Below are 72,089 nucleotides of genomic sequence, written 5' to 3' on the forward strand. Positions count from 1 at the left end.
TTATCCTACTTCTTCTACAGCAAGTTACAGTGAATCAGCATATTTGATTTGGGAGAAATGAAGTAACAGCAGCCTAAATTGAGCTTGAGCACTCCTGAATGTTGAGTGTGTTCAAAACTGGAAGGCGGTGCTCGATTCCCTTTCTGAATATTAGATAAATCTGGAAAGGAAAAGCCAATTTCTGCTTCCATGGCTCAGACGTGGAAATCCTCCTACGTGCCTGGTACTGTATCTAAAGCTGCCCAGGTCTTCTAGTAGACCCTCCCCTTCCTTACTTTTCATTTTAACTTCTGGTGGGATCCACATACCTCCCTTGCTAGGCTTCAGCTAGAGAGGGGCACTGTCCATTCAGTCCACCCAATTCCTTCTTTGGGGGCTGCCAGGCGGGGTCACCCCAGTATCCCTAATCCAGTCTGGGGAAGTCTTCTGAGGGTGATATCTGGGCCAAAGCCTTCTACTCCTTGGACACATTTGTTCCCCATTCACAGCACCACCCCCTTCGAGCAGCCAGCTCTCCATCCACAGCAAGCTGCAGCGCATGGGGTCTCAGCTTCCCCATTCCCTCCCACTCCCTTTCTGGTTGATAGCTGCCAAGGGAATGCTGAGAAACGTAGTTCTTTCCCTGCTCCAGGGCCCCTTTACGCAGGGAGCTGGCCAAGGAACTATAGCTCCCAGGGCCCCTTGGGTTCTCAGCTCCCAGGCTGGATCCCTGCTGCTCCAAGGCTCCATTTCTGCAGCGCTGAGAGAGAGGGGAGGAAGTGAGTGTTATGGGCCCCTTCTGAGCTTGGGCCTGGTGCTATGGAGCCATTGTCACCATGGTAAATCCGTACTGACAGTGACCCCCTAAAATAACTTTGTGACCTTCCTGCAGTTCCCTTTTGGGTCATGACCCCGCAGTTTGAGAAACGCTGGTCTCCCCTGTGAAATCTGTATAGTATAGGTAAAAGCACACAAGAGACTACATTTCATGGTGGGAGACCAGATTTCACAGTCCATGATGTGTTTTTCTTGGCCGTGAATGTTGTAGGGGCTTATCTATAGCCCTTTCTACCTAAGTATTTCAAAGCAGTACAAAAAGAATTAAGTTGTATTTGATACTTAAAAATATCACTACTCCAGTTTGAATTCAAGTCAAAAGTAGCACTATTGTTCCCATGTGGATTTGTACCTTGTGGTTTGCCATGCATAGAAAAGAACATCCTAACATCAAGGACATTTTGGTGGGATAGATGTAAGTTCTTTCACAGATGGACAAGGGCAGATTCCTGTATTCCTGGTAATGTGGCTTTGGACATATACCATGGCATAGTATATAAAGGGTTAAATCATGAGTTAATCCTTAGTTTGTGTATCTGCTGATGAAGATAACTAAGTCTGCATGAGAGATTTCCGCACATTCTACAGATTTAGAATCAGCTCATCCACTTATTATCTGCAGAATTTATTTTTAAAAAAATCTAGCCTCCTGGTTGAAGATAACAGTCTAAATATGAGCTAATACAGTTTTGATTGCAGAGACAATCGTTTACAGAAATATTATCTTCATCACTGGTGCTGATTGAGAATTCTAATAATAATTTATATGTGACCTCTCATATTCGATACATAAGATAAAACTATTTCATTGCATTTAAATAAAAATAGTTTTGTTGTGTAACTGCAGGGCCATTTCTTTCTGCATTTAGAGTAATGACACTACCAGTAATAGTTAAGGGACAAACTATTAAGATTCAACAGACGGGGAACAAAAATTGCACCCACAACTATTCAAATGAATGGCTTTCGCAATGGATGGGTACAGTATCTGAAACTACTAAACTCATATTGAAATTGAAGAGATATCAAGAATAACCAATGAAACATCAATAGACCACAACAGTCAAGCAAGTTACAAATCACACCAATGGATGCCTACGTTCTTCCTTTCCTCAATGGAATACCACTGAAGAACGAGAGATGGCTACTCCCAATCAAGTCTGTCGCAAGCAGCATCTGTTCAGTGTGCCACAAGAAAAAGATATGCAGATCACATAAAGATGTCTAATCACCATATGTAGCAAGAGGATTTTTCCCACACACATCTTCAAACTCATTATGTTCTTGGTGTGCCTTGTAAAATATTTATTAGAACTAGAAATACTAGTGAACAGTCATACTTACAACATAATAGCATCGCAGAGACCTGATGAGATAATACACATGACTGGAATATTGATATAGAAGGGTACAGCTGGCTCAGGAAGGATAGGCAGGGAAAAAAGGGTGGAAGTGTTGCCTTGTATATCAAAGATGTACACAATTGCACTAAAAAGAAAAGGAGTACTTGTGGCACCTTAGAGACTAACAATTGCACTAAGGTAGAGATAGAAGTGAGAGGCAGACCCGTTGAAAATCTCTGGGTAAGGATAAACAGGATAAAAAACAAGGGTGATGTCGTGGTAGAGGTCTACTGTAGACCAGTGGTTCTCAACCGTTCCAGATTACTTTCAGGAGGCTGATTTGTTTTGCATATCCCAAGTTTCACCTCACTCAAAAACTACTTGCTTACAAAATCAGATGTAAAAAAAAAAGTCACAGCACACTATTACTGAAAAATTGCTGACTCTCATTTTCACCATATTGATAAATCAATTGAAATATAGATATTGTACTTACATTTCAGTGGATAGTATATAGAGCAGTATAAACAAGTCATTGTCTGTATGAAATTTTAGTGTATGTGAAGCTGTGATCCAGGTGGAGTGGTACGGGATATTGCACCCATCCTTGATGCCATGTGGAATTTTTTGGGGGGAGGGGGTGTGGAGTTTAGGGAGGTCCCGATATGGAGTTCTTTATGAAGGTGAATGAAGGCACATCCACATCTAGGTCCATGTAAGCTGCCTTGCATCGACCTAACTGTGTAGTGTAGACCAGGCCTAAGGGAAAAAGGAGTTCAGGCGAGTTTTCAGTTTTTAAAGACCCATTTTTAAGGGCACAAGAGCGAACTATCCCAAATGTGTAGGAAAGATAGGAAGTATGGTAAGAGACCAGCCTGGCTTAACCAGGAGATCTTCAATGACCTGAAATTCTAAAAAGAATCACGCAAGAAGTGAAAACTAGGTCAATTATGAATGAAGAATATTTAAAAAATCTACACAAACATGTAGGGGCAAAACTAGAAAGGCCAAGGCTCAAAATGAGATTAAATTAGTTAGGGAAATAAAGGGTAACATTTTACAAATACACTGGAAGTAAAAGGAAGACCAAGGACAGAGGAGAGTCAATGAGGAGACAAAGAAAATAACAGAAAACACAGCAAGGGCAGAAATAGTCAATGCCTTTTTTTGTTTCAATTTTTACCAAAAACGTTAGCAGTGTTGTCATAAATATAAAGGGAAGGGTAACCACCTTTCTGTATACAGTGCTGTAAAATCCCTCCCGACCAGAGGCAACATCCTGTTACCTGCGAAGGGTTAAGAAGCTCAGCTAACCTGGCTGGCACCTGACCCAAAGGACCAATAAGGGGATAAGATACTTTCAAATCTTGGGAGAAGGAAGGCTTTTGTTTTGTGCTCTTTGTTTACCTGGTGGTTCTCTCTTGGGACCGAGAGAGGCTAGACAGAAATCCATCTTCTCCAACCCATCCTAATCCAAGTCTCCAATATTGCAACCAGTATCGGTAAGCCAGGCGAGGTGGATTAGTTTCTCTTTTGTTTTATGTGAATTTTTCCTGTGTTAAGAGGGAGGTTTATTCCTGTTTTCTGTAACTTTAAGGTTTTGCCTAGAGGGGGATCCTCTGTGTTTTGAATCTGAATACCCTGTAAAGTATTTTCCATCCTGATTTTACAGAGATGATTTTTACCTCTTTTTTTAATAAAACCCTTCTTTTAAGAACCTGACTGATTTTTCCATTGTTCCAAGATCCAGGGGTTTGGGTCTTTGATGATTTTGTAACCGATTGGTTAGGATATTATTCTCAAGCCTCCCCAGGAAAGGGGGTGTGTAGGGCTTGGGGGGATATTTTGGGGGAAGACATCTCCAAGTGGTCTCTTTCCCTGTTCTTTGTTTAAAACGCTTGGTGGTGGCAGCATACTGTTCAAGGACAAGGCAAAGTTTGTACCTTGGGGAAGTTTTTAACCTAAGCTGGTAAGAATAAGCTTAGGGGGTCTTTCATGCAGGTCCCCACATCTGTACCCTAGAGTTCAGAGTGGGGAAGGAACCCTGACAAGTGTTCAGATGACTAACATAGCAAACATCTGTATAAATGGGGTAAGAACAAGTAAAGAATTGCTTTGACAAGTTAGATGTCTTCAAGGGCCTGATGAAATACATCCTGGAATTCATAAGGAACTGACTGAAGAGATCTCTGAGCCATTAGTGCTTATCTTTGAGAACCCATAGAGGACAGGAGAGAACCCAGAAGACTGGAAGAAGGCAAATATAGTGCCTATCTATAAAAAGGGGAATAAGGAAAACCCTGTGAATTAAGTCAGCTTAACTTTGGTGCTGGGAAAGATAATGGAGCAAACAATCAAACAAATTAATTTGCAAACACCTAGATGATAAGAAGATAAGTAATAGGCAAGGATTTGTCAAGAACAAATTATGTCAAACCAACCTAATATTTTTTTTTTTGGACAGGGTAACAAGCCTTGAGGCGTGGAGGAAAAGAGGCAGATGTGATGTCTCTTTAGTTTAGTTTAGTAAGGCTTTTGATATTGTCTCACATGACCTTCTCTTTTTCTGCTTCCACAGGTATAAAAGGGGTGTGGTGCTCCATCCACCTCCAACCATCCAGTTCCTTCCTCCTTGACCTTAAGCACTTTTGGTAAGTATGACTCCGAGGTAGTGGAGAAGCTTGGCGAGTCCATCTCAGAGAACCTGTTACAGGCAAGTAACATTAATTTTGCCTTCAAACGTCCTCTCCATATTCCCACTCATGGCATAGATTAATAAGCAGTAGACTCACCCTGGATGGTCAGACCACAGAACTGCAGAATTGCTTTGCCAAATCTTGCATCAGATCTAGATTCTAAATCTAAGTAGCCTTTAGTAATGCATGAACAGAACTCCTTGTTGCAGCTCTACGTTTTTCTGCTAGAGGACTGTGTTTAGAAAAAGCCACGGAAGCTGCATTCAGCCTAGTAGAATGTGTTCTAACTCTCTGGGGAAGGGACAACTCTTCCAATTCATAAGCTCTTTGAATACACAATTGTACAGAAATAGCTTTTCCCTGGTTCTTTCTTTCATAAGCAATAAACAATTGTTGGGATACTCTAAATTGTTTAGTCCTGTCTAAACATCCATGTTACATAGCTTTGCCCTCACGAGCTGGGGAAAAAATTATAAAATTTTAGACTAGTTTATATGAGGTCTTGTAAAAACTTTGGGTGTGTGTGAGGAACTACCCCATCTTTATGAAAAACAGTAAAAAGCAGATCAGTCATTAACAAATGTAGTTAACTTACATATCTTGCAGAGATAATGGCTATTAAAACACTTCTAATAGACAGAGGAAATAAATTACAGGCTCAAAGGGAGGTCTTATCAATTGTGAGAGCACTACGTTTAAATCCCAAGATGGCATAGTGTATCTTATTGGACGGAATAAATGATTTTGGCCCTTAACGAACCCTGTAACTGCATCATTAGTGAACAATGATTCTCACCCCCCCCCCCAGGAACCTGACACGCTGATGTGACAGAGATGAACCTTTACTGAAGATAGTGAAAGATGTACTTTTTCAGGTACATCACTAATTGGTGCTGCACATATATCATATTGTATACATGGAAATTCACAATAAAAATCTTTTCCACGTCTGGCTAGAACTGTCCCATGGACTCTTTCCTGGAATTCAATACATTCTGCACCTCCAAGGCACAACTGTTTTCTAACATCCCCAGACATGCTGCTAGATGGAGAGACTGATGAGCCGGGTGATAAACTATCCCCTGTTATAACAACAACATGTCCGGTGCCAGTGGCAGGGGCTACATTAGCTCTCCAAACAGGTGAATGAAGTCTGGATACCCTCATTGTCTGGGACATGCTGGCACTATTACAATGGCTTTGTCCTGTCTTATCGTATTTATCACTTTCTGTGTGAAAGGAAACTGAGAGAAATCAAACATTAATTTTCAGAGTAGCAGTCATGTTAGTCTGTATTCCCAAAAAGAACAGGAGTACTTGTGGCACTTTAGAGACTAACAAATTTATTTGAGCATAAGCTTTTGTGAGCTACAGCTCACTTCATCGGATGCATTCAGTGGAAAATACAGTGGGGAGATTTTATATACACAGAGAACATGAAACAATGGGTGTTACCATACACACTGTAACCAGAGTGATCAGGTAAGGTGAGCTATTACCGGAGGCGGGGCGGGGGGGGGGGCGGAGAAAACCTTTTGTAGTGATAATCAAGGTGGGCCATTTCCAGCAGGTGACAAGAACATCGGAGGAACGGGGGGGGGGGTGTGAGAAAAAACATGGGGAAATAGTTTTTACTTTGTGTAATGACACATCCTCTCCCAGTCTATATTCAAGCCTAAGTTAATTGTATCCAGTTTGCAAATTAATTCCAATTCAGCAGTCTCTCGTTGGAGTCTGGTTTTGAAGTTTTTTTGTTGAAGAATTGGCACTTTTAGATCTATAATCGAGGGACCAAAGAGATTGAAGTGTTCTCCGACTGGTTTTTGAATGTTATAATTCTTTACATCTGATTTGTGTCCATTTATTCTTTTACGTAGAGACTGTCTAGTTTGGCCAATGTATATGGCAGAGGGGCATTACTGGCACATGATGGCATATATCACATTGGTAGATGTGCAGGTGAATGAGCCTCTGAGAGTGTGGCTGATGTGATTAGGCCCTATGATGGTGTCCCCTGAATAGATATGTGGACACAGTTGGCAACGGGCTTTGTTGCAAGGATAGGTTTCTGGGTTAGTGGTTCTGTTGTGTGGTGTGTGGTTGCTGGTGAGTATTTGCTTCAGGTTCGGGGGCTGTCTATAAGCAAGGACTGGCCTGTCTCCCAAGATCCGTGAGAGTGATGGGTCGTCCTTCAGGATAGGTTGTAGATCCTTGATGATGCGTTGGAGAGGTTTTAGTTGGGGGCTGACGGTGATGGCTAGTGGCGTTATTTTCTTTGTTGGGCCTGTCCTGTAGTAGGTAACTTCTGGGTACTCTTCTGGCTTTGTCAATCTGTTTTTTCACTTCAACAGGTGGGTATTGTAGTTTTAGGAATGCTTGATAGAGATCTTGTAGGTGCTTGTCTCTGTCTGAGGGGTTGGAGTGAATGCGGTTGTATCTTAGAGCTTGACTGTAGACAATGAATTTTGTGGTGTGGTCTGGATGAAAGCTGGAGGCATGTACGTGAGCATAGCGGTCAGTAGGTTTCCGGTATAGGGTGGTGTTTATGTGACCATCGCTTATTAGCACCGTAGTGTCCAGGAAGTGGATGTCTTGTGTGGACTGGTCCAGGCTGAGGTTGAAACATTAAGTTGTGAGCCCCATGTGCTAGGAAGGCATCAAATATTGATTCCCCATTTCTGCCTGCTCTCAAGCAAAATTTCTAACACTTCCTCTTGCTGCTGGATACAAAGGGGTCTATTGTCAGAGTCCCCCATAAAGTGAAGTGGTATTTTTCTGTTTTATCCTTCAAAGGCCACTTGTGCATCTGACCTGCTCCAATAGTCTGCAAGCATGTTTCACTCCCCCGTTACATGGATTGCTATTAGATGAACATCTTGATCTATTTATCAGTTCCAAAGGTCTTTGCCTCCACACAACTGTAAGGAATAAGCGCCCCTTGCTTGTTCAGATAATATAACACTGCCCTAGTGTCTGTAACCACCTGATCTACCTTGCGTTTGACCAGAGGTAGAAATGACTTTAAAGCTAAAGTGATTGGTCTCAGCTCTAACACTTTGATGTGAAAATCCTTTTCTTTTAGTGATCAATGAGATTTAACAGCCTATTGTACATATCCCCCTCCCCCAATGCCAGCGTAGATGTGTCTGAGGTAAGTATTACCAATGGAGAATGGTAATGGAAAGGCATACCCTTCATTATGTTTTGAACATTTGCCCAACATATTAGTAATGCTAACACCTGCTGTGGAATTACTAGTTTGCTATACATGTTTTCTCAACCTGGTCCTAATTTATTGCTAACCAGAGCTGAAGATTTCTAATCTGAAGATGAACATATAGCATCACTGATATGGCTGTGTGGAAGTATAACATTGTATAAGTATAACGTTGTATAAGGGGACATGCTGGATACATTGTATATGAGAGGGCATGCCAAAACATGTTACAAAGTATCTGAGGGAGCACACGTAGGGACAGTTAGCTTTTTAAATGGAGAAGCAATTAAGATAGAGCCAGCATGTCTAAGAAGCAGGCATCAGAATGGAAGGTGTGAAGGGCAATTAGTTAAGTTAACTGGAAGCTGTTAAAGGAGATTGTTAAGGGTGGCAGGTAATTGAAGATATGTGACTGGTCTCAGGGATCTCGAAGGGTGGTGACTAAAATCTTTTTCTTCTTTTGTCTGTAACTTCTCTGTAACTTGTTCTCCAAAAAACTGTATAAATTAAGAGACACAAGCCCCACTCAGGGGGCTCACTTCTAAATGTATTAGCAGAGCAGCTTTGCTAATAAAACAGAGTGGTCTGATAAATTGTGAGTCTGAGTCAAACTTTGACAGCTGACACCAACAGACTCAGGAACAGTAGAAAAACAAAAATCAGTTATTGTGGAGAGTGAAAAAAAGGATAATTATAAACATTTTTATCTTTATAAATCTCTTTGGGAAGGAAAGCTTTTGCCACAGTTGAATCTAGCATTGCCCCAATAAACAAGTTCCTTTGAAACGGGATTAAACGTGACTTCTCCCAATTTATTTGTAATCCCAGATTGGCAAAGAGGAAACATTTGTTTTCCATGAAGACAGACATCTTCCCTGGATGATGCTTTTATTAGCCAATCGTTGAAAATGGATAAACAAACGTCCCCTGCCTTCTGAGGAACACTGCTACTACAGATTGAGTTTTTAAAAACACCTTGGCTACTGCAGACAAGCCAAAAGGGAGAACCTTACAATGAAAATGAACCTCTGCCACCATAAACTTCAGGTATTTCGAGTGACAAGGTCTAAATATATGGAAATATTAATCTTTTAAATCTAGAGCTACAAACCAATCCTGAGAGGGAGAGAATGGATTATAGAAGTTAGAAATTCCGGCATGTTCTCTTTCTAGAGGTGCTTAATTTTCTTAAATCCAAAATAAGGCAAAGGCCCCCATCCTTCTTTGAAATTAGAAAATGACTAAAAACCTTTTCCTCCCTGATCTAACGATACTACCTCTACCAAACCTAACTCCCCTACAGACTGAATCTCTACTCTTCATAAATATCTGAGGCCAACCCCTGGCCAGGGATGAAAGAGGTGGATTTTTTTTTTGGGGGGGGGGGGGGGGGAGGGAAAGTCTTGAATTGAATTGCCTAGCCACATACAATAACATGCAGGATCCACCTGTGTGATGTTAACTGCCATTTGTGGTAAACTGGGACAAACAGTACCCAAACTCTGGGTGAACCATGTCCAACTGGGCTGTTTTATAACTCCAAATCCTTATGTCAAATCTGAGACCTTGTAGGAATCACATATGACAAAAGCGATTCTTTCCATTATTATGGGCTTGTAAGACTACTTCTTCTGATGTTAATATTGAGAGACATGATATTTGAGGCTGAGAATAATTCCTTCTTTGGCATTATTAAGGAATCAATGTACAAGAGAACATACTATCTTTGGTATCTAAAGTTTGGAGCTGTGAACGATCTCTTATTCATAAAGACCAGAGATCTAGCTGTAGATCTCAGATTTTTCATCTTTTTAGTGCTCCATCTGTCCGTACACTAAATGGACCTTCCCCTTCAATCCTCATCTTCTTAGAGGTAGGCCTGCTGATCTGATCCATGCATGCTTTCTTAAAACGATGGCTGAAGCATCTGAATTGATATTTAGCAACATGCTACCATTCCAAGAGCAGAGCATTTGCTAATTTCTTATGTTCCTCAGATACTGATGAACAACATTTCCCCCCAGATAAGATACTGTTACCTTGCCGTGACAACCTGAGTTTGAAACATGCATGGCTAAAGTGGTGGTAGAAAACATTTTCCTACCAATGACATCTAGTGTTTTCCCTTCTACATCAGGGGGAGTGGAGTGCAACTGAGCACCTTTGATCTTTGTAAAGCTGCTTCTACAACCAATGAACTGGGACATGAGTGGGTGTGAAACATGGTGAAATCTTTCCAAGAAAACTGGTACAATTTGTCAGCCTTCTTTGATTGTTGGAACAGCCCTTCCAATAAGGGAAGAGTAATCCTTTGTCTAGTGGCTGCTCCCAATATATAAAAATGGAATGAGATAATTCCTCAACTGAAACAGAGGGAATATCCAATGTCTTCACCATATGATCCACTAACTCATGAATGCCACTGTATTGTCTGAAGGTGCAAGGCTCACTTGCCCCTTACATTCTCATCTGGGGATGTCATTCTTCCAGAGTCTGGATCTGACTCACCACTCCATTAATTCCTCCTCTTCTGATAATTCTCTCCCTGATGTAGGAGACACAGCAAGGCTTATAGGTTTTACTGGATCAGTACCCTTCAGGTCCAGTAATTATACCTCCTCTTTGAAGCTAAGTGGAGAAATAGTCCCATACATAGCAAATTCTTAGTAAGGTGCTGGAGAAAGTCATTGTTACCATCAAATCCAAGGTGGTATTTGCTAGTCAGGCCAGAAACCCATAGTCAGATCTGATGGTATATATCTTTGCCCAGATGGATTCAAGGTATATAGGTATCTTTGTCTATAATACATCCTCTACAGATCCTTTCCATGATCCATACTCTTCCTCCACTCTCAGGTTATTCTTAGTTCAGACATAACTGGAGACAGTAATACCCTTGGCTGAAGAAGGGAAACTGGAGAAAATATTTTCTCTGAAGAACCAAAAGGCATTTTAGGTGATGGCAAAAGAGGAGAAATTCTAAATTCCTCTACATGATCTCTGCTTTTTGGAGAAATACATATCTGAGTCTGTTGTGGTACATCATCTTCTTGTTCCTTTACTGTAAATTGATCCTCTCTGGCCGAACTGAGGCTGGATCCAATCTATGAACCTGTGCCTGGACTACTATCTGCTGCAGCGCCATACTGCTACCAGCCTCTGGTGCCAGAGCACCTTCTTGTTTCACCGGCGCCTCACGCCTCGTTTTTTGGAATTGGCTCACCTGGATCCAAGAGCATTGGAAACATCTTTTGAAAACGTGTTTCTTCTTCAGTTCCACCCAATTAACTATATTACTACCCCTAATAAAACTAACACTTAACTAAGATCTAAATTAGCCAGCTAATCATGGATCTGGAAGGATTCCTGAGCTCCACACAAATCTGTTTAGCTGGTCGTGGTTAGACAGAACTGAGATAGCTGGAGAACCACACCCTGTTTATACCATTGCCTGAAACACTCGATGTTCACTGAAGGGTGGGGCAAAGGAGATGAGTGAGTGCTCCAACAGCTACTGCTATCTAGAATTCTACCATTCAAGGCTGCACCAGTCAGAGCATCCCATGAGTGGGAATATGCATAGGGCACTTTATGCTGTGTATAAATCTTCATTAAATAACCACATAAGCATAATGTACAATATTAACCTTCATACAGCTTTACCATTCAAACTGACCAGCTAGCCATCAGATTTGAACATTTACTCTTTGAAGGAAATGAAATCAGGTACACAAGCTTAGTGTAAACATGTTTTAATATCACTGAAATTATATTTGCATCAATATTTATAGAGATCCAAGACTTGGAAGGGCTTCAAATAAATAATCTTTTGAACGTAAATGGTTACATGTAAAAGGGGGTCTAAAAGCAACAGCCCACAATTTAGAACCCCTTTCCCTCGGACCCAAAACAAAAGAATGTACAGTAGGTAGCACACACTGGGAGAATGTCACTACAGATAACAGGAACCTGCCATCTTCAAGTGACAAGCCACTGAATATGTTGACGACAACCAAATGAAAGGAGAGAGGAAGGTAAAGGCATGCACTGCCCTTTAAAGCACGACTATGTGCCCCGATTCCATTTTTTTAAACATTAGGATCAGGCAAGGGAATGTAAGTTGTTTCCTTTCCAATTCTGAAGTTCATTTTGAATTCAAGGATTCATACAGCAGTACAGGACGTATGCTACTCGAACTAATGTGCAGCATACTCCAGCCCATCCTCCATAGATTTCTTTTATTCAAAGGCATCTAATTTTTAAATTCTTTTCCAATGAAAACGGCAGTCCAGAAAGCTAAAAAGGCAGTCAAAAAACTCCTTCCGGTGAAGCCATCACCAGCCTATAACACAAGTAGATTCAGGCTTTAGAGTAGTATTGAGAATCACGGCATAACTTTCTAACAAGTTACAGGGCAAAATATTGGTCTGAGTGCCCCAAGAGTGGCTGCTTTTAAAAGTTAAGCCTTCCAAATCCAAATGCTTTTTCAGAGCAAGTGAAGTGAACATTTGCCTCCCCCAACCCCCATAGCAACTTCTGAAATGTATTCTCTAGGTGCCCCAGGTATATTAAAAATATCAGTCTGCAGTAAAAAAAAAAAAAATAAGTACACCAGCCTACAAATAGCTTTCACAGAGCACTCAAAACTAACCCTCGGGGAAATAAGACAACTCAAAAATAGGTAAGCAATGATGGATACAAGAGTAACCAGTTATAAAAATCTCACCATAAATCGAAGGAATCTTGCAGGAAAGTACAGTAATAGTTACTGTAACTTAATGTAACTTATAGTTCACAACCAAATATTTATTGTACTTTGCAAGGCTTCCCCTTTACAGATGCAGGTAGAATAGCTTTCCCCTCTTTATACTTAATCCATTTGTGACTGATTTTCCTGGTAAGTATTCCACTGCCAGCAATGGAAGCATCAAAGCCACAAGTACAAAGGACTTAATGATTACGTTAATCTCCTTTGCTGATGGAAACTCTTCTTTCCTTCTGCTTGCTGCTTTGCAATAGACTATATCAGTACAGTTGGAGAGATATGCCTTTTCCCACTAAGAGTCATAAGAGAATAAAACTTAACATGTAATACTGTTGTGTACCTAATGGATAAATATTATTGGAGTTAAGGACTATTTCAACTACTAACTTTGCTTTGGCAAAACACATATAGGAACAAAATATATACTATATATATTTTATCAACATATTCCAGTAGTGGGAGGCTGCAACATTCAACGAACAGGATAAAAAGTAAGTTTTAGATAGTAGAACTGCCAGTACACAGAATTTCCGGGTTCTGTCTTGAACACAGGATTGGGGTCATTAATTTTCAAGAAAAGCCACATAGTCAGTCAATCTGGCCAACTGTTGTTCATTAGGAATTGGTGGAACTGTAGCAGGTTCTATAAAGAACACAAACACACACAGCATTAATAAAATTAAGGAGGCAAACCAAAGCCCAACATCACCCATTCCAGCAGCCTTGACATTAAAGAAAAATGCATACTAAATTCCTCAGACTGTTTCCTCATCAGCCCGAGAGTGACTCGCACTCCTACTCGCTATCTCCTCATATATTCTTTGTTGTGTTGTGGAGAAGGAATTACTTATTTGGCCCATAACACACCACAACTGCAACAAAAGTTACAAATAGCTAGGATACATCTATCACTACTTCTAGACCTCTTCACTCTTCAAGAGCTATTGGCATATACTGAAGGACTGCCAAGTTTCCAGCACATCATGTCTGTTTGCGAACTCTGGAAATGACTCCTGCAGCATCTTCACCTACAGTAAAGTTCCTATAGGTCTGCTTGCATTCTGCCTTCCTCTAGAACAGAGGTGGCCAAACTTACTGACCCTCTCAGCCACATACAATAATCTTCAGAAGTTCGAGAGCCAGGCGTGCCAGCCAGGGCGTGGGGCTTCAGCCCTCCAGGGTGCACCAGCTGAAACTTCAGCTGAAGGCTTGAGACCCGTCTCCCCATAGGGCAGAAGCCCCTAGGCCCCACCACCCTGATGCAGGGCAGAACCCCTGAGCAACCCCCAATCCCAGTCTGGCAGGTGGAGAAGGGAGTAAGGGAAGCGGGACTCTGTGAGCCACACAAACTGTAAAGTGCCGCCTCCGGCTTGTGAGCTGCGGTTTGGCCACCCCTGCTCTAGAAGCAGCAATAATGAGCATGTCTGCTGAGCTTTGTCTCTAAGGTAAAGTGAGACATACCTAATCAAGGCAGGGTGGAAAAAGCACTGGATGGCTGACAAGAGAAGGCAGCCATAGTACATGTACCAAGTCTACAAGAATGCGGAGTTATCTAGTGGTAAGGGTGAAGTGCAGGTTAGAGAGGAGGATAACTGAAAATGGAAGGGAAAATTAAGAGAAACAGAGAATGAAATTTAGGGGTAAGAGAAAAGGAGAGTAGAATGAGAATAAACTGAAGGGACTGTCAAGAATAGAGGCAAGAGATAATTAGGAGGAGAAATGAAAAATAGTGCGAAGAAAGGAAAACACCACAAGGAGTCAAAACTGAGGAAAGGGAAGGCAGAGAAACAATGTGTTATATAGAAGTGATTCCTCCTGTAAGGTCTTCTCTGAGGGAAAGTACACTGGGGAGATATTCACCTAGCCTTTGTATAAAAAAAATAAATCCTCAACCCCAAATATGCAAAGCACCCCACTTCCAGATGGGGGAAAACAGAAGGCTATCACTTTTTGAAAGCATGTTTTTTTAAATGAGAGACTTCACACTGGCTTGGAAAGACAAACCTCCAGTAAATGTAAGTTCACTTGGAATCTATAATACGTGTGTCAAACCATCAAATCAGATGTATTCTGAATATACTCAGTTGTATCATATGGAGAACAGAGTTTTAGGTGCCAGCATCACCAATGAAAATTGTACAGTTTAATCCATTATGAAGCTTTCAGTTTAATTAAAAAAAATGAGAGGTGGAAGCTGGAAGAGTCACTTCAAATTTTTTGTCTAAAGGAAAGTTTAAGATAATACATTCTTTGCATCATACAGAGGCTATAAAGCCATTTAAACACTTGGGACTTGCCTACTTGAGAGGTAGCTCTCCTTATGACAATCACAACTGAGATGCTTGAGCTGGATCCTTCTCAATTTAAGAGACGGGACTGGCAGTTCTCTGTGGGTGTTTCTATTCTGGAACCAGTTCTCTACTTGGTCTAAAACTAGCCTGGGTTTTACTGGTTCCTGGGCATGCTACAATGCTCATCCTCACTCAGACATCTGTGGGAGAGAGAAGCTGAGGAGGGGGTTAATTTTGCCTGGTCAGTAAGTGAATTGCTGGAGGTTGTGTGTTTCATTTGACATTGCTGGGAAGGTGATGCTGAGTTAGCTATTTGTTTTGTTTACGTATGTAAAGGGCACATAAGAGTTTCAGAAAGGCAAACAGCGTATTTATCTATATTATACTTTTTAAAATAAATCAAAATGAGCAAATACCTGGTAAAGGAATAAATCTGTTAAAGGAAGCTTCCAGTGCCCCTAAAGGAAAAATGCAATGGAAATGTTAATCCATTAAGGGACCCATTCTGCTAAAAATACAGTTCTAATGTAAAAAGAAAAGGAGTACTTGTGGCACCTTAGAGACTAACAAATTTATTCGCGCATAAGCTTTCGTGAGATACAGCGCACTTCATTGCATCCAATGAAGTGAGCTGTAGCTCACAAAAGCTTAACAAATTTGAGCATAAGCTTTCGTGAGCTACAGCTCACTTCATTGGATGCGATGAAGTGCGCTGTAGCTCACGAAAGCTTATGCTCAAATAAATTTGTTAGTCGCTAAGGTGCCACAAGTACTCCTTTTCTTTTTGTGAATACAGACTAACACGGCTGCTACTCTGAAACCTGTCATTATGCAAAATTCTAATGTACTAAGCCAAAATTGTCTAAAACTCTATAATCCATAGGGCTGGTCTTCACTATGGTGAGATCGATGCAGCAGGAATCGGGACCCGCTAAATTGATGGCAGAGCACACTCCGGTCGACCTGGTACCCCAGTTCTTCGAGAAGAGTAAGGGAAGTCGACCGGAGAGCGTCTCCTGTTGAAGCAGCACAGTGAAGACACCGGGATAAGTCGACCTAAGCTACGTCGATTCCAGCTGTTATTCACGTAGTTGGAGTAGCGTAACTCAGGTCAGCTTACCCCCGTAGTGAAGACAAGCCCTTAGAAACAAACCTATTACTATTTTCTTTCATGGAAATTTTTATTGTATAGTATAATATCGGTCCATTTAAATTCCTAAGCATAGTGAATGACAGACTGAAAATGACGACTGGCCTCCTGCCGATTTCATTTGTCTCACAATGGAACTTCAGCCCCACGCAGCACTTTTAGTTATATGCACTAGTTAGCACAGTGTGGGTTGCAAACTGTTTTGCTGTAAACATCATCATATCGTAGGGGGAAAAAATGGAGGATATGCCTGTTCAGCTGAGTCAGGTGGTGTGTGTTCAAACCTCAGGTCAGTCAATACACCCAGGACTATAAGTGAATTTCACCACCTTGTCTGGAACACATTAAATCATTATTTTTTGTTCGGGTGAGCAGGATTTTAATTGTTCAGGAGCCCAAGACAGTAGGATTTTTTCCTAGCTCGTTAAATGTAACAGTACATTTTAGGAGCAAGATATATTCTGGCAGATCTAATCACCTCTCTTCCTTGTTTTTACGGTGCTGTTTAAAACTAGTATTTAAGAAGTTTAGAACAGCAGTCTCTGCTCTTTGCAAAATTTTACTCAAGTTTTTACATAAATAGAAATTAATTAGCATTACTTTTGTTAAAGACAAGCATTTCCCAGTGTGCTGTTTGCAAAAACTTGCTTTATCTTTTCAATACCGTATCACAATTACAATTAAAAAAAAGTAGTGGAGTGTATAATCTTGTCTCAAAACACAGACACATAAATACATGATCATGCTGAACTACACCGTACCACTGTCTGCCTCCTTACATAGTTGAAGGATCTGCACAAAACGTTTGCTTTCTTTTTTACACCCAGCACTGTTCATACTGAACATAGAATCTACTTTGTGTAAAATGAAGTAAGTATTAACTTTTGGTTAACAGCAACATTTTGCCAGGAACCAATCCCGTCCCATTGAGTTTAATGTTAATGGGATTTGGATACTAGCAATGGCATGCCATTTATTCACAATATTTTTTGGAAGAGAGACCCCAGTTGCAGACAAGTTTGCTAGGCTGCAGCCAGGAAGGGAGATGCTGGGATGGGTCTTCCCTGGCTACAGCCCTGCAAACTTTCCTGCAGCCTGTGCTCAGTACATCCCAGTGCTTCCTTCTGGGGCTGCAGCCCTGCAAACCTGCCTGTGCACCGGGACCGCACAGGAGGGGAGATGCTGCAGGCTGGGTGGGGAGGCTATGTGCAGAGCAGTAGCTACAACTTGTATACTAGAGCTGCACAGTACCTCACCCTGTGCTCTCAGCATTGGACCCTGCCTGGGGGCTGCACCCAAGGAAGGAAGGTCTGGGACAGATGCCCAGAGAGCGCAGGAAGAGGTACTGTTCAGTTCCATGGGCTCCCAGTGCCCCTCCTCCTTGCAGAAAGCCTCAGCACCTGGGCTTCAGCGGCCCTTCCTGGGGGCTGCTCTGCCTGCAATGAGGTTTGCAGGCTACAGCCAGGGAAGGCACATCACAGTGCTTCCTTCCCTAGCTGCAGCCTCACAAACCTGCCTTCTGCTTATTGGCAACCGCCAAATATTGGCAACTTTTAGGTGGCAACCGAGTAGAATCATAGAATATCAGGGTTGGAAGGGACCTCAGGAGGTCACCTAGTCCAACCCCCTGCTCAAAGCAGGGCTGATCCCCAACTAAATCATCCCAGCCAGGGCTTTGTCAAGCCTGACCTTAAAAACTTCTAAGGAAGGAGATTCCACAACCTCCCTAGGTAACGCATTCCAGTGTTTCACCACCCTCCTCGTGAAAAAGTTTTTCCTAATATCCAACCTAAATCTCCCCCACTGCAACTTGAGACCATTACTCCTTGTTCTGTCATCTGCTACCACTGAGAACAGTCTAGAGCCATCCTCTTTGGAACCCCCTTTCAGGTAGTTGAAAGCAGCTATCAAATCTCATTCTTCCCTTCCGTAGACTAAACATCCCCAGTTCCCTCAGCCTCTCCTCATAACTCATGTGTTCCAGTCCCCTAATAATTTTTGACGGGTTTCAGAGTAGCAGCCGTGTTAGTCTGTATTCGCAAAAAGAAAAGGAGTACTTGTGGCACCTTAGAGACTAACCAATTTATTTGAGCATATTCCAAGCTGACACCAACTTTCATGTCCTCCTTCAGCATTTCGAACCATCCTTTTCCAGGTCTTCCTTGTCATCTTTGTCCCACAATTACTAGCTCTTGCCCTCCCTGGCCAATGTAACCCACATCATCCCACAGGACTCGGCCATCTAAGTCGATACTCCCTCAGCTTTTCCATAATGGAGACTTTCTGCCTCCCAGCTTGTACCATTTCATTACGTAACGTACCAGCTCTGGTCTTACCCAAGTGTTCCCCTGATCATTCTCATTTCAGCAGCGTGAAGCAGAAGTAGTTCTCTCGCCCTTATTGGCCAGAATTCCGACCCATACACCGTGGCTGGCCTAATCATGATCTTACACACTTTCCTCTGTAGTTTACTTGGCATACTCTTATTGCAGAGAATTCCCATCAACTCTCTTCATTTACACCAAACACTATTCAAGTCACATTCTCTGAATGGCTCAACATTGAACCGAGGTACTTCAACTGTCGCACATACTAACTAATTTTACTGGCTTCTTGTTGTCCCTCTCAATTAAGTACTGCACGTGTTCCATCTTTTGTTGGCTGATCTGTATACCATTTTCTTACAATGCAGCCCTAGGTCTCTTTCCAGTTAGTATTTATCTTTACGGAACAGCATAATGTCATTGGCAAAAAGTATGCTCTGTGAAGCCGCTCCCCTAATCTCCTGTGTCAAGATGTCCTTGCTATACAAAACAAACTCAAATTATATTAGACATAATTTTAATTACACTAAAGGATACAATACTAGAAATATCAAGCCAGATCCAAAATGCATCATGGAATAACAGCTCCACCTACCTGGCTTTTTAGGCATTACCATACGAGTTGTGGAGTCTGCTTGCCATCCTTGTTCTAACACACCTGAAAATGCATTTTAAAAATTCATAAGAACGAAACAATTACTATTATTACAATTTATTATATGTATTACCATAGCACCTATGAGCCTCAGCCATGGACCATTACCCCATTTGCTAGGCACTGTATAAACACAACACAGACATGGTCCCTCCCCTGAAGAGCTTACAATCTAAACACACAATACAGACACAGTGTGAGGGAAAGGGTAGGAACACATAAGCAAAGTGAACAAAGTGATGACAGCAAGTGTCATGTTAGATCCACTTTTGGGGGGGGGGGGGTGTGGAGGGGGCGAAGACGCTAGGTTTATTTAGGCGGTGATCAGCTAAAGGGAAACAGGTAGGCACATTGAAAGGAAAGGGGTGAGGGAGAAATGATATCCTGTGTGTCTGACTCCAGTATCAAATAATCCAAAGTTCGCACTCACTGGAAAATGTCTGAATATACTTTGACTCTGCAATCCAACTTTTTAAAGATTTATTTCTCAGAAGAGCTTATGACAAAATGCACTGCTGGAGACATTTAGTAGTACAAATGCATGACCTTTGTAGAAGTGATAGTAGGCTGAGACTTATTCAGTCAGGCCTGATGCAAAGCTTTACTTTCATTTCTTGTCCTGGAGCGTGGGCTTCTCACACTCTTATGAAAAATAGAATTCCTCCGCTATTTCAAAGGAGGAAGGTTTATTGTGGATCCTAACCTAGTAAATGGTGGTTATTGGAGAACTCAAATACATTTCCCATCCTAAAAATTAAGAAATTTGCTTTTACTGTTTCCCTTCTCAGTAATCATCTGCTTTCATAATAATCTCAACCTTATGTATATTTTTATTTTGCTTTACCCCTCTACTCCCCATCCCTTTGCCTTAAAAGGAGTTACAAGAGCAGCAGGGGCAGAAGTGGGACCTCATTGAGCAGAGAACTGGGCAGGGTGAAACCTACTCCACACAATGTACTTCACATGTTACAGATATTCCTAGATTACTAAAATGGAAATTTTTTTGAAATGTTATTTAATGTATACGTTTATGCTTTAATTTTACTTTATTTTAATCTGACAAGATGAGTGAAATACAGACTAGGAAATGTCACTATGGTTTCTAACCAGTATCACTTTCCGATTCTCTGGTACAAGCAATTGTTGGCAATATTCACATTGTAACACTGCTTTGAAATATTTAAATTCCAAGAACAGATTTACATTAATGGAAACCCTATTAATTAGGTTTTGTAAAGGTTTTCTTTTACGGACAAGACTTCAGACCCAAGCTGTCGAACAGCGCTCCATTAAAAATCAGGAACGTACAAGAATCCATTTTTAAAATTTCATAAAGGTCAACTTTATCTCCAGTTTTCCTTCAATTTATTTGAAACATTTTCACCAAAATCTGTTAGGCCTACAATGATGAATTTTCTAAATACAGAGGGCCCTCTGGCCTTTTTTTGACTTGGTGTAAGGAAGAGAAAGTGTTCTTAAACCCCTTTTATTTTATAATGGGATTCTTTAGTTGGTCAATTTAATTCTGGTCTCAGCCTCAAAACAAAATTGTCTGTTCAAAGATAATCCAGAAAGTAAAACAGTAAGCTACCTTTCACAGCTTCTTCTACAGGAAGTCCAACAAAGGCTGCAAAATCATCTGCAATTATTGAGGTATATGCCTGAGAAACCAGTCCAAAAGCTCGTCTCCTAGTTGCATCTATTAAGGGGAACACATTTTTAAAAGATACAATTGTCTCAGTCTTCAAAACACACAGCAAGTCTGAAAATGCTTTGTGTCTCCTCACGTAACAGTGGAGAGCCACATTTCTGAAAATCTTGTGCTTAATTCTAATAGTTTATATTTACACAGTATGTTCCATTGAGTGCAAGCTTAAAAGAGGCTTTGTAAATATTAGTGGAGCTTCAACACCTCTGAGGCAAGCAGTAAGTAGCATGACTTACAGATAGAGACATTGAGGCAAAGAGATTAAAAGAACTTGCCCAAGTCTGTGGTAGAGCTAGGAACAGAACCTAGATCACCTAACTCCCAACCCTGTGCCTTAACAGTTAACATTTAAGCACAAAGGGCATGAGGTACAGTCTAGTCACTTTGCTCTTGAGCCCAGGACTAGGCTCATTCAGAATGACAGGATCTGGATAACATGTTCTGAAAATCATCTTAGTATTTTAAAACATTTTTGGTGTAACTCCAGAAAGTGCTAAAATGCTTCCAATTTTACTGTAAGTAAAACTGAAATGTTCATAGCTAATTAGCTATACAATTTTATTTCTGCAAAATTCTAAAAAGTCAATTACTAATTTAAGTTTAAATATAATTATTCAATAATTAAAAATAAATAATAAATGTTTAAATAAATGACAGATTCATATCTTAAATGATGCTTTAATCCCAATATGGCTCCAAAGTAACACTACATCAAATTGTTTCCTTATTAGCCCGAAGAATGAACTGGAATTCATGATAGTGAAATAGCCGGCAAAAAAATATTTTCACAGACTCTAGTGCCCTCTTGCAGTGAAAAGCTATTAGCACATTAGTGTTAAGCAAGATGTTACCACTCAGAAACATCTGCACTAAGTGTCTAATTTTCAAAAAAGAAAAAGTAGAATCTTTGCCCATCACTGCTTACATTAGGCAAACTCCTAGTAAGATTCCTTAGAATCCTGCTAGCTGCAAGACTAATTTTAAAGGGACATTGTCAAGCTTGTGGAATCCAATAAGAGGGACTTATTTTGAAAGTTGTGTCATATCAGAAGCTTGATCATCAGCATTCCAGATATGCAATTAAAACTAGACTATAATGTGAAAGCAAAAGAGGCCCATCATTCTATTTACGGTACATCACGGTGTTTATTAGAAGAAATCATTTAAATCTAATGTTGAAACTGATGTGTTCCTGTAAAGGTTTTATATTGGAGCTTCATATTTGAAATCCGTCAGTTAAGATCTCTGAAGGCTATGGGACAATCTTCAAGGTTGATTTTTATTCTTAACAAGTTGGAAATATCCCTTCAACACAATGTGGTTGTGATACCCTCTGTATAAATTTCAATTATTCAGTTAGATCATGGGTGGCCAACCTGTGGCTCCAGATCTGCATGCGACTCTTCAGAAGTTAATGTGCGGCTCCTTGCATAGGCACCAACTCCAGGGCTGGAGCTACAGCCGACAACTTTCCAGTGTGCTTGGGGGGTGTGTGTGCACTCGCTCACTGCTCAACCCCTGACTCTGCCACAGGCCCTGCCCCTACTTCACCCCTTCCCCCAAGAACCCCCCCACTCCTTCCTGCCCCCGTCCCTGAGCCTACTATACCCTTGCTCCTCCCCCTCCCCCCCAGAGAGAGGCGCTGATCAGCAGGGCTGCTGGCAGGTGCAGGGGAGCTGATGGGGGGCTGTTGACATATTACTGTGGCTCTTTGGCAATGTACATAGGTAAATTCTGGCTCCTTTGGCCACCCCCGAGTTAGAGGGATATTCAAGAACTAATAAGAAAAGGAGTACTTGTGGCACCTTAGAGACTAACAAATTGAGATTTTTTGAACCAGAAGCACAGATTTTAAAAGGAATTTTTTTTTCCTTTGGGCTGCTGGAAAGCAGGTTTTAAGCTGAAAGCAGTTAAGAGGGTTTTTTGTGTCTGCTTGGGGGCCAGAGCAGAGACAAAAGGGAATTGTCTTTTGTGAGCGGGAGTTCTTTCTACCTAAAGGCAGGGTAGTTAACCTCCTGCAGGGAAATTCACAGGTCTTCACAGACCTGAAGAGGGTTTTTTGTTTTTTTTTTTAACCTAAGAGCAACTAGAGGGGTTTTCTGTCTATTTGCCTGGAAACAAAGGGTTCTCTCTGTCTGTGTGTTGCTTTTGCCGGGACCAGAGCAGGCATGCAGGTCAGAACTCCTGTAAAGGGCTAATAAGCAATCTAGTTAGATATGCATTAGATTCTGTTTTGTTTAAATGGCTGATAAAATAAGTTGTGCTGAATGGAATTTATATTCCTGTTTTTGTGTCTTTTTGTAACTTAAGGTTTTGCCTAGAGGGATTCTCTATGTTTTGAATCTAATTACCCTGTAAGGTATCTACCATCCTGATTTTACAGAGATGATTTCTTTACTTCTATTAAAAGTCTTCTTGTAAGAAAACTGAATGCTTTTTCATTGTTCTCAGATCCAAGGGTTTGGGTCTGTGGTCACCTATGCAAATTGGTGAGGATTTTTATCAAGCCTTCCCCAGGAAAGGGGGTGTAGGGTTTGGGAGGATTTTGGGGGGAAAGACGTCTCCAAGCGGGCTCTTTCCGTTATATAGTTGTTAGACACTTGGTGGTGGCAGCAATAAACTCCAGGGGCAAAAGGTAAAATAGTTTGTACCTTGGGGAAGTTTTAACCTAAGCCGGTAAAAATAAGCTTGGGGGGTTTTCATGCAGGTCTCTAAGGTGCCACAAGTACTCCTTTTCTTTTTGCGAATACAGACTAACACGGCTGCTACTCTGAAACCTGTCAAGAATAGTATATTCCCAAAAACAATGAAGCCCACAGACTTATTGAATCTTGAAAAATCTGAATCTTGAACATTTTGAAGACATTTCTTTCCACAAGTGAGTTATTTATGAAACCAGTAGCTTTTGTACACTTAAAATATTGTATCCATCTGTTTACAGTACTAATTAATATTTCATTTGTAAACAAAATTTGGCCCAGCACTGCAATGAGTTCTACATGAGCAGAGGTTTTACTTGCACAGCACACACTGCAGGATCAGGGCCTAATTTTGTTTTCAAATGAAATTTTAAATCAGTAGTATAAACAGATTGATAGAATATTTTGAGAGTACAAAACATGTTGGTTTCATAAATAACTTATATGGGTAAAGAAATTTCTTCAAAATGTTCAAGATTCAGATTTTTCAATATTTACTGCTCTACTTAACAAAAAAAACAAACAAAAACAAAAACACCTGGGTATTTGCTCAGTTACTGCAGAAAGCACATTTCTATTTATCAAGAACTGTCTAAGTGCCTGGCTGAATGTCCTTGCGCCAAGGAATACACAATCTAAGCAAAATTGTTCTGACAGCAAGTTAGCATACACTAAAAATCCAAGCCAAAATAAAACCTCCTAGAACGCACAGTAAGTCTTGAGCAAGGGTTAATGGCAGCATGTAGTCCGATATGGCCAACAAAACAAATTCAAATTACACTTCTCTGCCCTTAATCTGTGTTTAAAAAATTAAAAAGTATTTTTGTACCTCTAAGTGCTTCCATGATTGGTTGAATAGTCTCAGACCACTGATGTGCGCCGATTGTTGTGTAGATTCCTGGAAAGTCTCTCTGCCAAATTCTTTGTCCTACTGACCAAATTCCACCAAGTTCAGAATTTGCCTACAGTGACAAAGCAACCAAGCAATCAAAACAGAACATATGTATTATTCTCTGCCATGACCACTCCACTACTAATTGCATTTTGCTGGAAGTATATTTTTTCCCTCTCTGAATAAGTAGGCATCACAAAAACAATTAGAATGAAATACCACAGTAATCCTGATATTAAGATTCAGACAGTATGGTACCACATATGTCACTGATACTGGTATAAGAGTGATGATCCAGTTCAAACAATTCCAATTTCTTTTTTTTTTTTACACTGACAAAGCAGGTAACGCTTCAAAAGACAAGCGCCACACAGTAAAGAGTGTGTTATTTGCCTATTCCATCTTTCTACACCCCCGTCACCATCCAAAAAATGTGGTGCAGAAGGGAGCAAGAAACACACACATCACAATTATACCACACTTTTTAAAAGTGGACTAATTTTGGATGATTAAGGGTACAAACAGATAAATATGCTAACAAATATAGACAGAAAGCAATCAGGTGGACAAGTTAGAAACCAGCTGTATAAATATAGGAAGCAATTAATAAAGATTCTTCTATGTAGCCAAGAAAGTGGATCTTGCTAACTAGTCTCCAGAGCAACATGTCACTAATAATTACATATTAGAATAGAAATAGGCAGCAGTCTGGGTGATAAGAAGAGGAAAGACCTCCAGCATGAAAGGTAAATCTGATTCTCATTCCTGTTTCAAACCACAAAAGGGCATGAGGATCGTGGAAATCACCTCCCATGAGTTTTGTCAGAGGATGCAAAAGCTGCTGTGACAATTACTGTTAACGAGGAGTTACTAAGTGTGGCAAGTTATGTCGCAAGTGTGATACAAAAAAAGGTTTGACCCAGCAATATTACTGAGACCACTAGTTGACTTTTAGTATCAAATGGCTGAGCCTGATTGACCTTTCCTTCACTATTAGGAAATTGGTTTTCAGAGGTATCTGAGGATTTATTACCCAGTCTCAGACCTCAAGGACTTCTTGGCAGAGGACTGCAGTGCCACTTCCTCCCTATTTCCTCATGTAAAGCTTTCTGTCCCCAACTGTCTCTTTAGAAACCCAAATCCTAAAGAAAAATCCTACAAACAGGCAAGCACTTTTGGTATTAGAGACCTGACTTCTCAAAAGGTGGTTCTAATTCAAGCAGGGCATTACAGTAAACCTACACTATGGATTCAGCGTGGCAGCCGTGTTAGTCTGTATCCGCAAAAAGAACAGGAGTACTTGTGGCACCCTAGAGACTAACAAATTTATTAGAGCATAAACTTTCATGGGCTACAGCCCACTTCATCGGAGGCATAGAATGGAACATATAGTAAGAAGATATATATATATATCCACACTCATACAGAGAAGGTGGAGAACACCTTCTCTGTATGTATATATCTTACTGTATGTTCCATTCTATGCCTCCGAGGAAGTTGGCTGTCGCCCATGAAAGCTTATGCTCTAATAAATTTGTTAGTCTCTACGGTGCCACAAGTACTCCTGTTCTTTTTATGGATTCAGTAGTCCAACACAAAGCTTTCAGTATTCACTTGTAATCTGGAAACCCAGCCACTGGAATTCATTAAATCATACTTTGGAATGATGGATTAGTCTGGCTTGTGGCCACATATCTCAGATATCTTGGAGAGTGCCTCATATGGAAGCATTCTATTGTTTCTGGTAGTTAGACATCACTGTAGCTATGAGACGCAAAATGTGGAGTTTGGTTCCTGCTATACCTGTTGGCTGTTTTATTTTCAGTCCTCTATCCATTATACTAAGAGGTGCAAGGAGGAAGAAAAAAAGCTTTCTTCTGAGATGCGTCTTTTAGGATTCTACTGCATTCCAGTGTATCATAGGGAGAATAGTAATTTACACTGAACACTGTAGTGTCTCCTAAAGCCCAGGTGGAGAGTCAGACAGAACCTTCTGAAATTCATGCCAATAAGGGGATACATTCACATGTAAATATAACTATAAATAAGATCCAGTGACGTTATCAGCCTCCTCTTTCCAACAGTGACAGAAGTGTTCCCAGACACCGTTTTGACCTTTTGAAAAGTTGGCTGAGGTTGTGAATCAACTGCAGGATGTATCTGCCTGACTTTTGGTATCTGGAAGTACTCAGAATGGGTCCTTTGCCTTCTTTCTGCTGATGGCCATTTTTGTCGTGAGAAACTAGGTTTCCAGCAACAACTATTGCTGATTTGCTGAACTCCAATGTATTTTGAGGAGGTGGCCTGAAAGGCTCATTATTTTGGGTAGCAAAATAGACAGAATAAGAGCATTTTGCAGGAGCAGACAGATGCAGATGATACCTATCAGTAAAGGGAACAGGCTGGCATGCCTGGTCAGTGCCATCTGCTGGCAAAGTGGTTGAAGAGCTCAAAACTTTGAACCTGGGCCAGTCATCAACCACATAGCTCCGACTAAAAGTGAAGATTTATTTTAAATGCCACATTTTGGAAAAACCCTTATCTCTAAACATGTAGAATAGAGCACAGTACCATCTCCAGTCTTAAACTGTACTGAAGGGAGTACTTACAGATTTAATAGCAGGAGGAATTCTTTTCCAAAGATATCGTGCATTATTCCTAATAAACAAAATAAAGATCAGTTAAAAATATTTTTAACAATTATATTCATCAGATAATTACTGCTAGAAACCTATGAAAAGACAGTGATATTAAAGATGTCTTCTGATGTAAGTGCTACACTTAATGGGGTGAACAAATCAAGCATTTAATAGCATCACACACCGATTTATGCTATACACGTCATCTTAATGCTTAAAAATCTGCAGTAAAATGGCTTTATATCCAGGGAGATACAAAAATTCAACTATGCAAGTAATTTTGAAATAGATGCAATAAGAGGACATATTGCAAGCCTGTGTTCAGAACGTCATGACATTGAAGTTTAATGAATACATTCCCCTGCAATATTGTGAACACAAACAGCAGCACATGATAACACCAAAGAGAAACTGAAGTCTATGTTCATTATCCAGCCTAGTGAAATGCAAGTAGCAAGAAGTAAATAAGAGGTAAAATGCTCAGCCTAAATAATCCAAGATGCTATTTAGTAATATAGGAAAAGGTTGTTCCTTATCTTTAGAGTGCCCACTTAAAACTGACAAGCCCGTTAACCGGAAAGTTTGTGCCGATCCCTCCTCTCCTATGAGCAGCCAAAATACCAATATCACCATTTAGCCACATAGTAAACACAATGGCTGGATATTTCTCTGACCTTCCATTGTAAGTAAAGAGAAATATTGCGATTTCTGATATCACTCTGTGGTATCCATGGGTAGATGCTGACTTCTTAAAATGCTAAAAACTGCATACGTGACCCATGCTTTCAGAAGCCTGAAAGCAGAATTATTCCTGATAGTTCTTATACACTCTCAAGAACAATGCATATCAATATAGTGACACAGCATATGCACATACTGTAAGGCTGAGAAGCAAAGACTTCTGGATTTTATCTATATTGTGGCTCATTTGAAAAAGCTTACAGGATTTTACAGCAGCAGTAAGAAAATGTTAAATATGATTGAAATGTAATCAATCTCAATAGGTCCAATCTCAATACTGTCTTTTAAATTTCAGACTACGATTAAGCAATTTACCCGGTGTTTACCAGATTGAGACTTGAATTAGGGAGAGCTGGTTGGCATTACAGACAAGATTAAAAGTAACTGTTTGATGATTGTTTTGATGCCCAATCAGAAGAACTAGTTAGAGGTTTTCAGCTTCTATGATTGTCTACCAGTTGCAATACAGCTTTGCAGTCTGTGGGGGAATCTCATTTGCTTCAATGGCCTCTAATATTTAGGTAGCCAATGGTGGCCAAAAATGTTTTTTCCATCCATGGTTGTCTAGAACACTGCTTCTCAAGCTCTCTGATGTGGGGGACCGGCAATTTTTTTTTCCCAGTGTGTGCACGGACTGGCAGCTGATGGCTCGCGGACCGGCACCGGTCCGCGGACCACCACTCTGGTTTAGAAGGTTGAGACCTTTTCTTCATTACATGGACCGTGCCAGTTTCCCACCGTCATCTCCAGAACAGATCACAGTATTCACACTACACTGGGCTACGCTGGAAGACTATTTGGAAGCTTCAGCTAGTGCTGAATACAGTCTCTCCCAGAAGGAGGTAAATTACAAGCTGTGTTTCCTGAGCTGCACCAGCTGCCAAAGTAACTGGATTGGGTAATGTCTGCTTGAAAAACTGACACTCTCCTTGCACGAAACCACGGCTATGGTACTTGAGAAGATAAGCCCCCTGGTTTAATTGCAAAGAATATGAAGACAAGACATTTCAGCAGAGACGTGGCCACTGACTCTGGAAAGCTACCAGCCATGAGCCACCAGAGCTGAGTAAGCTGAACACTGTAAGACCCATCTGTTTTCCCAGGCTTTCAAGAAGGGGCAGGTGAGAGAAGAAAAAGACTTTACAGGGAAATAGCATTTATTATTCTTGACAAGCTGAAAAGGAAGAAGAGAATCATAAGATCATTAGTTTATCTGTACATTTGCTGCTGTTTTCACATACTTGTGCCCAGTGCACTGGATAATTAACACACAACAGTTTTTAAACAGTTCTGTCAAGTTTAGGTCAAGTTCTAATTATGATACTGAATTCCTGTACATATTTTAAATTTTTAGGGTGATAGTAACAGCTACTTACATGTCATTGTGCAGCAGGTATAGCGCTAGAAGCTGACCATAAACTGGGGGTGTTGCAATTCCTCCAGGGGCCTTAAAAAACAAATCCAACTCACTTAATTGGATTATACATCTTAAACAGTTAAGAAGGGAAACTGAAGTAATTTTTTTATTAAATATCTCTGATTGCAACAGGAGAGAACCCATAATTTAACATTTCACATAAGGTTAGCTAGTTTCCACATCAGAGAGAGCGCGCATCTGTTCACAGCCAGTTTGGCTTTGTTATAAATTATATAAAAGATTACATCAATATTAAGGTCAAGATTTTAATTCCAACAAGTCAGAAACCTGCTCCCCAGCATGGGTATATTACAATAAGGTCTTTCGTTACATGAGCATAAATTAGAACACTGACATTAGCAGCAGCCACTATACTTCAGGATCCAGACAGTTCCCACCCAAGCCCCATCTCCAGGTGTTCATTCATGACATTCCAAGTCCTTTAGTTTCTAGGCAGAACTTTACTATACTTGGTCTCTGCATGAAAGTTTTGTTTGTTTTTTAAACAAAGGCTAAGCAAAATTCCTTTGGCCATTTTGGAGATGAATGTACACCCCCCCCCCCCCCCCCCCCGATTACCAACTGAGAACAAGAACATAAAAACAGCCATACTGGATCAGACCAAAGGTCCATCTAGCCCAGTAGCCTATCTTCCAACAGTGGCCAATGCCAGGTGCCCCAGAGGGAATGAACAGAACAGGTAATCATCAAATGACCCATCGCCTGTCACCCATTCCAAGCTTCTGACAAACAGAGGCTCGGGACACCATGCCTACCCATCCTGGCTAATAGCCATTGGAGGACTTATCCTCCATGAACTTATCTAGTTCTTTTTTGAACCTTGTTACAGTCTTGGCCTTCGCAACATCCTCTGGCAAGGAGTTCCACAGGCTGACTGTGCATTGTGTGACAAATACTTCCTTTTATTTGTTTTAAACCTGCTGCCTATTAATTTCATTTGGTGACCCCACTTCTTGTGTTATGAGGAGAAAATAACACTTCCTTATTTACTGACTCCACACCAGTCAAGCTTTGCAACTTCAAACTTGACATGTACTATATAAGCAGCACACACTCTGCTGAGTTTGAAAAAAAGAAAAAGGTTTTAAAACAAAGTTACAAATTTGAAAATATAGAATTTTCATGTGTAATGAGTTCTGTTAGACTTTCAGTTGTGCTGTGCATATAAGGACAATGCAGCAAGCATATGTACGCAGATAGTTGCACAGCTACTTGATTTGGTTAAAGGGCTTTAACAAACTCATCTACTGAAACACACTGAGACTGAGAACTAGTTGCAGTGTTCTGCTCAAAGTGCAGGAGGAAAGTGGTATGTCCCTAGATCTGATGCTGGGATAACTTACAGCTGCCTTGAGGTTCCTCTAAAATTTATGCTGGCTTGTAACAGCTCCCAAGAGCTCACTAAGTTCCAGCAACTCCCTGCTCCCAACATCAGGGAGCTTGGAGGAGATGCCACAGAGCTTTCTCAAGGTGCAGTAGAACTAAGTTGGCCAGCCCTCTCCAGCGTCCAAACTGCTGCTATTCAGAACCTTACTGTGCAGAAGTGAAATTGACAAGATACTCACATGGTTGCAGACAGGCACAAAACACATACTGAGTAGGACCCCAAAAAACCAGCAGAGGGGGGTATATTAGTGGAGACCACTTTGCTGTAGCCAGTGGGCTCTGGGATGTGAGGAAAAAGAAAAGAGAATATTCCTTCTTCTAAGCAGCCAGTTTAGGAGAAAGCTTCAAGTTTATCAGAAAAGGAGTACTTGTGGCACCTTAGAGACTAACCAATTTATTTGAGCATAAGCTTTCATGAGCGATCTTCTACACTTTCCACAGTATGCATCCGATGAAGTGAGCTGTAGCTCACAAAAGCTTATGCTCAAATAAATTGTTTAGTCTCTAAGATGCCACAAGTCCTCCTTTTCTTTTTGCGAATACAGACTAACACGGCTGTTACTCTGAAACCTGAAGTTTATTAGAGGCTTTCTAGCAGAAAGCTACAGAAGATTTCTCCTCTAAGAGCCCAGGTATTAAACCCTGGGAGGAACTACTATTGTTCGCAGTATTATGGTACTGGAGAGAAGGCCCAACTGAGATTGGTGCCCCATCATCCTAGGCACTATGTGTGTGTACACACACACACACACACGTAGCCAGGGACAGTCGGGGCTCTGAAAAGGTACACACTAAAGAGGCGAGACAGGGGGCACCAGGAGGAAAAGGCAGAGAGAGAACGCGAGTCGCGCGAGGTCCCTCAGCAGGCCGGCGGCAGCCCCCGCTCCCCCGAGTCCCAGCGCGGGGAGAAGCGGGCTGAGCGGCTCCCCGGGCGGCGGTGGCCCCCGGGCTGAGCCGCGGGGGGGGGGGGGGGGTTCACCAGCCGGGGGGGAGGGGGGGGAGGGGTTCACCAGCAGCAGCAGCGCCGACCTCTTCAGGCGGCCACTGGTCACCGTCACCCCGCCGCGCCCTCTTCCCGCCCCTGCGGCCACCGGTCTTTCACGGCTGCTGCTGCCGCCGCCGCCAACCCTGCCCGCCTGCGGCGAGCCCCAGCGCCCGCCCCGCTACCTCCAGCTCCTGGGTCTCGCACTGCTCCAGCAGCTTCTTGAAGCTGAAGGAGGTGTCCGCCATCACCGCCACTGGCATCTTCCCCCGCGGCCCCGGCCCCGAGCCGCCCCGCTCCGCTCGGTGCCCGCAGCGGCCACTCCGCGCGCGCCACCCACCACTTCCGGGCCCGGCTCGGCGGGCTACGCACTTCCGCCCGCTGCCGAGGGCCGGAGCTGTAGCCGGAGCCGCTCTGTCTCGCCCGTCTCGTATGCACTGGAGGACTCGGGGGACTGCTGGGCGGGGCGTGGTGGGAGGTGTTTGGGGATGTTGCTGTGTGGGAGAGGTGTATTATTGGGGGTTGCTGTGGGGGGAGGGGGATGTTGCAGGAGGGGGATATTGGGGTTGCTGTGGGGGAATATTGGGCGGTTGCTGTGGGGGGAGGGGGATGTTGCGGGGGATATTGGGGTTGCTGTGGGGGAGGGGGATGTTGGGGGTTGCTGTGGGGAAGGGGGATGTTGCAGGAGGAGGATATTGGGGGGTTGCTGTGGGGGAATATTGGGGGTTGCTGTGGGGGAGGGGGATGTTGCGGGGGATATTGGGGGGTTGCTGTGGGGGGAGGGGATGTTGAAGGGATTGGGGGAGGCCGGGTGGGGGAGGGGCAGAAGGGATGTTTTGGTGGAAGGATACAATGCTATACTTAGACAATCCCAGCATTTCACAAACATATTTAACCCTAAAGTCTCTAGCACCCAGATCTCCATTTTTCTATACTGAAAAACTCAATATGCAAAGTCGAGATCCTCTCACTAACTGCCTCCCACTCCACCCTAGAGTCCCTATCACCCCATAGCTCTATCGGCTAATTCCACCACAGCATGTATATTTTTATTCTGATTTGTTCCTTTATGATTTATAAAGAAAAGGCCTGCATTTTGTTAAGGGTTCCTCCCACCCCCACACGCCGTCTTGTTTGTAATCATGTTGGAAATTCATGTCTTGTCTACCCTGGGACTCTTTCAGCAACAAGAATGAGTGACATTACGACATCTCGAGAGACTGAAAGCTTTGTCTTTACACTCCCTTGTATCAAGGGCTTGTGCTAACTCCACAGTCTGCCCCACACAGATAGACCTTACACTGTACATAGTCCCAGTAAAGTCACTGGGGCTCCATCCTGCACAGGAACCTGCCTGGATCAGATTTCAGGATAGGAGAAGATGGGTCATAAGATGCTAGGAACCATATTCCACTGTGTTTCATACTGCCACCCTCTGCTGGGAGTATATTCACAGCTCCATTGTGCCAGGCTTCCTTGCTCACCTCCTTCCTGTCCTTCCTAATGCCTTGCTTCTTTCAACTACTGTTCACTTCTCTCCTGATCCATTGCCAAGGAAACAAATATAAAATACAATGCACCCAAGTCACTAACTTTGGGCTTGATACCGAGAGGTACTGTGTTCTGAATTCTCATCAGTTTCCACATGGTATGGCCCTGGGTCCTTAGATCCTGATCCTACCAAGACATAGGCATGTTTGCAAGATTGGAGCTTATGACTGTAACTTTTGCAGGGGTTACACCTAGAATATCAGGGTTGGAAGGGACCTCAGGAGGTCATCTAGTCCAACCCCCTGCTCAAAGTAGGACCAATCCCTAATTTTTGCCCCACATCCCTAAATGGCCCTCTCAAGGATTGAATTTATAACCCTGGGTTTAGCAGGCCAATGCTCAAACCACTGAGCTATCCCTCCCCTCAACGTCCTGTGTCAAAGCACCATGCAGCACTGTAATGCTGTATAAAGAACAGTAATAGAATATAAAACACTGGAGAGAGGTGATTTATGGCTGCTGCTTTGTCCGTGTCTTTAATATATTATGCATAATACTTTTACATCAGTAGTCTCTATGCAATATGCAATATTAGGAATGAAGAACAGTCGAGGGGGCAATTTTCTTTAGGAGAGCTGTCTGCATTGGAGGGTTATTTGAATTTCTACCCATCAGTTGCTGCATTTGCTTAGTGAGAAAATTAGAATCTACACTGGGATTTCTGCTTAGAATTTTAATTGACTGGCTTCTCCTTCTCATCTTTCCTTCAGGTGGTGGCGCTGCTGCTCTGTCTATTACCATCTGTCCCGGCTTGTGTACCACTCCACAGTATTCCTAAATAAATGCTGACCTTGCCTTCATGCTCTGCATCCCCAGCATCCATATTGATCTGGCTTTCTCCTTGTTTTCTTCAGCTCAGTGCACTTGGTGCCACCCCTACAGAAGCTGCTTTGAAATTCAGACATATGGACACAAGTTCTTCTAGTATCTCTTGTTAAATTTCCAGTAATGCACCAGTTTGTCAGGTCAGCTTATCTAGAACCTGATCCCATTCCCATTTAAGTCAGTGGGAATCTTTCTGTTAACGTCAGTGCAGTGTGGATCAGAGGCTTACTTTCTGCCTCATGACTCCTAAACTGTTCCTTCTCGCGCTGATTCTGGAAAGCATATAAGCATATGCTTGGATCCCATTGATTTCATGTGCTTAAATGCTTTCCTGAATTTACTGAATCAGGGACTCTGACAATATGCTATTATTTCACCAGGATAGATTATGAATTCTCTGTTGGTGTAAATCAACACAGCGCCTTTTATATCAGTGCAGATTAGATGAGATCTGTGTGTCTGGATGAGATAGGCAGGGGTTGGTCCAGCAGAGGAATAAATAGGCCACCTGCAGCTATAAACTGCATTACATTTCCGTAGCTGTCCTCCTCATGGGGATTCTGTCTTAAGGTGGTCCTCAGGGTATCTGCTGGCTGCAGGGCCCCTACCACCATGGCTTTGTTGGAGCCTAATCACCAGTGTGGTGCTTGGAGTTTTAGAACCACCATAGATGCCTAATGTCCTCACATGGAAAATTTTGGCCTAGAATCACAAGGGACCTCAGGAGGTCATCTAGTCCAATCCGCAGCTCGAAGCAGAACCAATCCCCAATTTCTGCCCCAGAACCCTAAATGGCCCCCTCAAGGATTGAACTGACAACCCTGGGTTTAGCAGGCCAATGCTCAAACCACTGAGTTATCCCTCCCTAACTGATGTCCAGCTGGCCACACCCCTACCATCCCTCCAGCAGAATGATCAGTGCTAAATCTCCGCAATGAACACTTCATGGCAACTTCTTCCTCTTTACCCCTCCACCCACTGTGGGAGGGTGTGGTCTGACCAAGTATTATTAAAGAGCAGCTAGGGTAGCCATATGAGGCAGTTTCTCCGTAACTGTGTTAGAATAGACTGGCTCTCCACAATACATTTATATACCAGGGGTAACGTTTTTGAATGTCAGGGTGGTTGATAAACTAGTCAATATGAGACAGTTGATCCATAATGCTATATGACCATGCCCCTTGATTGCTGCCATGTGGTTTGAATGGACCAAATTGCTTAGGGAAGGCCACAGACCATGGTGGAATTATGCACACCACATTATTGGGTGATGATATTTTTGCTCATCTGTGAAATCCTCTTTCTGGATACAGAATTGAAATATATGAGTCTACTGCATGCAAGCGTTTCTCATTTACCCAAGTGCATGTCACTGTATGAGGAGATCTGCTGTACAGCATCTATATCTGCTCATTTAAATTCACCACTTGTCATACACATCTCTAAACCCACTGTAATTGTGGAAGTCAGAGAAGTGCAGAACATGATCACTTTTCACCATAAATGTTGATTCATGCATTATATTATGGAGCAATAAAGTTTGCTAGAGAGTTTGCTGTGTCAAGTGATGGAGAGACTTTGGGGAATTATGAGCAGCACACGTTGGGGAGTCGTCATGTTGCTAGTCTTTAAAATTCTCACGCATAAAATGAATGGAGGGAATGAGACCCACATTTTCAAACTGTCCACTGGTTTTGCGTGCCCAGCTTCAGATACTTTGGAGCTTGGTTTTCAGAGGTACTGCAGCACCCCCCACTCCAGTTGCAGTCAATTGGAGCAGCAAGTGCTCAGCTCTTGGGCTGAGGATGTCTGATGGGGGACACCCAAAATAGATGAGCACTTTTATAAATATTGGCTCAAAGCATTGTGAACAAGTGTCACCCACTCTGTTTTGGGCTCTGCATGACTTATTTGTCCATAAAGATGATCTTTCCCAGATTGGGAAGGATTCACTCAACACACTGGTTGCACAAGTGATCTTCCATTATGGCCCTGAGTTTTGGAGGGGCTGAGCTTGAGCACCCATACTGCTCACTGATTTCAAGTGGAGTTTGGTGTTAGTTGACTATTGGCCAAATGCAGACAGTGTGCTCTGCTCTGTACACAGTGTTAATATAGGCAGGGAGGCTTACCAGCTGCTACTGTTGAATCTCCAAAATCAGTCAGCAGAGATGTCCACAAGATTTCCCATAGCATGCTTTGCACGTGTAGCTAACAGTCCTCCAGTGCATTCACATCCACATGGTTTCCTTACAGGACCGTATTAACTCTGCTGACTAGTGTGTTTCCCCAGAGCTGGTTCTTTTGGGAGACATATCAAACCAAGAGGCCTTATGAGCCTGACCCAAAGCCCACTGAAGTCAAAGAGAGTCTTTTCATTGACATCTGTGGGGTTTGGATCAGGCCCTGGGTTCTGAACAATACGTATCACCAAATGGGGTAAGAATTCTGCCTTCTTATACCAGCTGTGAATTAAGTCGTGGAGGTTAGGGGGAATACCTTCTCATACTGGGCACCTGTTCATACAAAGAGAAGGGGACCATATATTCTTTTAAAAAATCAATAAAATACCAGTAATTCCTTTCTCAATTGGAACAATAAAGGTCAGAACGAGTTCCTGGGTGTCTGTAGCATGTATTTATGCTGTATTTATCTCTGTTGTTCACTTTAAAATAAGAAAGTGGAAAAAATTAACTTGGAGCAGTGATGAAAACTCACCACAAGAGGGTAGTGGTTGCAAGAGAATTTTACAAAGTGGATTTAAAAAAAATAAGGGATCTGATTCTCATCTGATGTATGCCAGATTTACACTAGCATAACTCGCTTGAGTTGGTCCTCCTCTACACTACTGTGAAAGGAGAATCAAGCCCAAGGGCTACTTTGTGTCCTTATTGGAGCCTAATATTAAATTTATATTGCCCCTGCAATGCTTGAAGAAAGAGGTTCTCTGTCTCTCTCTCTCTCTCTCATGCACTGTCCTTTTTTCAGAGTAACCTGGAAAGTAGGGATCTGACTTTGGATGGGCTCGTTTCCAAGGCATTGGCTGAATACTGGCTCTGGTCATTCCAAATAATGAGAAAAAGGCCCTGTCTAACTCAGTGGAAAGCTACCAATCCTCTCTGTTAATAATGGTCCTGAGCCGCCTCGTTTGGGTCTAGATCTGAACCTCCCCAGAGTTCAGGTGTGTTTGGTTCTAGGATTTGGGTTCTGCTTATTTTACAGATAGAAGAGGCAACCTGGTAACTATGAATCTAAACTTCAAAGACTAGGAGCCTTTGGGCCTGGGGTTTTGGTCTAGGCCCATCTCCAACCTATATGGAATTAGATGATATTGATCATATTGGTAATTAAATGTCCACCTGATTATGTCAGTTATGGAATCCAGCTTTAAAACAGAACTTAGAAACTGATTATGGAACAAAGTGTGCAATAATATTAACAAATCAGCAGTGCAATAGCTCAGAAGGCCATTGATGCTGGCTCTGCAACATAACCACCTACCCAGGGGAAAGATCAGCAAACCACATAAACCAAAACTAAACAAGCATACCGCAGTTCCATAGCAGGGAGTTCCCAAACTGAACTGGTCAGGGGAAGGGAGTTTAAGCAAATGATCTCACTGCTTCCCTGCCTTTGTGCAACTCCTGGTTGTTGGGATTGCATGTCTCTTCACTCATGACTTGCAGCCCGTGGGGGCATAGCAAACTTAGGGCAGTGGAAACACCCTGTGTTACACCCAGTGAGGAGATGGATGAACTGCTCTGGCTATGATCATGTTTTTATTGAGAGGGTTGACAGTTCCTTACCACTCATTTCTGAGAAAGATTTTTCCATACTGGTGGCACTCTTGCAATACCGTTTGCATCAAGGGCTAAGGAAGTAATCACAGCACCAGAATGGAACTCTCAGTCAAAGAGAGTCTGATTTGGGTGGTACCTCCTTCAAATTTCTTTCCTGGCTGACTGTCAGTCAGTCAGCTGGAGAAAAACCTGCTCCCCTGTAGGACATCGAGGACTGATAGCACATCTCAGTCTCACAAACGTCATTCCTATCTGGTATCTGAGCTAGATACTCGGCAAAAGGGTGTCAGCCAATGAATGTCTAATGTGGCACTTCCCCCATGGAACCTAAAGTAGCTTGTGCCACCCCACAGCTCATGAAGGTCACTGACCTTATTAGAGTCAGGTGGTATGGGCACTCATTCCTGCTAGACAGAGCCAGAAAATATAGGAATAAAAAAAGGATATAAAATGTTGGAACTATGGAAAAGCGAATGAAAGTTGGAAGTGCATATGATCTGGAGTAGTCTCATTGTATATCTTGATTGTAGTAAGGCTTTTGACACAATCCCACATAACCGTCTCATAAGAAAACTAGGGAAATGTAGTCTAAATTAAACTACTATAAGGTAGGTGGGTACACAACTGGTTGAAAGACAGAACTCAAGGAGTAGTTAGCAATGGTTTGCTGTCAGACTGGAAGGTGTATCTAGTGGAGTCCTGCAGGGGTAGGTTCTGGGTCCAGTACTATTCAATATTTTCATTAACGACTTAGATAATGGAACGGACAGTATGCTTACCAAATTTGCAGATGTCACCAAACTGGGAGGGGTCACTAGCACTTTGGAGGACAGGATTAGAATTCAAAGTGACCTGGACAGATTGGAGAATTGGTCTGAAATAACAAGATGAAATTCAATGAAGACAAGTGCAAATTACTATGCTTCAGAAGGAACAATCAAATGCACAACTACAAAATGGGAACTAGCCGGCGAGGTGGTAGCACTGCTGAAAAGGCTCTTGGGGTTATAGTGGGTCACAAATGGATAATGAATCAACAATGGGATGCAGTTTCAAAAAAGGCTGTATTAACAGGAATGTGATCTATAAGACACGGGAGGTAATTGTCCTGCTCTATTTGGCACTGGCAGGGCCTCCGATGGAGCACTGTGCCCAGTTCTGGGTGCCACACTTTAGAAAAGACGTGGACAAATTGAAGAGAGTCCAAGCACAGCAACAAAAATGAGAAAAGGGTTTAGAAAACCTGACCTATGAGGAAAGGTATTAAAAACTGGCCATGTTTGGACTTGAGAAAAGAAGACCGAAGGGGGACCTGATAAAGACCTTTAAATATGTGAAGGGCTGTTATAAAGAGGACAGGGATCAATTGTTTCCCATGTCCACTCAAGGTAGGACTAAAAGTAATGGGCTTAATCTGCAGCAATGGAAATACAGGTAAGATATTAGGAAAGACTTACTAACTATTAAGGCAGTTGCGGAATTGGAGGCTTTTGAGAACTGATTGGCCAAACACCTGGCAGGGATGGTCTAGGCTATGTCCTGTCTCTGCGCAAAGGGCTGGACTTGATGACTTCTTGAGGTCTCTTCTAGCCCTACATTTCTATGATTCTATATTCCTTTAGGATGGAAATTTGCAGAGTTCATTGAAATCTGCACTAAAGGCCATTGCTACCTCCCTGTCTCAATCAACAACTATTTCCACACTGTTTCCAGTATGATTTTATTCAGCCTTTGGGTAGGGACTGCGGCTCTTGGTGGTAGATAAAACCATGTTCTGTTAGAATGAGACGTTAAAATAATGATATTACAAAGGATCCAAAATATTTAGTTTGGGGGAGCGGGACAGTGCTGGGAGCTGGCAGGTGAACCAGATTTCTGGTCACTTAGGGTACGTCCACATAGCAATTAAACACCCACAGCTGGCCCAGGTCAGCTGCCTTGGTCTCGTGGGCTCAGGCTTGACTCCAAGTGCTGGGACCCTGGAGGGCGGGGGGTCTCAGATCCCAGGCTCCAGCTGGTGCCTGAATGTCTGCACAGCAATTTTTAGCTCTGCTGCCCTAGCTCCCAGCTGTCTGATGGGCCTTTTGTTCCAGTGCAGATGTGCCCTTAGGAATCAATCAGCTCTCCTGGAGAAGGCTGAGTGGGAATGTTCAAGCTAATTGGGTGGTCAGGCTGGGAGGTTGGATGAGCCAATTGGTCCATCAGCTGAAGGGTATAAGGAGGACAGAAAGGAAGCACCAGTGGGGAACTCTGAGCTAGTTGAGCCCAGTTTGTGCTTATCTCTGTTCGTCCCCAGCCCTGTGGGAAAGGGCTAAAGGAAGAGAAGCCCTGTATATAATACTGCTGCATGGGACTGTGTTGGTGCTGGTGATGGGAATGTATATAAATCACACAAAGTTGCCACTCATAAGAATGGCCATATTGGGTAAGACCAACGGTCCATCTAACCCCGTGTCCTGTTTGCCGACAGTAGCCAGTACCAGATGCTTCAGAGGGAATGAACAGAATGGAGCAATTTTCAAGTGATCCATCCCATCATCCAGTCCCAGCTTCTGGAAGTCAGAGGTTTAGGGACACCCAGAGCATGGGGTTGTGTCCCTGACCATCTTGGCTAATAGCCATTGATGGACCTATCCTCAATGAACTTATCTAATTCTTTTATGAACCCAGTTACACTTCTGGCCTTCACAACATCCCCTGGCAATGAGTTCCCCTGGCAACATCCCCTGGCAACAACTGTGTGTTGTGTGAAGAAGTAGTTCCTTATGTTTGTTTTAAACCTGATGCCTTTAATTTCATTGGATGACCCCTGATTCTTGTGTTATGTGAAGGGGTAAATAACACTTCCCCATTCTCTTTCACCATATCATTCCTGATTTTATAGACCGAGATCATATCCCCTTGAGCAGTCTCTTTTCTCAGCTGAACAGCCCCAGTCTTTTGAATCTCTCCTTGTGTGTAACTGTTCCATACCCGTAATCATTGCCCTACTCTGTACTGTTTCCAATTTGAATATATCTATTTTGAGATGGGGCAACAAGAATGGCACACAGTATTCAAGGGTGTGTCATGGATTTATATAGTTGTGTTATGATATTTTCTGTCTTATTATCTAACCCTTTCCTAATGGTTCCTAATATTCCGTTAGCTTTTTTGAATGCCACGATATATTAAGTGGATATTTTTGGAGAACTATCCATGATGACTCCAAGATTTTTTTCTTGAGTCATAAGGGCTAATTTAGATCCCATCAATTTGTTTGTATAGTTGGCATTTTGTTTTCCAATGTGCATTACTTTATCAACATTGAATTTCCTCTGCCATTTTGTTGCCCAGAAATCCAGTTTGCTGAGAGCCCTTTGTAACTCTTTGCAGTCAGCTTTGGTCATATCTATCCTGAATAATTTTGTATTATCTGCAAGGTTTGGCACTTCACCATTTACCCCTTTTCCAAATCGTTTATCAATATCTTGAACAGCACAGGTCCCAGTACAGATACTTGGAGACCCTGCTATATATTTCTCTCCACTGTGAAAACTGACCATTTATTCCTACCCTTTGTATCCTATCTTTTAACCAATTACTGATCCATGACAGGACCTTCTCTCTGATCCCATGACGGTTTATTTTGCTTAAGAGCCTTTGGCATAGGACTTTGTCAAAGGCTTTCTGGAAGTCCAACTACACTATATCAACGGGATCCCCCTTGTCCACATGCTGATTGACACCCTCAAAGAATACTAATATATTGGTGAGGCATTATTTCCATTTACATAAACTGCGTTGACTCTTTTCCAATATATTGTGTTCATCTATGTGTCTGATAATTCTGTTCTTTACTGTATTTCAACCAGTTTGCCTGATAGTGAAGTTAGGCTTACCAGCCTGTAATTGCCCAGATTGCCTCTGGAACCTTTTTTTAAAGGTCCACATTACATTAGCTGTCCTCCAGTCATCTGGTTCAAAGGCAGATTTTAGCAATAGGTTACATACCACAGTTAATATTTCTGCAATTTCATATTTGAGTTCCTTCAGAACTCTTGGGTGAATACCGTCTGGTATTTGTACTGTTTAATTTATCAACTTGTTCTGTCGACACCTCATTCTCGGACAGTTCCTCAGATCTGTCACCTAAAAAGAATGGCTCAAGTGTGGGAATCTCCCTCACATCCTTTGCACTACAGACCAATGCAAAGAATTCACTTAGCTTCTCTGCAATGTCCTTCTCTTCCATGAGTGCTCCCTTAGCACCTCAATCATGCATTGGCCTCACTGGTTGTTTGTTGAAGTGAGCCTGGGAGGTTCCTAGGGCACATAAGGGTGGGGTGGAGAGTGTCCCATAATCATGGCTAATAGAATGACAATGGGCCAGATCCTCCTCTGGTGTAATTTGGCATAACTCCACTGATGTTAATAAAGTTATAGGGGTTTGGCCCAATAGCCCCAGTCTGTCTTTTGTTGCTAAAGGCTAACTTCAGTGAACAGACAAATGATACTGCACAAATGGAAACCAGAAACAAGAGATCCTAATCTTGCAGTCCTTTTTCATTCTGAAATACAGCTGGTTGGAAGATTATTTAAAAAAAAATACATTTAATTTTTTCACCAGCTCTGTTATGATCTATGCAGTGAATGAGGCATTTTGCCCAAATAGGGACTGCCGGATTGGATTGGTCTGAATGTTGTGGAACGATGAGCTGATAAATGAGCTTATTAAGGAAAACTGCATTCTAACCAAATGAAAATGCAAAAAAGTTTCAGGAACTGTGCATTCTATAAAGTAATACCATAGGTCAGTAAGGGGCCAGATGTTCCACTTCTGTATGCCAAGACAACGCCATTGACTTCAGTGGAGCTCTGAGTCAGACCAGCTGAGCATCTGGCCTATGTGTTTGTGACAGTGCTTTTGAGAGCTTGTATTTTGGATGTCGATAAAGGGCCAGAGCTTCAGCTGGTGCAAATTGATGTAATTCATTGAAATCACCAGCTGAGGATTTGACCCATAATTTACTATCGTATTAAATGTTGGTGTGATTATTTTTGTCAGCTTGGAAAATAAAAAAATAATGGGGACTGACGTTTGTTGTACAAACAATTTAAATGTATCCCACATCCAGCTGTATTCTAGAAAGGACAGTACATCCTGGGATGGATGGGATACCTGGCACTGGTTAGGAATACGTAGTTGAGCAGTTACCTTGCCAGAGTCTCAGCGTCATTCAGTTTAATGAGTCCAATGGCCTTTCCTTTTTGTCCTTATGTGTCATGCATCACTTCTGACTCATATTCATTTGCTAGCTTTTGGCTTGATCCAATAATTCTAGGAGTCTATGGATATCTTTCCATTGACTTTATGTGTTTTGGATCAGGCTCTTTTTCAGTTTTAGCCCAAGGTGCAAAGTTTAAGGGGTGATCGGATCAGTTTATTTTGTTTTTTTTCCCCCAGCCTATGTTTGGAGCAACATCCAGAGGCAAATTTCCCCCAAGTTTGGGGATGTCTCTATTCGGGGCACTTGTTTAGATCCTTCCCCACTTTTAACTGTTGACTTTTATGTGGGATGAAGAACATGTCCTTCCTTTATCAAGTGTACTTGCTGAATGTAAGGGTTATATTGGCCCCCTATGACCAGCGGGGGAAGTCAGGGAGACTAGGTTACTCCATTCCAGGAACTGTAGAGCAGATGAGGGCTTAAGGAATGGCAAAAGCAGTGCTGGGTGGCAGGAATGCTTCCAGAATGCTAGTGGGTGTCTGGAAAAAAAACCAGGCTACTCTTTCTTTAAGGGCCTGGGATCAGGAACCTTGTATTGTAGGATGAGACTAGGGTCCCTTCTCTCTTAGCCAACCAGGATAAGTTCTGGGAAAGAGCAGCATATAAGCTGCCTCTTCCCTCATGATGGGAGGGATGGTAGCATGGGAAAGATGGCTGACCTATCCCTGCCGAGGGGAGAAAGGACTGAGGTGGTATGACCTGGCCTCCAAGTCATAGACAAAGGCTGCAGGGATGCCTTCCTTTCCCCACCGGCACCCCGGGAAAGCCCAAGGCCCTCTGGCCCAGGGTGCTGGCCAGGAGGAGCCGAGCCCTGCGTGGGCCAAAGCCCCACACAGCGCTGGCATGGGGAAGCCTCTCCACCCCTCAGCTAAGCTCTGCAGTGGTGGTGGGGAAGTGATTTCCAGCCTGTTCGTGCCCCAAACCTGCAGGCTCCACAGCAGCCCCCCGAGCAGGGGCTTAGCACTCTCCTCCCTGCCCTGGGTCCTGCCCCCAGGGAGTGCGGGGCTGCTCCATCCCCTAGGCACCCTCCCTGCTGAGCCACCTCTCTGGCCGGGTTTGCTGAAGCCCCTGCAGTCAGGTTCCCTGGGCCCAGAGGCACAGTGCATCCTTAGGGCTTAACCCCTTCCTGCCCATGCTGTAGCGGGGGGACAGAAGGTGGCAAAATAAGTCAGTTTCTAGCTGATCCTTATGAGTTACCCCTTAATGACATTGAGACTGAAGGATAGTATGGCCGGGAAGGGTTACAAATTCCACCCAACACAAGGCCAGATTTGATAAAATGTCACATAACTGTAGGCCATATCGCAGCCTCCCCCACATTGGAAAAAGCAGGAGAAAGGGCTCAAGGGAGGAGACACCTGTGAGGGTTTCTTTGTGAAGCACTCTTTCCAACCGTCCCATCAGAAGGGTGGGATTTGCTTCCCTGCAGAGCAGGTTGTGGGATTGGCTTACAAAATGTTTGGCTGTCCTGAGAGAACTCTGAGGGACACCAGGGCACCTGTGTTGAGGCCCTGTGCCTTTATGTCCTTTCCTAGCAGGCTTTCCACAATACAGGTCTGTCTGCTTCCTCAACCACATACAGAGAGCTGCAAAAAGATGATGTAACTTGGGGGGCTGTGTTTAGGAAGGAATTTAGCAGGCCTCTCTTCCCAGGCCAAACAACTGCCCAGGACTTACCCAGTGTGGATTCTTGGACCCACAACAAGCCTTCCATGAGGCAGCCTCAGGTAACACTGTGGTATCTGTTGGCAAATGTAGATTCTTTAATACCAACTGTTTTAGTGGCTCCCTGCAACTTTTAGGGTTAGATTCTCTAAAAAGCTCAGTTCCCATTTAGGCATCAAGATTAGTAGCCAGACTTTCAAAGAGCCGAGCACATTCTCTGCTGAGCACTTCGGAAAATGCAGTGCTCTCTATGGTGCTGAGCTCATGAAAATAGGCCCCAAAATCCAAAGTCAACAGCAAAACTCCCATTGACTTGAATGGAGCCAGGATTATACCTTTGGTCCATAATGCTTGTGAAACACTTGCAGATGACATATTTTATGCGGCATTTATTCTATTCATATTAAGTGCTGACTTCCTTTAGGGCAGTCACCAGATGAGAATCTTGCAAACTCAGTTATGCCATGTGTGTATTATATTTTACTATAACAATAGAAATGGAATCTACCACTGCAATAGTGAACAAATAAGACATCCCGTTCTTTGTTTTCAAAGTCATATCAAATCATTGTTCTTGGGAAAGATTGCCAGGGGGGTGGGGAGGTGTTCTGTTTTAGTGCACTGTCCAGGATTTGAATTTATTTTCTGGAAAGTTGATTACAAGAAGTTTTTCACTTTCATCTCTTTCTAAAGGGAACTAAAATCAATACAGAGGAAAAAATGATTTAGTTCAATGATAACAGTGGGGAAGTTAACTTAACATAAAAATTAAACAGACTGTTGCTTTTAAGCCAAGGTTAAGGCTCCCCACACCCTGTCCTATCTCCTGGGTATCCTGTTTTATATTAGTTGTGTCTGTCCTGCATCAAAGGTATAAATACATGATTTCCTTCCACTGCATCAAAGCTTGCTTCACATAAGCCACTGCAATCAAAGTGGACAAATGCCAATTTTTTTTATTGGTTGTATACAACAGAAAAAGAAACGATGTGACTCTAACATGAATGCAGTACAAGCAAAACAAAGAAAAACAACTATCTTCCTGCCTATCCTTTCCCAAGGGTTTGAAGTAAGCTGTGGAATGTAATGGATTTCCTTTGCCAGTACTATTGTGATGTTATACAAAGAGCTTAAGTTCATTAGTCAGACCCTCAATATCCAAATCAACAAGAGTTAGGCCCTGGGTGCAGCAATGTACTTAACTATGAGCCTAATATTAAGCATGTGAGTTGTTCAATTGACTACAAATAGGTGACTCGTCTGCTTAAAGTTAGGCATGTGCTCAGGTATCTTGTCTGTCATTATGTAGCCGCACTATAGAAATGCACAAGGTAGACTTTGAAATTAGAGGTGGTTGGGAGGTTATTTTTTGCAAAACATGAATATTTTTTCATGGAAGGATTTCTTTGAAAAAATTCCATTTTTTTTAAAAATAAACAAAATCCACAAATCAGAACTTTGGTTTGGATTTTTTTTTCAATAAAACCCCAAACATTTTCAACAAGTAGAATTTCACCAGGATTTCACCCCGCCCCTCTCAGTTTTGTCAAAGCTTGTTCTAACTAAAAAATGCTTGACTGAACACTTTTGAACAGCTCTATTACGAATGCATTTGAAGTACAGCAGATCATATTATTGTAAGAATATTCTGCCTCTCCTTGTGATTTGGCCCTCGAGCTAGGTTGCCTTACAGTCTCTCCATTTCCAGAGTCATCAATGGATGGAGACAAGGGGAATTAACACAAATAATCTGAGTTCACAGGTAATAGAGGGGAATGGTTCCTGCTCGAGGTCCATCAGTATCTGGTCCTCCCTTTCCTCAGGAAGGAGTCAGGGGCAGCAGCCAAGCACTGAAAGCCTGCTTTCCTCCCTGGGCTACCATTAACTGAACTGGGGATCTCCTTCTTAAGTTCCTCTCCCTCCAATCGTCACGCTTCTCACAGGTGTGATGGGGCAGAGCCACCTGAGCCCACATTAGCTCATATTGCCCAATGTGGGGTTTGTATATCCAATCACACACCCTTATCAGGCATTCCTGTGTAGATGTTCGTGCCTCCTCATATGCCATCTTGAATAGCAGAGATCAGAACTGCTAGCTCGTTTTGTCTAAATATGCCCTCTGTTTATCTGAAGTCTGCTGTCAGGCCTGGATTTGGCAGAGTGCTGGGCATAGACCATTATTTCCATCCAGAATTCTGGATAACCTTGTGAAAGACACATCACAGTGGCTTCTAGGAGCCAAGGAGACAAGTGAATCTGTGTGAAGGGTTCCAACACCATGATAATCCACCAAGGAAGGTTGCAGTTAACTGGCTTGGTTTTAGTCAGTAGAAGGAGAAGGAGGAGTAAAAGAGGCAGGAATGCTGAAGTGGAAGTTGTAGCATGGAAGATCTTTGACCAGACTCAGACCTGAGGTAAGAAGGTAATTCCACAGAGTCAGAGCCACTGACACCAGATTTGATTCTGACCTCTCTTTGCCAGTCAGGAGGGGCAGTGTGGTCCAGTGGATTGGGTGCTGTGGGGAGAGTCAGAAGACCTGGGATACTGCTGAGCCTGCCTGAGTTACCTGTGAGCCTGAGCCTGCTTAAACCTGATGAGCTCTCACAGAGCCAGAGAGTGTGATGAGGCATCAGAGGCAATTCCCTGAAGGTCTCGTAATAGGCTCCATGCCATTCAACTAGGATTCAGCCAATCCACAGGTGAGGACCCACCCAGGTGATCCCAAGGCAGGAATATAGGCTCCTAAGTGAGCAGACTGGTGAGACTGCTTCTGTGTCAGTACCTGGCTGGGAGTTTTCCCATTGCCAGTTGTTTCAACAGACTGCATCCCTGGGTAGCCCTTGCTTCTGCTCCAGCCTGTGTCTGTTTCCATGCTAGCCAGCCCCTACTCCTCCAGTCCACATCTGCTCTGGTCTCAGTGGCTACCCAGTGTCTCTGGTCTCTATTCCTAGATGTGTGACCTTAGATGAGTCACTTCACCTCCACTGGCCTGTATTCTTCCAACTCGCCTTTTGCCTTGTCCTAGATTGTAAGCTCTTTGGGGCAGGGACTTCTCACTGCATATCTGTACATCACACAGCACAATGGGGTTCCAATTGCAGTTGGGATCTGTAGGTGCAACCATCATAGAACCATAGAATATCAGGGTTGGAAGGGACCTCAGGAGGTCATCTAGTCCAACCCCCTGCTCAAAGCAGGACCAATCCCCAATTTTTGCCCCCGATCCCTAAATGGCCCCCTCAAGGACTGAACTCACAACCCTGGGTTTAGCAGGCCAATGCTCAAACCACTGAGCTGAATGGAAAAGCCAGCTGTTTGCCGGAAAAGAAGCCATTGCTCCAAAATATTCAAGTAATTGAGAATAAAGCAGCAGCATGAAATTTGATTCTCCCACCTCTGGTAGTAGTAATGTGACATTTACCATTAACTCAAAACTGAGTTAGCTATGTGGACAGACAGGTGGACCATCTTCCCAAGCAACAGGAAGGAGAAGGAGCAGCCTATTAGTCCAAGACTGGAAGGTCCTCATGCAAAAGCTTCCTTTTCAGGAAAAAACATACCACTTCCGAATGGGAGTATAATGCATAGCTCACGTCTCAAGGGACTCATTTTAAAATCTGTTAATCTCCTGTAATTGCATGCATGTTATAAACACCTGCCCATCCAACAGAGCCACAAGGATATTATGTGCATGTTTGAGTGGGTGTAACAATAGATGGAATTAGAAAGGCAGGCTTTGATCCATAGATGGTAAGAAGTTCAGACAGCTGCATGTAAACCTCTCGTACGCTATTTTTTTTTTTTTACTTGGGCAACATCAAAACTGTGAAGATTTTATATTTGTATCATCTTGTTATGGAATTCTCTGCCAATGATATACCACCTGTCTGTCCACATAGCGAACTCAGTTTTGAGTTAATGGTAAATGTCACATTACTACTACCAGAGGTGGGAGGATCAAATTTCATGCTGCTGCTTTATTCTCAATTACTTGAATATTTTGGAGCAATGGCTTCTTTGTCCTTACACCTTTTCCGGCAAACAGCTGGCTTTTCCATTCAGCTTTGTTTTGGAAAAGCCACTCCTTGCTTTCTCATGTACAGAAGAGACTGTAATTCCTTCTAGAGGCCAGGGATAATCCAGAGCCCATGATACAGAAGAATCTTTTCAAAACAACGTGAGCCAGATCCTCACCTGGTATACATGGGTGCATGCCTATTTATTATTTCTATCATGGTAGCAGCTAGGGATCCCAACAGAAATCAGGTATCCATTGTGCTAGGAGCTGTACAGAAATAACAGTCTATACCCTTATGAATAGGGCTCCACCAAATTCACAGTCCATTTTGGTCAATTTCACTGTCATAGGATTTTCAAAATGGTAAATTTCATGATTTCAGTTATTTAAATCGGAAATTTCATGGTGTTGTAAGTGTTGGGGTCCTGACGGAAAAAGGAATTGTGTGTGTGTGGGGGGGGGGGTTGCAAGGTTACTGTAGGGGGGTTGTAGTACTGCTACCCTTACTTATGTGCTACTGCTGGCCGTGGTGCCTTCAGAGCTGGGCAGCTGGAAAGCGGCGGCTGTTGGCTGGGTGCCCAGCTCTGAAGGCAGAGCTGCTACCACCAGCAGCGCAGAAGTAAGGGTGGCCTGGTATGGTATTGCCACCCTTACTTCTGCACTGCTGCTGGCAGGGCACTGCCTTCAGAGCTGGGCACCCAGCCAACAGCTGTCACTCTCTAGTCGCCCAGCTCTGAAGGCAGCACAGAAGTAAGGATGGCAATACTGTGACCCCCCCCCAAATAACCTTGTGACCCCTCAACCCCCTGTCCACATGACCCCCTTTTGGGTCAGGACTCCCACTTTGAGAAATGCTGGTCTCCGTCTTGAAATCTGTATAGTATAGTATAAGGTAAAAGCACACTAAAGACCAGATTTCACAGGGGGAGACCAGATTTCATGGTCCATTTTTCATGGCCCTGAATTTGGTAGGGCCCTACTTATGAATGTACAGTCTAAAAAACATTTACACCAGCTGAGGATCTGATCCATGGAAGTTCTAACATTTAGGCCTCGTTATATCGAGTTGAGTTGTGTGTTCTATTTACAAATGTGATGGAAACATTTTCAATGTGACTAAAGCCCAGTGGATATTTCTTAAGTTACACTGGTTTTCCAGGCCCAGAAAGTTTTTGGGTTCATTCTGCTCTATTCTAAAGCCCACTAGCTGAACCAAAACCTCATAACATGTGCACCATGGGCCTGCTCTAGCTATAGGTCCAGATTCTGCTGGTGCAGCTGGGCCAAACCTGAGTGGTACTGTGGCCCTATCCACCAGGAGGCAATGCCACTCACTCATATTTGGCATGGCCATCCCTGTCATGATGGAGGGGCAGCCAGATCAAACCTGAATGAGTGGTGCTGTGACCTGGCACTTAGCCTTCCGACTTCTACCTAACCATTGAACAGAAGACTCGCCACGCTCCTCAGAAGGTCTTTCACGGCCCCCAGGGGGTGCACGTCTCCTTCCCTGCTGGAGAACCTCTGTTCTAAGGGAAGCTGGAGCAGTGCCTAGGGCAGCAGATTGTCTTAAGCGGCCTCACTGCAGGCTAACGAAAGCAATTGCTGAGCTGTACACGGGGTCTGACTCAGTGTTCACTGAAGTCAATGAGAGTCCTTTCATTGACTTCCATAGGCATGGATCAAGCCCTGGAGCTTGTAATAAGGGCAAGAATGAGCCCTGGGCTGTTTGGCTTAATAAGCAGTTGATGCCTTTGTCCATATTAAGCTCTTGTGTTTTTTCCTTTGCTGTAATCCCTTTCCCCCATATTCACTAGAGCACCCCTGAAGAGGTGAAGTGACTAAGGAGTGCAGGATTGCGCCCAAAGTTTGCGAGCGCTTGTGGACTGCGCTGGCTACCAGTGCGAGTGAAATACTTTCCAGGGCAGGGTCAGTGTGTTCATCCCCTGGCTTGGGGAGCAGTGCCGAACGCCCCTCCGATCAATTGAAGAATCCAGCTGGGGGACTCTGGTGGCAGTCACAGCTTTGTAATGTAGGGTTTCAAGTAGGCCCAATGATAGCAAGATGTAGCAGTGGAGGGAGGGGAGAGAGGAAGGATACCAGAGGCGCCTCCCCTCCCTCTCTCCTTCGAACATCTATTGTAATAGAATTGTCCAACTTTTCGCCCGTTCAAAGTACAATATGTACCAGGCATCTGTTTTCTCTGGGTTACAAAACCAGCCAAGTCATAACTTCAGTGGCGGCTGCCAATCTTTTCCATGTCAGTTCAGTGCTGCGTGCAGAGTTGGGTGACACATGAGGTAAGTATTTGGAGTAAATGCTGGCCCCAGATCCTGTGTTTCCCTCCTTGGACATCCACAAGAGGCTGAGGTCAGCAAAGAACACACTGGCAGTGGAAACAAGCTGAGCATGCATGGAGCTGAAAAAAAGAAGAAGGGAAATGTGAAGAAAACCCTGAGCTCTGATAATGGGCAAAGGGGAGTTCCTGCTTAGTGAGGGTAGGTTGTGGCAGATGGAGCTGTCAGGATATAGATATTCAGGCCTCTCTGTAAAGGCCTATACTCTAAGAATTTAGGTGTATTCTTATCACTTGGCTAGTTATAGAGGTATAAAAGAAAGAATCAAAATCACTGTATGCCGGTGTAAGGGCCTTCTCTTACTGTAACAGTCTGAGGCCCTGTTCTTAGACTAAGGCCTTTGGCTAAGCAACAGAGGCAGCCATAAGCTGGGAAGCGTATGGTCACATCCTTACATTCCAAACTAGTCACATTGAAATCAGGTGCTATTGGGCTGTTAGGAATACAATCCTGTCCTGTTAATGCCCATCGCCTCCAGAGAAAGGGAAGTGCCTAGAAAATGTAAAAGGAAACTTAGTTTGATAGCATCCTGTCTGGCAAGAACTCACTTATCAATAGCTGGGATGTGAAATCCTCACTTCTGTATCGTTTTGTCATCATAGTTCCCACTTTGCTATTGTTTGTCTGTATAATCTCTGTCTGGTTCTGTGATTGTTCCTGTCTGCTGTATAATTAATTTTGCTGGGTGTAAACTAATTAAGGTGGTGGGATATAATTGGTTACATAATAATGTTACAATATGTTAGGATTGGTTAGTTAAATTTCAGGAAAATGATTGGTTAAGGTATAGCTAAGCAGACCTCAAGTTTTACTATATAGTCTGCAGTCAATCAGGAAGTGGGTGGGTGGGGGAGATGGGAACAGGGAATGGGGGGGAATTGGAATCATGTTTTGCTAAGGGGGGGAATGGGAACAGGGACACAGGTGTAAGGCTCTGTGGTGTCAGAGCTGGGAAGGGGGACACTAAGGAAGGAAACTGGAATCATGCTTGCTGGAAGTTCACCCCAATAAACATCGAATTGTTTGCACCTTTGGACTTTGGGTATTGTTGCTCTCTGTTCATGCGAGAAGGACCAGGGAAGTAAGTGGGTGAAGGAATAAGTCCCCTAACAGGAGCCATGACAACTTACTTGGCGTTGACTTCAGTGGAGCTCTGACAATTCACACTAGCTGAAGATCTGCTCATGTGACTGGGGACCAGCCACTGACGTTCCTCCATAGTTACTTATTTATAATTATTTATATTGCCTACAGGCCCCAGTCAGGGATCAGGGCCCCACTAGATTAGCCGCTGCATGCACATATAACACTAAGATATTGCCTGCCGAAGAGAGCTTACGTCCTAATCAGTTAATTAAATGTACGGGATTACTGAACCAACTCAGATCTAAAGTGAACCCGAGTCTCCATCTAGAACTTGAACTAAATTAGACCAGAACCTAGCTAAATGCTCAAATGTTCAACTAACATTAAAATATTCACACCCCTTTGCACTTCCTGGTATTTAACTAGCAGTGGAAGCACCAAAGGAATTATTCCCATGATATTTCTAGGCTTGTGTCAAGGAAGCCTTGGATTTTTCCCCTGTAAAGCTCTTCTGCTTGAGGCATATGTCTAGGGAAGGGTCTATGAACGTCCACAGATCCCAATTAGAATTGTGATCAATGTTCTTAGTGGGCTTTGAAGTCTCTGGGCCAGAGCCTCAGCTGGTGTAAATTAGCAGAGCTCTATTGACTGCTGATCTACACAAGCTGAGGACTTGGTTGGCTGTGTTTTATGGACCTGGCAGAAGGAGGTTCATACAGCACCAACTAGCTGGTAGGCCAACCTCTCTGCCACTGATGGCCATCCTTTGAGTTCCCCTTCTGCTGCCTCCTAACAGTTCCCTCTAGAGTGCTCAATGGTCACCATCTCTGCCTTACATCCCTCCTCTCGAACTGCAGCCAGCTTTGCTCTGAGCCTCAGAGACGGGGAGCACACCAAAAGGCTTAGCATGGTCGTCATGCAACCTTCCCTAAGAGCGGCTTCCTCAGGATTGTGGGGCTTTGCTTACTAGTGCAGGCTTGTACTGCTAGGGAACCATTGCGAGCTCTGCATTGGTCTAGTCACTTTTATTCCATGCCTAATAATAGTTTGTTTATTTATCACCTGATAATTTGGCATTGTAGTGGGAAGAGTTGGACCCGTCTGCACTGGCCCTGACACAGGGTATATGGCCGATCAAAGATGCCTTTGCTTCCATTGAGAGAGGGGATCCAGCTACACCAGTGTAAATCCACAGTTAGTCCATTATTATTATTGTTAATTTGTACTGCAGTAGCAATACAGGGATCAGAGCCGCATTTTGCCAGGCGCTGTACACTCTTTGTCCCAAGCAGCTTATAGTCTTAGCCTTTGACGAGGAAGAACAGATAGAAAGAACAAAGAGCAGGATGGGAGGAGGGCAAGGTAAGGGCAAGGGGAATAATTGTTTGGTGTAACAAGCAATAGTCTCAGCATGCCAATTGCCTCGCCGTTGCCAAGTGTTCTATCAGATAGGAGTCTTAAAAGGGATTGAGGAGGACAATGTTGTGGTTTTATGGATATTTACGGGCCACTCCTGCCATGCAAAGTCAATGATGGTACTCTGGATTTACACCAGTGTAAATGAAAGCAGAATTTAGCCCTATATGAGGGTCCTGGGCTTTTTACCCACACCTTTTCAGCCCCATTATGGCCCCGCTGGTGGCACAGTTGGTTCAAGGGGACCTGAGTACTTAGAAAGAAGGCTATGCATAGCCCCACATAGAACACGGATTGCTCTTTGTGACTCTGCTGCTCCCTGCTAACTAAAGGTGTGATAGTCCAAAATCATTTCTGAAGCCAGATTTCTGATTTGGTCCAGAAGGAACGTGTGTCTCAAAAGTTGCTTCTATAACTCCATGTGAACAGCGTCGCTTTTCACTCTTGATGATCTGGTTCCATAAAACTGAAACTGCTTGTCTGGAACAGCAGTATACTCGGGGCACTTAAAACTGGAATAGCCAAAGCTCTTGAGATTACATTGTAGGGGAAAATCTTGCTTTAGTCGGGGCATGGAAAAATAAGCGAACAGGTCCTCTCAATCTCTAATTTCCATGGGCCTCGGTAGACAGGACTGTGGAAGGAAGTACGATATAAAAAAAAGAAAAGCTTCTGGCCTGTTGCTTCATAGTTTCCATAAGTACTAGAATAAGGTGGGTCTGAAAAGCAAGTGAGGTGGACATAGGACAAGAGAAACATGGGGAAAGAAATTTAACTTAGCCAAGCACATCACGTGGAATAAATATTCCAGAGAGAAGACAGGCACAGCTCATAGTATTCTATTAACAAAAACAAGGAGTCCGTTGGCACCTTAAAAACGAACAGATTTATTTGGGCATAAGCTTTTATGGGTAAAAACACACTTCTTCAGATGAATGGAGTGAAAATTACAGATGCAGGCATTATCATACTGACACATGAAGAGAAGGGAGTTATTGCATCTGTAATTTTCACTCCATGCATCTGAAGAAGTGGGTTTTTTGTCCATGAAAGCTATTGCCCAGATAAATCTGTTAGTCTTCAAGGTGCCACCGGACTCCTCGTCGTTTTTGTGGATACAGACTAACACGGCTACTCCTCTGATACTATTCTATTAACAGTCCCTGTTATAACTGTTGAGCCTTCACCTCCTATCTCTTGATCACTTCCTGTGTTAGGACATAAAGCTGTCCCATGCACACCCTTCCCATCATAATCAGGACATGACCCTGGCAACCAGGACTTCATAGACTGACCTTCAGTGAAATATTGACTCCGCCAAAGGGGAAGGATTCAAAATTCCAGAGGAAACACCTTACAGCAGCTGGCTCAGGGTCAAATTTCCACTGAGAAGCAGGATTTAAAAACCATGAAATTGCCATATCCCTTAGGGATCCCCAACTCTTTGAACAGGGTTAAACCAACAGACGGCCTGATTCTCCACTGCCCTTCACTTTGTGTGCTCAATTTCACCACTGCAAAATAGATGCAAAACTCTATCAATATTAGAGTGGCAGGGTCTTATGTCCACTGTGCACAGCTGTCAGAGACTGTAGAAAGTGCAGGGCAATGCAGAATCAAGCCCATAATATTTAGAACAGCAAGTGGCTGATGAAACTTGAAGATCTGATAACCTTGCTGAACTTTGATAATGGTAAATAGAGGTAAACAAACACACAGGAAGCCAATACAGAGTTTTATCATTTGTTAAAACAGTTAAAATGATTTCCCTTAGGTACAGTTCATTTTTTTTCTTCAGGGCAGATTGAGCTGTCCTCTGTATATCTATGCAAAAGCTTTCCAAGCCACTGTGTACAATTCCTTTTATTAGCTTGTTTGCAATAATGTGCTTCCCACTGGAATATCCCAGATCCCACTTACAGTATTAAATAAGCCACTGCTGAGCATCAGACTTCATCCACAAATTGAAAAATGTGCAAGGTTTCTGAAGGTCCCACGCTTCTGGTGAGATAAGAATAACAACCGGCACATCTGCTGGCCTCAGCTACAGTAAGGAATTGCTGAGTACTCGAGTACATGGTAGGTATGTTTGGTTCTTTTCCTGCCTTGCCTTGACTGCGAGCAAGTCACAACCCCTCATTTCCTCTCATTTGCCAATAGGGATAGGGGGTGGAGCAGGGTCAAACTGTTTTTATCAAAACGAACTCTCCATTGGATTTTTTTTTAGTCAGCATTTCCTGTTTTGTTTTTTAATGTAATTTAATTTTTTAAAATTTAATTGAAAAAAAAAGTGAGGAAATCCCAATAATAGATTGGTTATGATCTGCTCCTGTGACAGCAGCTGGCACTTCTTAGGGGAGTTTAGGTGTGAATCGCTTTGTTTAAAATGAGTCCGTAAAAGGCACAAAGGTGGAACAGTGGCGCTACTTCCATGATGCTGCCGTGAGCAGAGTTAGTTGGAAATGTAGGTGAAAGCAAAAACAGTTCCTTTTTATTGACACTCAGTGGAAAATTTTGACTTTTCATCAAAAAATTGAAAAAGTTTTTAGCTTTTTTGAAAAAAAAGTGAATTTTTTTCAAGGAAAGCAGACACTTTCTGCAACATTCATTTAGTTGGCAATCCAGTTTTCCATCAAAAACAAGTTTCAGTAGAAAGCTTTTGACCAGTCATATTGATGATGTCTGGAGCTGGAGATGGACCAGAAGGTCATGGGGAAGGAGCACAGACACTCCCCTCAAGTTATCTGTTCCCTTCGTCCTTTTTCTGTGAGACTGAGTTTCCTTTCACTGCCTCCTTCATTTTTTGAATCAGTGTATTGTTAATAAACTTTCGTGTGGAACAGTGAGAAATTAATAAGGGCTCGATTCATAGCCCACTGAAGTCAGTGGAAGTCTTTCCATTGGTATGAATGAACTTTGGATCAGATCTTAAGCACAGGACTTGGCTCCTATTGGACAAAGATACCAGACAGAGTTCAGTTTCTCCTCCTAACTCTTGCTAAAACCCTCCAAGAGTTTAATGAAATGTCCCTCTTGGTTCCTTTAACATATACTTTGTCTTATTCTCGTGCTAGTCTCCCAGGCCAGCAGTGGGTGTAGACACTTAACTGACAAGACTATTGACTTGTACGGGAACTCCTTAACTGCAACACGATCTTCTTTTAGTCTTGGTTAATTTCTCCAGGGAGGAATAGGCCCGCCAGCTGCTCCAATTCTGGATGCTGAATAAGATCTTGACTCTGTGTAAAGTGAAATTCTGTGGAGCAGATTCTTCAGATCACTGGATCCCATCCCGCATTGTGCTCAATGCCCTCAACTCCCACTGAAATCTGGCATTTCAAAACCATTGTCATAATTGACTTGAGAAGATTAAGTCCAGCACAGCTTCCTGCTCAAGTCAGGAGCATGGTACAGAGACTTGCACTCGGAAAATATCTTTGGCTGCTTAAACTGTTTCACCTCAAATTTGTGAGTCTGAACTCATGGACATGTCACCTGATGTGGCCTTGTGCTTTAGAGCCCGAGTGAGTGGGTCTGGTCAGGTCCGTGTTGAGTCTGAAGCCATTGAGGAGAAGTGCTGGGGGGGCCTCAGCTGAGACCAGAGTTCATTTCTCTTGGAACCTATGTGGAGTCTGGAGTCAAGACTTGCAGCGGGGAGAGGCAGCCTGCTAAAGGAACGCACTGTGACACTTAGCCAGTGCAGGGTACATTATATTATGGAGTTTAAATATCAAGATAATTGACCTCTTAGAAATACCAGCGATAGAAAGGTAAATATGACAGATTTGAGTGCCTAAAATTAAATACCTAATTCCATATTTAGACAAAGACCTGACTTTTCCACAGGTCCTGAGCACCTACAATTCCCACTGAAATCTGTCTATTCATTCCAGCTTTACGCTGGTGTAAATGGGAACAGAATCTGGTTAAGTGAGTGCTAAATATCTGCAAATATGTTGTTTGCTTTAATTGATTTAAAAGATTCTAAAGTTTGACCTTACAAGGACCAGACATTTTCCTGTTCTTCATTTATGTATGACTGAGCTAGTGAATGGATGAAGCTGAGCAAAAGAAAATATAGACTGAATAGCAGAAAAACTACAGTCCCCATAAGGTTTACAAGACTGCAAGATAGTTTGCCAGTTAGGCCATTTGACGTCTACATTGGCAAGGGTTGGACAGATGACCTAATAGGTCCTTTTAATCTGTAATATGATATAGCAGGTCACTTAAATAACTTGCAGCGCAAGAACCACCCAAAAATATCCAATAGGTCAGACTCCTGTAAACACATAGGCAGCTATTCCTGTGCTTAAGTGTTTGTAGAATTGGGGCCATATTAAACATGCTTCATGTTAAAGGGTGGGGATTCTCAAAGGAAGCCAAGGAACCCAAATCCTCTTGAGCTAACTCTTAAAATTTTGTATTGATTGTATAAACTTTGGATGGTATCTTGAGAGTCCACTAGTCTGTGCTAACTATTGTTCCAGCTACAGCTGTTTGCTGAGTTAATTATTGTTTCCCTGAGATAATGCAACATTAGTATGGCACAGTACTGCAGCCAAAAGAATTACTCACAAGAGTGTAACCCCATGAGAAGATATTACTGCCTTGAACAGGGTGAAGCAAAGGACAAGCATGATGATAGCAGGTATCAGGAATCCAAGGCCTTGTCTACACTAGAAAGAATTTGCTGATATAGCTAAACCAGTGTAGCTATGCTGGCAAACCCGCCTAGTAGATGTAGCTTATACCAGCAAGAGTTCCCAGAGAAAAATAAACTATATTGCCAGTATAACTGTGCCTACGCTAGGACTTTTGCCGGCCCAGCAATATCAGTTAGGGAGATGGGTTTTTTTTCTGCATTCCTGACTGACACAGTTTCCTGGCAAAAATTTTTGGAAGCATAGAGCAGCCCTTAGTTTATGAAGGAAGAAAAAGAGACAGCTCTGAAGCGACAGTAACTGAAGTTATGGTTTGTGTAACTCAGAAGGGGAGTACGAACATAGATTTGATTGCTGTTCTGTGGGTGGCAGTGTGGCCTAGTGACTAGAGAACTGGCATATGAGACCTGGATTCTTGTCCCAGCTCTGTCATTGGTGTGCTGGGTGACCTTTGGCAAGTCATGTCAGTGACCCGTGCCTCAGTTTCCCCATCTGTAAAATGATACTGACCTCCTTTGTAAAATGCTTTGAGATCTATAGATCTTCTGGCATATGGCTTCTGATGGCACAAGCAATGTATTAGGTGGAGGGTAAGCGATATAGCCACTCTATCATGGTAGCATCATCTGGAGACGTCAAGCTTGTCCATCTGCCACCAAGATGATACAGAGGGCAGTCCATAATCAGACGGCAGGCTGCTTGTTTGTGAGCTCCACAGGGGCAGGATGGGATGCTCAAGAAGCCACAACAGTAAAGATGTAAGTTAAATCACCCATGACCACCATGTATCCTGTTGTAATGAGGAAGAATTTTTTGGTTCATTTCATTATCCTGAGGGGCATGAGAGCTGATTTAGAGAGGCCAGGGAATGCAGGTCTGAATTGTCTAACCACCAAGAAATGCACCATTGGCCAATAATATAGTCCCGCACTGCCTGCTGCTGCTGGTCCTTAGAAAGGCCACATCTGAGAGGCTCCACTCTGTCAGAGAAGGAGCATCTTGACTTGAGCCAGCATTTTTCATGTGGCTTTGAGATGAAATTGTGAAGTAAGCCATCATGATAGGTGGCTGCGTGTAGTAATGAGACCAGGGCCCTGCTTTCATGCCTAATTGCCAGGGAAGCAATGTCAGCCAGGACAGGAAGGTTACGGACTGGAGTTGTCTGGGTTGTACCGGTGATGATACGAAGGGCAGAGTGGATCACCGAGTCCCACTTCCCACAACAACTGGCGCCCCATGCTCCTGCACAGAAGTCAGCCGGTGCAATAACTAGGGCATTGGTAGGTGTCTGTAAAGCTGCAGCGCCAGTACCCCATGAATCACTGGCAAGCCTGTGGAAGGGTACAACTCAACTGGACTGTTACAAGGGTCTTCCTGATGTGTTCCCAAAAAGACAGAGCGATCAAGCTTCTTCCTCGCGTAAGGTGGTACGATTCAAAACCGATTGGCTAATGGTTCAGCAGGGTCTGCAGCAGTCAATGAGCTAACCAGATGGTGAGATGGAAACAAGATAAGACTGTTTTTAGTCTGGTTAGTTTAAGTCACTACTTCAGAAAGTACTTGCCCAAGGTATCACGGTCAGATGACAGGGAGGACTCCAGCTCCTCAGAGCTCCTTCTGGCTATTGGCTGGCAAATGTCATCAGCATCCATGAACATAGTTGCTGAGGTGGATGGCCGGTCAACTATTGGCATGGGCAAGGGCATGTGCGTGGGTGTGTGTGTGTGCGTATGGGGAGACTCGAAATCTCTCCTCACTTGACGATCACTGTTCTGTTAGCAATCATCTGCTTAATAAACTTTGCAAGTTTCTTGTTTGGAACCATGCATGGGTGGCAGGGAACCAATCTAGACAACTTGGCCACTGGCACTTCCAACAGCCCTATAGATCTATTCATAAGAGAGAGGGAGTATTATTGCTCATGCTGATGAAGGAGGGAAATGTTATTTTTAAAAACCCATAGGTCTAAATACAAAATGTAGACAGAGCAATTAGAATTAATATTTAGAACAAGAAACCAGAGATGGCTGATCAGGCAAAAAGGGTTAAAGACAGTTTTATTTGTTTCTGGATAAACATATTTTTTAAAATAGGCTAAATACTGGAAGGTGGGACTGAGATTATCACCAAACCATGCACAAATTTTGGGCCATGTGGCTTTTTCTGGGGATCTATGACTTTGTCAGGAGTGGCAAAATTGATATACCTAACAATAAATAAATTCTCCTATAGTTTTTTTTTAAAGGCAAAATGATCAATATGGATCATAACTCTTCACCTTTATACAGACTCTTATGTGTTCAAAGTGATGTTCAGTGACTTGCCCAAGGTCAAATAGTGAGTCGAGGCAGAGGTGGATTAAAATGCAGGAGTGCCTCACTTCTAACCCTTTGCTTATTCATTGAAAAGATGCTGCTGTCCATATCAATTTATTTCTACCAAGGACAGCTCGTAACTTTTTAATAATTTCCCAACCAGCCTGTTAGAAAGAAATGCCTAAAGGACTTTGGAAATACAGATAAGATTTTATAGGGTCAGATGCCATGCTCAACATTTTATTGGATGCCATCGATTTTGAATTGGTAATATGACATCAGAGTGACCATTTGGGGAGAAGGGCTTTTATCACAGGCTGTACTACAAATCTAAACAGAATAAAATATTTTATTCAATAAAGAAAAGTTGGGGATTTTCCCCCTTCATGTTAAATGCTTGAAGCAATAGCATTTGGCATTAAAATAAAACTCAGGTTGAGTCATGCTTCCACCACAAATCAGCATGATCCATAAGAACGTATATAACAGTCAGAAGTTGGAAGTAATAATAGCTTGACCACATTTTCCTCTACAATTTCTAGATTAGTGGTTAGAGAGGAAGATTGAGAGAGGATCCCTACATTCTAGTTTCAGTTCTGTCATTGACATGGATTACTTAGGGTGACATTTTCAGAGTTCTATGGGAGAGTCACTGGGAGTCTGCTGTTTATCATTCTTTGAAAATCCAAGCATTTGTTTGAGTTTTTCCACCTGCAAAATGGAGATGATAATTCCTCACAGAGCTGGTTGAAAAATTTGATATTTTTCCTCTGAAAAATTTCAAACAAAATGACTTTATATGGATATCTTGCAAAACATTGCCCTTTTTATATTAACACATTGTGATATGAAAATAATTTGATTTTGTCTATAATTAACATTTCCTTCTTGTTTTGGGTTTCAAAAATCAAAATTAAACAAAAATGTCAATTCCAAATGAAACAATGTTATCTTGTTGCATTTTAAATTGTTTTCATGGAAAATTCCATCAAAATTGACCTGTCTTTTGCAAAGCACTTAGATTTTGAAGAAACTAAGTTTTATCCTTTAAAAAAAATTGTTGAAAAATGTTGACCACTAATTATTATCTACTTTAGTGTTCCTGTGTAAAATTAATGTTCCTAAAAGGCTTTGAAACCTTTAGATGAAAAGTGAATACAAAAGTACAATTTTAGTTTAATTGTGATGAGGTGGACCAGGCCCAGAGGTCCCCTGCTAAAGGCCACAGGGTCCTACCACATCTCATCCCAGAAAGGAACAGTAGAGAGGTCCTCCAAGCAGCCTAGAATGTCTGCTGGGGAGCAGCCAATTAGGGCCCAGCAGGGCCATATAAAAGTTGTTGCAGAGCCAGTGTTAGCTAGTTGCTGCCTGGAGCTGGAGGAGTGAAGATGGTTCTTCTGGCTGGCTGGCTAAGGGAGCTACAAGACAGTGGACAGAGCAGATGCTGACAGGGACCTGGGGAGCAAGAAGGAGCTCCTGGCTGGTTGCTCAGACTGAGTATAAGACTTCAGCCCTACGGTAAGGGTGAAGCGTTTGTGAAGGAGCTGGGGTTGTGGGGAAGTGGCCCATGGAACTGTAGCAGTATAGTGAAGAGTTAAAGGGGATGCAGTGACACGTGGCTGCTGTCCATAGGGTCCCTGGGCTGAGACTCCAGTAGTAGGTGGGCTGTGGCCCTGCCCCCCACTAGCCACTGGACAAGTACCCTGAATATTGAAGTGGGAAGTGAACTGTTAAGTGGCCCAGCTGAAGAAAGGCCCGAAGAGGGTGAAGAGTCTCCAGGGAGGAAGCCTTGGGGGCATGTCCCCATACCAGGGCCAGACTCTTTAAAGACTGAGCCCAGGGAGGGCCACAGAGATATTAATGGAAGTACTGGGCTAGGCCCCTGTTGGACTGTACACCCCAGAAGGGGTCTTTTTGTTTCACATACAGACTGTGTGTGTGAGACTTGGCCGGAGGGCTGAGTCACTGAAACCTGCCTGAGAAATCACCCATGGGGTGCCTGCAGACTAAAAGAGTGCAGAGACATGCACCTGGAGAGGGGGCACTTGAGAGAGGTGGGTGCCACCATGCTACATTAATGAATTAAAAATTATCCTCTCTCTTTCTTTGAATTTGACTCACTAGCAAAAGCCTCCTTCATTCCAATTGTCTCTGTCCCCCGCATATCTTGCTTCATGTCTAAGACTGCAGTAAAACAGCCACAGTCAGTGATGACATTGACCCTTACATAGGGTGCTCTCTCAGTTGTCTTTATGCTGCTGTCCTAATGCCTAGGTAACTTCTAATGACTTCAATGGCTGCAGGATCTGGCCCAGACTGGAGTTTGGAAAGTGTGTCTTGGTTGTGTCCTGCTTTCGTCTGTGGCTGGATATTTGGAAGGGCTGTGCCCGCCAAGCAGTACCTGTCTCATGTCCGCTAGCGATGACCATAGGGGCCAAATGTTCCAATATGATCTATAAACTGACTTGGGGGGGGGAAATCCCAATCTGTGCACACAAATGAGACCCCACAACCTGATTTACTTCTGTAAACTGGCTTTTTTTAATGTGCAAGTTATTAAATTACAAAACTGAGGCAGTAAAGGCAGGTTTGAGTCACTGGCGCAATGTCAGTTTTCCTCAGCTGAAAAGGTAACCCTATGTGAACAGACCATTGTGGCTGAGATTTAAACCTAAAAAAATTCACAGCAACCATACATGTACCATGGTGCACATAGATGATATCTGAAGTCAGTAAAGATATAGGTACAAGCCTGAGTGGCTACTTGAGCAGGATCCTCATGGGTCCTTTAGAGAGCTGATGTCAGACACACACTTGGGTTGTGTAGAGCCTTTATATGTTTTGTCAGCTGTTCATTTAAAATGACTTCAGTGTCTTATTTAGTCCATGTAACTGTTTATTCCTGTAACAACCTATTCCTTTCACCGTTATTTATTTACGGTAACTGAGCTACTCCCATAAACATACATGCTCATAAACATGTAAGGAAGGTAATTATAATGGAGTTTAGTACAGTGGGGAGTCCAAAATGCACTAACCATGGCTCAGGGACCTATAAAGAGATTGGCACATCTGATACAGTAGTGCTATAGTTAAGGCTTTGACAACATTGCTATTATAACTCCCTATTTGTAGATCTTTTTTTCCCCCCATAAAAGTTCACTCGGGTGGAACTTGGCACAAGAGGGGGGAGTCTGGGAGCAAGTTGGAGCTTTTTCTGTTACGTGCACAAACAAAGGCATGTTTACTAGAATTAATATGTTTTTGTGTGTGCCTTAGCACAGCATTGTTTTATGAAGGCGGTTTTACAAGCCGCTAGTCTTTGTATTTATAAAATAGATATAGGCTGCTACTTTTAAAGGTAGCTGTAGAATGTAGGCACCTACCTCCCATTGACCTTCAATGGAAATTGGGTTCCCTTAGGTATACAGTAGAACCTCCGAGTTACAAACACATCAGGAATGGAGGTTGTTCGTAACTCCGAACAAAACATTGGCTGTTCTTTCAAAAGTTTACAACTGAACATTGACTTAATAAAGCTTTGAAACCTTACTATGCAGAATAAAAATGCTGCTTTCTCTTTTTATAGTAGTTTATGTTTAACATGGTACTGTTCTGTATTTGCTTTTTTTTTTTGTCTCTGTTACCTGCCTGATTGAATAACTCCAGTTCCAAATGAGCTGTGTCGTTGACTGGTCCATTCATAACTCTGAGGTTCTATTGTACTTGCTACAATAGAGAGGTTTAGAAAGCAGTTGATATGCACATGCAGTGATTCCATGTGGGTTTTTACTATAAGCCAGACCTTGGGCCTCATTCCGGCCTTTTTGCATTACTCTGGTGGTGGAAAGATGATGGAATGGGCCACCTAGGATACCCTGAGCTGGGGGAATCCCTTGGCTGGTGGACAACTGGCATAGTTGTGTCTTAAACCATCCCCTCCTGGCCCTCAGCGTGTTGGGGGCACAGTTGGGATGAAGGGGGTGTGACCAGATTATCACTGCATTCAGGTGAACTCCAGATTGTGGACTGGCCCCTTGGGGCCACAGCCAACCAGAGTAGTTTAGAGCAGCCTCACGGTTCCCATAAACCTACCCTGAGATCTAGGCCAATGTAGAACTGGCTCCAAGACCAGAAAACAACATATGGCTCCCCGCTCAGCAACATTCAGCATTTAGTTGGCACAGCTAAGGATTAAACCCTTATGTTTTTTGTATCACACAAATTCATTATTCTGCAATCTGCAGTTATGTACCTAACCCACATCTGAATTCCCACCAGGCACAGGGAAGGATCCATTGGAACTTTTTTAGAGGCGCACAAAATGGTTGCGATGACATCCAACACCAAGCCCACCGCTGAAGCGAGTAGTCAAAAATCTAAAACTGGAGCAAGGTTATTTATTTTTTCCACACAACTTTTGACTTTCAGGCAAAGTTTTCTGGGCTGATTTTCTGGTTTGGGACAGAAAGAGAAGTGCAAGCAGTGCAACCTGGAGCTGTGCAAAATGTTGACAGAAGACCTTTAAATCATTTGACAAGGGCCTCCCAACAGGCGATGGTTAAACACTCAATGCGTTCACTCAGAAGCTGTTCCAAAGCCTACTGAAGTCACTGGAAAAACTTCCAGTGACTCATCTTACACTTAACTGTTAAATTCTTTGGGGCAAGGACTATCTCCATCATATGTACGTCCAGTACCTAGTACAATGGGATCCCTGACTGGAGCCTCTGGGCACTACCACTATGCAGATTAATAATAAAAAATTGGCTTCAGTGGGTTTCAGATCAGGCCCTTGTTGACAAAACATTGCCGTGTGAAGATGCCAACATCATGGTGTCATATGGCTCTAAGGGCATGTCGACACTGCAGTTGGACACCCAGGGCTGGCCCGTGCCAGCTGACTCCAGCTTGCAGGGTTGTTTAACCGCAGTGTAGACATTCGGGCCCAGACTGGAGCCTGAGCTCTGTGACCCTCCCACTTTGCAGGGTCCGGTAGCCCAGGCTCCAGCCTGAGCCCGAACAGCTGCACAGCAGCTGAACAGTGCCTTAGCCCGATCCCCACAAGCCTGAGTCAGCTGGCCCCAGTGCTTAATTTGTAATAAAAAGTGCCAGGGCTCAAGCAATTAGGTACTGGGGCTCAAGCATATTTTTTACATAACTGATGCTGCAACCCCAGAGGTGCCAGGGCTATGGACTGCCAAGCCTAGAAGTGACATGGCTCAGCCCTGGCACAAATTAAGCACTGCTGGCATAGCCCAGCTGCAGGTGTGTAATTGCAGTGTAGGCATACCCTAAGACTGACGTGGCTGCTCCATCCCACACAGAAAATACACAAAGGTGGCAGCCTTCAGCTCCAGGTATTTGTGTGGTGAACTTTCTGTGAATCTTTTCCCTTTTGCCTAGTTAATGCAAGGGTTGTCAGCCATTGAGTGAATTTACAAATCATAGGCCAAATGCGCACACACACAATATACCTGGAAAACCCCAGGAAGGGGGTAAGTCATGGGAGGGGGCAACTAGATCCCCCCACTTCTAGCTCTTCCCAAATAGGGTGACCAGACAGCAAATGTAAAAAATTGGGACGGGGGTGGGGGGTAATAGGAGCCTATATAAGAAAAAGACCCAAAAATCAGGACTGTCCCTATAAAATCAGGGTATCTGGCCACTCTATTCCCAAACCTGTGAGTTCCTGCTTTGCAGACCCTCCATGTACTGAGCCACAGAGGGCCGTTCTAGGGCGGAGCTAAGGAGCCATTAAACTGAAGTCACATGTTTTAGTATGACCTGACCATGAAGGAATCTCCATTGCTCAGATACTTTTTCCAGTGGAGTAACTTAGGGGTTTCCTGAATAACATATTTTATTTACTGTTGACCAATTTAGTGAATACCATTCTCTGGCCCATCCCTGCCTCTTCTCTGTGGTGTTCAGAGCGAAGTGCTGTTTTAACATACTCCAGTTGCTTTCTATGTTTCCAGAGGGTTTTAGCTTTGGTACTCCATTCTTCCACTGAGACCTTTTGTTTTTTTTTTCTTTCTTTTTTTTTTTTTTTTACTCCTGGTACCCATGCGGTGCTCAGTGATCACTCAGCATTTAAGGTGCTTGCTAGAGCTCTGCTGTATTCTAGGTCTCCTTCCAGCTGACTGTGCATAATAAGAACTCCACAGTGCCCTGCCCCAGACTCTGTCTGGGAAGCTCAGCCCTTACAGATATAGTCCCAAATAACCACACTCCCCAGGGTAATCTGACAGTAGCAGTGTGGGCTAGCTGCTAGGGCGTTGGATTCAGTCCTCAAGAGACCCGAGTTATATTACTGGCTTTGGTTGGCTACATCACCTTGGGCAAGTCACTTCCCCACACCATGCCTCAGTTTCCCCATCTGTAGAATGGTGGTAATGATATTAGTCTCCTTTGTGAAGCACTTTGAGATCTGTGGATGAAAAGTGCTGTATAAGAGCAGTGTATCATCACAGCTGTAGCAGGGAGTTGCCCACAGTGAGCCTCCGTCTGGGAGTGTTTTCTCCATGAAGACCTCATGTTTTACCCCACTTGTAAACACTCCTGCTTTTGCAGGAAAAGAGTTAGACTTAATACTTGCAGTGAAGAGTTCATTTGCTGATGTGGCACCGTTTACAGTCCTTAGGGAATCCTGAAATAGAGAACAGCTGGGTACAATAAGAAATAATAAATAACAACAAGGTTTTCATTGCTTGGCATCCTTTTATAGCCTGTCCAAGGATTTTTAAATCTGGATTTTAAAAAAAAAGGAAATTTCAGACCACAAACTCCAGTCACTCTTGCATACCAATAGCAATGACATTTAGTATAACAGGGACACTGAAGTTAATGAAATTCCTGCCTGAACAAGACTTTTATTATGCTGCCTTGTAAAATGCCTAATGCACTATAGAAAAGACACCATTCATGCTGTTAAAACAGGTCTTGCATAGATTAAACTAAGCATCAGGAGCAGGAAGAGTTTGTTTGTTAAACCATAACTAACTGAAACGTGTAGAAAATATGTCTTATTTAAACATTTAATTATTGAGTTATTGGAGGACATTGATTATAAAACTTCAAGGGGATTAAAACTTGATCAGATGCATTACAACATAATAGAAATGGGCTCAGAATCAAAACCTCATGCCCGAATGCCACTGATATTTGTAGTGTTCAAAATCCATGCTTTACAACTTGGTCTAATCTCGACAAAATGTATGTTTTTAACATCTTTTAGGTTACACTTAGAGGTAATTGAAAAATTCCAATTATTTTTTTTCAGGGAAATTTCAAATGATCAAAACCAAACCCCTGAATGTTCAGTTTGGTAAAACAGTTTTCAGTAAAAATAAATTTTGGTTTTGAAAGCCAAAAACTGAACATGTTTCTAAAAAATTAGAGACCAGGTGGGTGAGGTAATATCTTTTATAGGGCCAGCTTCTGTTGGTGAGAGAGAAAAGCTTCCAAGTCACACACCGCTCTTCTTCAGGTCTGGGAAAGGTACTCTCAGCATCACAGCGAAATGCAAGGTCAAGGTGGAACAGATTGTTTAGCACAAATAGTTAGCACATATTGTAAGGGCCCATTCAAGGAAGGGAGAGTGGCCCATTAAAACTTCTGCAGTCATTTACGGTTGCCTTATTGTGTTAAGTGCTTTTGAAAATTCTATATCTTTAAGGGTCTGACTATTGAATTTTTACCAGCTGTATTCAGTGTAGCTTCTCCACTCCAGAGTAGTGAAGTTCCCAAACAGCCTTACAATAGTAGCAAACAATGTAACTGGTTTTAAAATGGAGCCTGATAAATTTATTAATTCAACTATATGATGGTGTTGCCTGTGGTAGCAGGAAACTGGACTTGATGACCCAGAAATTTCCTTCCAGCCTTAATACTTGTTTAACAGAAGACATGCAGTATATATTTCCAATTTTCTAGTGAGTCAGGCAAAGTTGAGGCTCTGAGAAAGCAGGAAGTACAGAATTTTAGGTTCAAGTGCTGCTGATCTCCTTCACTTCTTTCACTTTTTAATGCTTTTAAGAATTTATTTGGAATTTATTTTAAGATAATTTACAAACAATGCATTTCCTCTGTAATGACTGTTAATCATTCTCTTTTCTGCTGTGTGGATGGATAAATAGTTGGGGTTTTTTTTGCCAATTTTACTATTTTATTTCAGGGCTATGATGATGAAATTATTAGTCAACTGGCTAAAGTCTCTGCTGACATCAGTGGAGCTGCCCCAGTTTACACTAGCAGAGAATTTGACCAAAAATCTCTCCCTGTGGCTTTTCATATTTTTCTCTGTTTGAAAACAAAAGATTTTACAAATAGCCATATAGAACAGCGCTGCTATTTAGATGCAGAATTTCAATTGAGCATGAGGGAATTTTAATATATTTCATGAAGGGGCAGATCCAACCACGCAGTGAAGCTCAATGACAAGCAAAATGGTGGAACCAAAGTATTTATTCAGAAGAACTGATTGGTGTAAAGCGCTCTGCTGGAGCTATCTCCCGATCCAATAAACACATAAATACATGCTTAACTCCTGTTGTAGTGAATGGAATTTAAGCACATACTTAAGTGCTTTCCTGAATCAGGGCTTTAGACAGCTGAGCTTTTGAGTGTGCAGGTGCACAAGAGATTAGAGAAGGTTCAAGGAAGCCTTCATCCCATTCTCTTTACTTGCGTCACTGTGCTGGGGACACGTATTCATTGGGACAAGTGTTTTGCCCTAGGAGTGTGTGTGGCGTGAACAGTGGCTTTCAAGATTTGGCCCTGGAAATGGAAAATCTTTCTCACGTTTATACTGATGGAGTTCTAGTGCATTGCTGGGAGGCATGTAAAACATTCATGACAGCATTGTGTCCTTGAGTTCTGAACAGCAAACAAGGGTCCTTCTTTACAGAAGAACAGGTTCTATTCTGCTGTCACTGTAAATTTGGAGGCCATTAGTGGATTTCCAGATGTTCTGCTGAGTTTCTTTTCAAGGGGTTTCTCTCTTTTCATAAACAGATTCTCCAGGGATGCTCAGGAATTGAACTTATCAGCACATCATCTGTTTGCAAGTCTATGCTCCAAAAGCTTGGATGCTTGCTCCTTGAGTTCAGAAGATGAAGTAGCAGAACAATAAAAATGGCAAATACAATGCAAGATTAAGGGCTGGATTGGTGATGCTGTGATTCATGTTGAAAAGAGGCTGGCATTTTCAGAGAAGTCTAAAAATTAGCTGGATGCCTGGAAACCCCAGCAGTGACTTCCACCAATAAACAGCAGCATCTTTCCATGCCTCTAATAGACAATCAGGCTCACAGTTAAATAGGTTTGTATGACACATCAGGACCCCACAGTGGAATTTTTCACACTGCTGCACTCTAATGATAGGATATTAACAATTAGGGTTGGTCAATATTTTCCATGAAAAGCTTTGTCATCAATGGGATTTAATCAAAATGAAATTTTTCATGAAAACAGCTCTCACCTGATGGTGGTTGGTGATGCCTAACAGTGATGCTGACACCTGCTGTGATACGGGGGCTTAGGCTAATAATCGGTAATCCTTTGCCATTAGATGACCCGTCTTCCCCCAGCCTGCACCCTGCCAGCAAACAGATCCAGAGACTGGCCACAGCTAGCTGCTGATCTCTCACAATGCCCAATTGTTCTCCCTTTGTTGCCCACCTTTGTGGCTGACCTCCTCTCATTCCACCCTTAGCCCTCCAGTAAGAACTAACTCCTTTCTCTGTCCAGCTAGGGGGTTTTCGATGGAGCCATCCAACCCAACTCACAAGCAGGGAGATGCACAAAGCTGTTAATGATTTGCCCAAGGTCAGGTTAGACCCAGACTAGACTCTTTGACATCTGCTACTATGCCTGAGCCATTACACCGCTGTGTCCTCCAACTGAGTCACACTTGTGTATATATTTGTGATACGCTTTTGTAGAACTCATGACAAGCTCCCATAGAGTTCCAGGTATATCTGTTCTCTGATAGATTTCCCAGAGCTTGTGTGCGTTGCACATTCTGTTACAGGAGAGAGGACCCTTACAAATATGAGTAGTTTGGTCCCAGAGAGGTGGGAAAGTACCAACAAGCAGCTGATCAGTAAACTTCCTTAGCACTTCTCTAGGTGTGATTCTGGTATTTGCACGGAGGAATCCGCTTTGGAGATTGCCACAGGAACTAACATGTAGAGTGGTAGTATGGTACAAATGGGGGGGAAATGTTGTCTAAGGTAATTGTCATCTCCTTGGAAATACTACTGCACACACAGGAAAGCTAGCCACAGGTGTCTCTCCAACACATCATATTTCATGTGGCTGGCTGCTTAAACCTCGGGGAAGAGTTTTACAGACTTCTCCGTCACCTCCTAAACTACCTGAGTGTGAGACTGAGCAGCACTCTTTATTAAGCAAACTGCTGTCCCTATGCATCAAGGAAGGTCTCATGGATGACATGCCCATTTGCAGAACAAAAAGGCAGGCAGAAACATCTTCTACTATCTCAGGAAATAGCCCTATCACCATCTATCCTTAGCACTTCCAAACTGTAATACAAGACTTAATGAAGGGGCTCTGAAGAAAAGAAACAGGCAGCTATGTTCATATTGTACAGGCTGCATTCCTTGGAAGAACAGACCCATGAAAAGGCTTGTATTCTGGGGCTGGGGTTGCTGTGCTTGGGCCAGATTATCAAACCCTTGTGTAAGGATGCCACAACCTGCTCCTTAGTAAGGAGATGTGGTCCCACAGTCCAAGTGCTCTGAGCAGCCATGACAATCAGGACTCCTGGGTTCCATTCTTAGCTCTGCCACTGTTTTCCTGCATGACCTTGGCCAAGATATTTCAGCCCAAACTTGCAATCTCAGATGCCTAATGTTAGATGCTCAAGATATAATTTCTTGCCTTAGACCGTTGTGCCTTGGAAGGCATTCAGCTGGTATAGTAATAGTTCCTGTGTGGGAAAGTTAATGAATGTTTGTAAACCCCTTGATATGTTGGTAAAAGAGGCTGGAAATGAGCAAAATATTGTGTTATTGTTAGCATATGTACTGTGCTGTTTTACGTTGGTCGGGAATCCTCAAGGGGGGAAAACAAGGTGCGGGGGAGGGAAAGGAAGGTGTTTAAATAAAACAGTGTTTTTTATTCTCTTTCTCCCCCTTGGTCTGAATTATCCATGACATTCATACTGCATCACATCAAGTCCAAATCATTACAGGAATGCCTCTTCTTGCACTGACCAGAGGATGCTTGGATTCTGATATCAGCCCAGTTCTGCTGACAGGAACCAGTGGTGTCCCCAGTGTAAACACAGAATTCTTCTTTGCAGCCAAACTAACATGCATTTTGTTAACTGGAACTGGAGCAGCAAAACAAA

General features: G+C 42.9%; 1 protein-coding gene across 1 annotated transcript; it reads right to left on the minus strand.

The window, feature by feature from the left end:
* Positions 1-11,818: 11,818 nt before the first annotated feature.
* Positions 11,819-32,095, minus strand: COPS8 (COP9 signalosome subunit 8). Its single transcript, XM_074966916.1, has 8 exons — positions 31,928-32,095; positions 29,313-29,383; positions 27,166-27,214; positions 24,494-24,626; positions 20,849-20,956; positions 19,198-19,260; positions 15,545-15,586; positions 11,819-13,480 (listed from the first exon to the last, which is right to left on the minus strand). Exons 1-8 carry the CDS (start codon positions 32,003-32,005, stop codon positions 13,401-13,403), a joined length of 624 nt encoding a protein of 207 aa, XP_074823017.1. The 5' UTR covers positions 32,006-32,095; the 3' UTR covers positions 11,819-13,400.
* Positions 32,096-72,089: the final 39,994 nt, after the last annotated feature.

Source organism: Natator depressus, chromosome 11 (genome assembly GCF_965152275.1).
Source record: "Natator depressus isolate rNatDep1 chromosome 11, rNatDep2.hap1, whole genome shotgun sequence".
NCBI classification, from domain to species: domain Eukaryota; kingdom Metazoa; phylum Chordata; order Testudines; family Cheloniidae; genus Natator; species Natator depressus.

Bases quoted from the DNA above. Each gene is read 5' to 3' on its own strand.
- COPS8 (XM_074966916.1), bottom strand. From the start codon at position 32,005: ATGCCAGTGGCGGTGATGGCGGACACCTCCTTCAGCTTCAAGAAGCTG. The intron at 20,957-24,493 runs GTACAAAAATAC...TCCCCTTAATAG, and splicing joins AATCATGGAAGCACTTAGAG to ATGCAACTAGGAGACGAGCT. The intron at 19,261-20,848 runs GTAGCTTACTGT...ATGCATTTTCAG, and splicing joins TGTAGAAGAAGCTGTGAAAG to GTGTGTTAGAACAAGGATGG.